General features: G+C 37.8%; 3 long non-coding RNA genes across 3 annotated transcripts; 1 reads left to right on the top strand and 2 right to left on the bottom strand.

Annotated features, from left to right (window-relative positions):
- Positions 1–38021: 38021 nt before the first annotated feature.
- On the bottom strand, positions 38022–49813 carry LOC141367237 (uncharacterized). The gene is made up of 2 exons (XR_012371510.1): positions 48201–49813; positions 38022–41477 (listed from the first exon to the last, which is right to left on the bottom strand). It is a non-coding gene; the product is annotated as an uncharacterized lncRNA (long non-coding RNA).
- A 105-nt stretch (positions 49814–49918) lies between these two features.
- LOC129441566 (uncharacterized) lies at positions 49919–51480 on the bottom strand. The gene is made up of 4 exons (XR_012370947.1): positions 51265–51480; positions 51036–51167; positions 50852–50952; positions 49919–50748 (listed from the first exon to the last, which is right to left on the bottom strand). It is a non-coding gene; the product is annotated as an uncharacterized lncRNA (long non-coding RNA).
- A 4572-nt stretch (positions 51481–56052) lies between these two features.
- LOC129441428 (uncharacterized) lies at positions 56053–58159 on the top strand. Its single transcript, XR_012371520.1, has 3 exons — positions 56053–56146; positions 57390–57755; positions 57839–58159. It is a non-coding gene; the product is annotated as an uncharacterized lncRNA (long non-coding RNA).
- Positions 58160–72089: the final 13930 nt, after the last annotated feature.

The raw sequence follows: 72089 nt of genomic DNA, 5'->3' as shown, positions 1-72089 counted from the left end.
GGCTCCTGACACCCGGACACGACCGAGGCAGGCAGCGAGCGAGCACCGGTCTCGATGCAGCTTCACGGACCGCGTTCAGGCGAACAGAGACGCCATCGCCCAGCATGAAAACGGTAAGACTCCGCTTGTCATTGTAACCTTCACTGCTTGCCACATGTACAGTTTAGCTTCTTCCGTCAGCACAGAGGGGTTTACATGTGTTAAGTGTATTGAACTAGTAAGGCTGACGGAGAAGGTTGCAGAACTAGAAGCGCACATCCGAACGCTCGTTGAGGACAGTAAGACCGCTTATGTTAATGTTTTAAACACTGTTTCGGGTGCGCCTAAGGTAACGCGTAGTACACATAGCTCGGTTCCGGCAACTGAGTTAACACAGCCGACTAACTGGGTGACTGTCAGGCGGCGTAGTCATATTCGATGCCCATCGAAGTCCCCCCTAGTAATTTCTAACAGATTCGACATTCTAAGCAATACACCGGCTGAGACATCTGTTAAAGGTGCCCTTGTTATTGGAGACTCGATACTTAAGAACGTGAATATTGAGGCACCAGCCACCATAGTTGACTGTATACCGCGAGCCAGATCGTCAGACATTAGATCCAAACTTAAAGTACTGGCTAATGCTAAGCGTAAGTTTTCTAAAATTGTTATTCATGCCGGCGCAAATGACACCAGACTCCGCCAGTCAGAGATCACCAAAGATACTATAAAAAGAGGTGTGTGAAATTGCAAAAAAATGTCAGATAATGTAATTTGCTCTGGTCCCCTCCCCGCCTACCGGGGTGATGAAACTTATAGCAGATTAGTGTCTCTTCACCACTGGATGTCAAAATGGTGCCCTCAGCATAACGTAGGGTTTATAGATAATTGGAAACACTTCAGGGGGAGACCTGCCCTGCTAAAGAGAGATGGCCTTCATCCGTCATCGGAAGGAAATGCTATACTCTCTAGAAATCTGACCAATACTCTAAATTCTAATACAGTCTGACTACCCAGGGCCCAGGTCAGGAAACAGATAGATCGGCCTACCCGTCCATCTGTTAGTTGCTCTGACATGTCAAGATCACATATATCCCAGAACTTAGAGTCTATCTTACCAGAGTATCAACACATTTCAACTGTGTGCGTTCCTCGAACAAACGAATACAGAGCACTGTTTACCTCGTCTCGTACAAATCTTACTAACATAAAATTAGAAAACAATACGTTTACAGATGAACCTCGAATGTTAAAATTCTGCCTTCTTAACATTAAATCGCTTACCATAAAGAACCCATTGTCAATGAAATAATTACTGACCAAAACTTAGATGCACTCTCTTTAACAGAAACCTGGCTTAAAGCAGACGATTACATTAGTTTAAACGAATCCACCCCACAAGATTACTATTATAAACATGAACCGCGTTTAAAGGGGAGAGGGGGTGGTGTAGCTACAATATACAATTTTTTTTAAAGTAAACCATAAATCCGAACTAAAATTTAATTCATTTGAAATAATGCTTTTAAATATGGAAATAACTGATCGTAACCATAAACAGCTCTCTTTTGTCCTTGCTACAATCTATAGACCTCCGGGCCATCAGGTAGATTTTCTTAAAGAAATATCAAATTTCCTGTCTGAGCTTGTAGTCACTGTAGATAAAGCTCTTATCGTTGGTGACTTTAACTCATTCACCGACAGCCTTTTTGAGAAAAGTTGCCCACCTGCATTTTTGTGATTTTAACAAAAGTTTCACAAAATTCCTTGCAGGAAAAATTATCTTCTATAAATATATAAACATACAAATTATATCAAATTAAAGAACACACCCTCTGCTTTCAAACAAACAACAAACAAACAAACAAAATGGGGGAAAACGTTTCATTATATATTTACTTTTACCACTTAATTTGACCACTGAAATATAGATATTTCTCTTCAAAAATACAACATTTTGAGCAAAAAGCTTTAAAAAATGCGTTTTTGTAAAGGAATTTATCTTAGAGATCAGACTCAAAATGACTATCAAACATAAAGGCAGTTCAAAATGATTTAAATCTTTTTAACTTCCGTTTTTGATAAAATGGCGGTTTGGCGCCATCTAGTGGATAAAAGCGGTATTACACTTTCACTTTGAAATTCGTCCAGAAAGGCATGTTTATTAGTTAAATATTAACTCATATTGACGAGATAACTCATCAATGGTGGTGAATGAGTTAATATACACGTTGATAACCCAACAGATACATTAGGATTAGCGTTTATGGATATTCTAAATTCTCTCGATATTAGACAAAACGTGACAGGGCCCACGCATACTCGTAGGCACACATTAGACTTAATGCTGTCACTCGGGCTCAATATTAATGAAATCGAGATATCACCTCAGAGCGATGCAGTTTCAGACCATTGCCTTGTCTCATACACGGTACTTCTAGATAGGATCACTCGATCCACAACATGCGACCGACTAGCCAGAACAATAATTTCCAACACTAAAGATAACTTTATTAGCACTCTTCCAGACCTATCCCAAATGAAACATGTAGCAGATAACCCTGAAGATCTAGATATTGTAATAGAAAACCTGAACAGTATTTGTTCTAACACATTGGATCATACAGCTGCCCTTAAAAAGGCTGCTAGAAAAATGGAAAGAAATTATAGAAGCACAAAGTTAGAGTTATGGCGTGCAGCATGGAAAGAGAGTGTTAAACACTACAGACAGGCTATAAAAATCGCCAGATCTACGTATCTCAGCAATCTTATTAAAGAAAATCATAATAACCCTTGCTTCCTCTTTAGCACAGTTGCGAAACTGACTAGAAATAAAGAACAAACAGAACCCACTAATAAACTCCCACACAATAGTAACGACTTCATGAACTTCTTTACTAAGAAAATTATGATTATTAGGGAAAACATTGTAGGTACCCCAGCAGCCACCACTCTACCCAGTAATACATTTAACGCTTGCCTACCATACGAACATCTTGAGTCATTTAAACCTACTACAATAGAAGAGCTATCTAAATTAGTAGCGTCATCCAAATCATCGTCCTGTATATTGGACCCTGTTCCCACAAAATTACTCAAAGAGGTATTCCCTAAAGTGTCTAACCCAGTACTAAATGTCTTTAACTCATCACTAGAATAAGGCCACGTTTCCAACAGCTTTCAAACTAGCAGTTATTAGACCGCTCATTAAAAAAACAAACCTTGACCAGGGAGATCTAAATAACTTTAGACCAATCTCAAATCTCCCTTTTCTTTCCAAAATATTAGAAAAGGTAGTGGCAAGCCAGCTACGCACATTCCTAGCAAATAATAGTACGTATGAAATGTTCCAATCAGGATTCAGGCCCCACCATAGCACAGAAACAGCGCTGCTTAGAGTTACAAATGACCTTCTCCTAACATCCGACTGTGGCGAAATATCACTCCTTATATTATTAGACCTTAGTGCAGCCTTTGACACAATAGATCACACAATCTTACTTAATAGGCTAGAAAACTATGTTGGCATCAGTGGTCAAGCGCTAGCCTGGTTCAGATCGTATCTAACCAATCGCTATCACTTTGTTTATGTAAATGAGGAGGAGTCACATCACTCCCTGGTTGAATACGGCGTACCGCAGGGATCAGTTTTAGGTCCTATCCTGTTCTCGTTATATATGTTACCTCTGGGAGATATTATCAGAAATCATAACATACAGTTTCACTGCTATGCAGATGACACACAGCTTTACATCTCCTCACATCCTAGCGAAACACAAAATTTTTCTAAGCTATCAGACTGCATCAGCGATATAAGTGACTGGATGTCACATAACTTTCTTATGCTAAACTCCAATAAGACAGAGATACTTGTTATCGAACCGAATCGCTACAAATATAATATGACAGATTACAAGTTGCCCATAGATGGCTGCACTGTGGTGCCAACCTCCACTGTTAAGAATTTAGGTGTGATGTTCGACAGCAGTTTGTCCTTCGACAGCCATATCTCCAATGTCTGCCGCACAGCATTCTTCCACCTTAGAAATATCTCAAAAATACGCCATATGTTGTCTGCATTAGATGCAGAGAAGCTTATCCACGCTTTTATGACCTCTAGAATAGACTATTGTAACTCGTTACTCGGAGGATGCCATGCAAAACAGGTCAACAAGCTTCAGCTAGTTCAAAACGCTTCTGCAAGAGTTCTTACTCGATCTAAGAAGTATGACCGCATAAGCCCAATTCTGGCATCTTTACACTGATTACCAGTTAAAAATTGCATACAATTTAAAATATTACTAATCACCTACAAAGCCTTAAATGGCCTAGCACCCTCATATCTTAGAGAATTACTATCAGAATACAATCCACCACGCACACTACGGTCGCAAAATTCTGGTCTCTTAATTATCCCTAAAATATCAAAAGTGTCTAAAGGTGGCAGATCCTTTTCCTACTTAGGCCCTAAGCTATGGAATGATTTACCAACCGGCGTCCGAAAATCAGAGACAGTAGATAACTTTAAATCTAGACTTAAAACTTTTCTCTTTAACAATGCATTCACATAGTTGTTTTAACAATGGTACTTATCTCCTAATAGCTAGCTTGTACAACCTAATAAATAAATTAATTAATGAATAAATTAAAATCTTTTTTTCGTCAACACTCCAAAGCATGGTAAATGTCATTAGTACTCTTTAGTAATATGCTGAAACTTTGAATTGGTTGTCGATTGAGTCTTAACTGCCAAATATGGCCGGTTTGCAATTCTGGCCTTTTCCATGACCTTAAAGCTCACGTAACACACGCTGTTTTCCGGGGGAAGTTTTCCGGCGGAAGCCCATATAAAGAAGTGATACGTATCGAAAACCCCTGAAACGTCAGTTAGAACCGTAATCGAAAAAAATTAGCCGAAACTTGTACGAACCCTGGCGAAGTGCATTCGGCACAGAAATACTCTGAAACACGCCCAACTGCATTTTTGACACTTTGCCTACGTTTAGCATGAGGAAACAACTCTATAACTGTGTTAATAAGTCAGAATGCTTGAAATACCATTAAACCCCCCCTTTAAAAAATAGTATGTCATACAGAACCATTTGCCACTGTACGTTAGTATTAACGACGGCAGTGTGGCCTCTGGCCTTAGTCAAACGAGTTCTGTTTCCGTTTCTAAAATCATCAACTATATGTAATACACTTAACCAGCAAGCTGTTCTTCAACGTGATGTCCAACTGATGCCTGACCAAAGACGACCGGCAGAACCCGCTTAATCTCCGCTTAATCTCCGTCCGTTTCAATGTGTATATATATATATATATATATATATATATATATATATATATATATATATATATATATATATATCTCCCAAGGGTTTTTTTCCTCCTATGACTTTTTTTTTCCCCTCGGCTAAAATTCCGTTTTTTTTCTCCTAGGGGGTTTTTCAACCCGGGGAGGCAGCCTTTTTGGGCTTAACTTCTATACGTTACATTAGTAATACGTTTGCTTATAATGTTGATTTATAGCTGCAGCAAATTTAACTGCTTGTGCTATCGTTTATTATGTTGTGCTATCAGTCGATTTTCTGTGCTTTTCACTGTATCAAAGCAGCTTTACATAATAGATGCAATTACCAAATTGTGAAAAGCGCTATATAAATAAAATTGAATTGAAAATTGAATGTGCTATTTATTTGGAGGGGGGTGCCCTTTTTCAGTTTCAGCATATGCCCTTCAAAAGGTCTGTGCACGGCCCTGCATATAATTGTTCATTGTTTTTTAAGTTATTGAAACCTTTTAAAAGTGTTACTGTATTTATATGGTATCTGTTATATCTGTTTGAAACATCCCATTTCTTTTAAGAATTTGAATTCTTCTTAAGTTTTGTATTAGGAACGATCTTAAGTAACTAAGAACATTCTTTAGAAGAACCTATAAGAATAAAACATATTAATAATACAACAAATTTTCTTCGTAAGAATGTTTCGTGAATCCAGCCCCTGGACTGGATGACTTGAGGTCTAATTTAAAAGCGTGCGTGCGCACAAAACGGGAGTGGAAACATGCGTACGCCAGTTCTCACGCAGAAGTTGTGATCTATAAAAAAATAACTTAATTGGAGAATGGGCTTGCAGGGTGGAATCTGAGGATGATTCGTGTACGCACACTTGCAGGTGATCTGTGATTTATAAAGGGGACACTGCTTTGTTTGTCTTAATATTTTTTGGCGTATTGTGCTTTTAGTAAGGATCCTACACAGTTTTATAAATGAGACCCCTGATCCGTAATGACTACTGGCCTCCCACATCTCACTATTCAACTGTGTATGCAACAGATGTTTTTCTTTTGAAGAGCTGAAGATGGCAGCACCAGGAATGTCTAGCCAAGCATTTCTTATAATGCTGGATCAACGCACTGTTTGCTTATTTGTGGTTATAATTGTGTAACTCCATAAATAATACTATAGGACATTTGCACTGTTCAGGAAAAAAAGTTATGTTAAGACCCTTTATATACTCAAACTCAAACTTTATAAACCACAAACTCATGTTCTCTCATCATTTCTGGAAAAAAACAGGTAATTCTGAAGATTTCAACTCCATTGGCTACAGACTGTGAAAACATCTCCCCAATATCATTTTCTAATCCCAGGTGTGTTCCCTTGGATTAATGGGCCAAACATTGCAAAGACTTACTTCTAAACAATATGGAAGCTGTTGTAGCCCTCTTTGTGTATAGATTTAGACTGAATGTCAAACAATGTCCTGTATTTTTAATTGCCAGGTCTCCCCCAAAAAACAATGAATAGTGTATGAATGTAGTCTACACTTTGTTTATTTCCTTTGATATTTTAAGGAGTGGTTAAGAAGTTAGTACAAACATCCCAAAATGTATCCAATTAAAACATTTTACTTAAGTGTAGTATATTTTTGATCTGTTTTACTGTTCTCTTTTACTGAACTCTTTTTTAAAACGAGCGAAAACACCACATCAGACAGCCTCCAGAAAAGTATCTTGGAATAGGAAGCTGTCCTATTCGAGCAGACAAATTATGCCAGGAGGACCACTTTGATTGCCCAGCGTGCAGCCCAGACATGCTTGCAGTATCTGCTGATGGAAACAGTAAGCACTACGGATTCAAGAGTTCAGCAAGGTACTGTGTGTGCATTGACGATCCATTACTTTGAAAGTAATTGCTGCGAATTGAAAATCATTTAAATATTTATTTATATTAATATGTCTCTTTTATTTAGATCGGAGGAAAAAGCCATCTTTGATGGCGTGTTCATCGCGAATGATGATGACATCGCAAGAATGTCATCAACTTTAATGAAAGCATCGGCGTAAGTTCTACCAGGAAGACCCTAATACCACTTCATTCATTCATAAAATCAGTTTACCAATCACAGCTCAATGCCGACTATTTAAACGCTGAACTTACACTCTCTCCTGCTGCCGTAGGTGTCGTAGCTGAAGTTCGCTTCCATACTCCCCACCACCACCATCAGGTTGTTCCCTGTTCTTTTGTCCGGGGGTAGGCTCCGCCCCTGTCTTCAACTTCAGGCAGGATCTGCCGGACTACAGCTAGATCCTGACGAAAGGCGGGGTATACGCCAAAAGAATCTCATGAGACTCAAGCATCTATTTTATTTGAGACTGATTTATACATGTCATTCAAACATTCACTTGCCTTCTGAGTCTTTATGGTAGAACTATATTTCCCAATAAAACACCACGTCCTAAAGAGGACTTTGTTTAAACAAGTTCGGACTGTTAACCGTCTGTCATGTTTTAGGTCTCTGGAAGAAGTGACTGTAGAGGGCAATGGTCAGTGGCGCGTGAAACCTCTCAAAAGTCCTCAGGAAAAAACAGACAAGGAGGGCCTGGAACACGCTGTGTCATCATGGAGTTCTCCTTCGTGCCCTGAATAGGTTCAGGGGGGAGATCTTTGCCGACCCCCTGTACCTCCAAAAGCAAATGGCCTGTAAACCAATTACATTTTTGCAATGAATGTGGTATGCAAGTACTGGCCTTTTCCTCCAGAGAGTGACAGATAAATACCCTGAGCTTCACGATCTCCTCACCATAAGGCCATTTCTTTCTGTTTTTCAGCTTTTTCACCTGCTGCAATGATGATGCCTTTTCCCACATTTTCCTGTGATTAGCTTTCTCAAACAAGCTAAGGTGTTCAGCCAGTGTGGTTCTTTACTTTTTTCAGTGCCATTCCCTTTCCTATGCCAAATAGACCAGATGTAGAATCACAGCCTAAAATAACATGGATAAAGAGGAGATTGTCACACACCTTGGGACCCAGTAAATCCTTTGTCTGCTTTTTGTGCCATATCTGTCTTGTTTTTGTTGCTTACTTTGGTTGTGGTGCCAGAAACAACTCCTGTGCATTCAGATCAGCATGATGCCACAAGAGTACTAACAAGTCTGTGTCATCACCTACTATGACTGTGTCTTTTGTTCTTGCAGAGGCAATTGCAGTTTAGACAACCCATCCCTCTCAAGTTTATCACTGAGATAAACCATGAACCGCTGATTGTTTTCCTTATTGTTAAGGAAATGTTCCTTTTTGGATTGGATGATCATGTCACCAGAGAAGCGTACAGTCACACCGGGAGTAACACCTTTTCGACGCAGTTGAGTGGCGTCTTTTATTGTTGGTTCTTCTTTGTAGTCATCAAAGACTATGACAGTAGGTGTACCATATTTCTGTGTAACATATCTGACATACATTTCACAGACGCGGTCATATGTGGACCCTTTTGGCCATGGCAGACGATGTAGTATTGCACCCCCATCAAGGACATGCTGGACATCACTGCTGGGTTGTCTTTGCTGCTGCTCAATAGATTTCCAGAGGACATCGGCAAGAATTGCCTTGTTTGCCTGTAGGGGGAGGTAGGATGATTAAAACAAAGCGGGTGACTGCAGAGTTCATACTTGAACAGAGATGGCATATCTTCACAGCGGTCTCTCACTGCTACAAGCCGCTGGATCCACTACCACTGTCTCTCCTTTGATCTTGACAGTTGATCTAGATGCAAGTGTCACTGATTGGTCAGCTTTCCTGAAGGTGAATTCCTCCACTGATTTCCCTACCATAGACTCCAAATCTTGCACCCAATTTCCCTTGATTTCTCAACATTGACTCCCTGCTGGGATGTCATATCATTAGCAATGTTGTGCAGGGAAGGGTTCTCAGTGAATGGGTCTTTCTCTTTGAGATAAGTGACCAGGGCAAGAGTTTCACTGACATCTCTAGTCTGCCTGGCCTTGGACAGATCTTTATGTTGGTCTCTGGGGTCTCATATGAGACACCCGTGAAGGACTGCATAGCATTGTTGATGTTTGCACATGCTGGCATTGAGAGGACCCACACCAAGCATTGAGTCTCTGTAAATCCTTTCCCTCTTGTAAGCCTCCATGTGTTTTTACACTTCTCATGAGCACCTGCTCAATAGTGAGATCATTGGACAGTTCAGCCCAATACCTGTTGCTCCGCCTCACTACGTGAAATTCTTCCTAAAATTTCTTGTAGACATCTGAATGTGAATTTCTTAGGACTTTTAGTATATTGTTGTAGACCCCTCGTAGAAATTACCTTTGCTGAAAAAACATTTTACTTTTATTTTTGGCTTTAAAATGAGTTAGTTTGCCTGTACTAATATTTGATTAGTGTATAGCTCATTTGCATATTATTTTTTAATTTTTAAAGCGCCTTAAAAATAGTTTTCATGGGTACTTTCATTGTGTAAGTTTCATTTTGATAGGAGTAAAAGAAACAAAAATAGGCCCATTGGGGTGTATTGTTGCCTGGCCTTATTGGCACACATTTCGGATTGATGAAATATTTACATATTTCCTCAACTAGGATTTCTTAGGACTTTTAGTATGTTGTTTTGGACACCTCATAGAAATGATCTATGCTGAAAAAATTATTTTACAATTAGTCTGTTGAAAACGCTATTTTGCCTGGACTACTATTGTCCCTTTCAAATTTCACCTCTGCTCCTCTTCTTCTTTACAAATAACTGAAAATTAGGATTTAGATGAGCTGAACATGGTTAGAATGTGTAATTGATAACTTTTTAACAATGTACCCCTCAAGACAAATCATTACATACACAATAATACTAACTTCCGGGTTGGCCTGAAAAAATATGCCATCCCTGCGGCACTCTATAGACATATGCTACTCTCAATAATACTGTTTCTGGGTCACAAAATGTATTTTTAAGATTAGTTTAGGCGGGCATATAAATGGATAATCTTTAAATCCGCAGTCGATTAAGAAAAGATGGCACCTTTTAAAAAATTTAATTAGACAAATTCGGAAATGTGAGTTCCACATATGCAATTAATTGTATTTCAATTTCGATTTTTGTACATTTCGGTTGCAAAAACAAGATAATCGAGATACATCGATTAGTGTGTCACATTCTGTTTCTGTCATTTCATTTTGAGTTATAACTCTAGCACGTCTAAGCAGATGTGCTGCTGCACCTCTCTCTCGAATCTGTCTGAAGTCCAAACACAAAGTAGTAATCCTTATGTATTTGTTAAGTTTTATGCTTTTCAAGCGAGCTGAGGCAAACTATTCCTCGCATTTAAAATATAATCAGCTGCATCTCTGCGCCTCTCTGTCTCTCTCTCTCACACATCCCTGCTTAAGCTGTTTGGCTGGTTTTAGCTGGTTTAAGATGGAAAAAGCGGGCTTTAGCTGGTCTCCAAGCATGGCCAGCTTAAACCAGCTAAGACCAGCCATGATGACCAGCTAACAACAGCTTAGACCAACCTGATCAGCTAAAAAAAGTGGTCAAACCCCAAACCAGCATGATAAACCAGCTATTACCAGGCTGGGAGACCAGCTAACACCAGCTTGACCCGCTTAAGATGGTTTTAGCAGTTTTTTTCAGCAGGGATACGAGAGCGCATCACTACGTAGTAATCTTCTTTATGTTTGTAAAGTTAAATGCATTCCAAGCGAGCTAAAGCAAAACTATGCCTCATGTTTAAAATATGAATTGCGTTCCCCTGAACCCATTTGTCTATAAGGCACTTCTGAAGGCATCAATGCTTTGAGACGTAGCCTTCTGCAACAACACAAACATTTTACTAATGCACTGTTTAATGTATCCATGTGTGTGTATTTATGGTATGTATGTATAAATGCATATTTTTACAGTCATCAAGTAATCATGTTAAATAATCTGGATTCTGATTTTTTTCAAAATTATCGGAATTCAGATTTTTTCCCATTATTGAGCAGCACTAGCGGGCATCAGGGCTCATTTACCCTGCAGCCTTATCTTGGCCACTTCTATGATTTGCTGCTGGCTCTGATGTATCTGTGTCTGATGGTCAAAGATGACTTTTAATTTGTTTTGGGAATATCTAACAGTCATAATCAATAGTGACAATCTACAGTCTTTGGTCTCATTATTTGTTGACAGCTATTCAATTTTACTGGAAGATCACTGTATGGAGAATTTTTGGCTATACTCTATGTAAAACTTTACTTTATTTTGCTACCCTCAATAACATAAATTATCTGTAGTGTCCTGTACCTACAGTACTAGTAAAAATATAAACATTTTTATCTTTTTTGTGAACCGTGGCAGCTGGTGATTGGTCTTCCGAGTGGCGCGAATTCAAAATATGCGTTCGGAGTGTTTTTGTGTTCGGAGACTGCACGCTTCGGATTGAAAAACTTTCGCTCGCGCACATGGTCGCCATATGCAATGTGTTTTTTAAAGTTCATAACGCGCTTACAGAAACACATTAAAACAACAGAAACTAAACGATGGGCATCTGAAAACAGCTTTTTATTTAACTAATCAATGCAGATGTTTATCTGAGATGTTCTGAATTTAGTTTATGTACATGATAGTTTATCGGAACGTAGTGCTATCAGTGATATTTACCCATCAATTTTTGAATAGGGTTTGTTTCCAAATAAACTGAAAATGTCCCACTGACCGTCATTTTTATTTTTATTATATTGTTAACTTTTTAATAAACCACAAACAAACATGTATATATTCCTTTTGTCTTCTACATTCTTTACTGTAGTTCCCGCTCACATTCCTTCCTAAAGGCTCATTATGTAGCTCATTAAGCAAGTCTTTTGTTCCTCAGCTGTCAATCAATCCTTCTCGCATACCGCCCCTCAAACAAAAAGTGTCTTACAATTTCTAAATCAATATTTTTTTTTATGTGAATGAGTAAGCAGAATGATTTTCACATCATTTTAAAGAAAAACTACTCTAGACTACTAGATTCTGTTTATAAAAGTCTTGTTAAAACATGTTTAGTATGGGTTTTGTGGACTTATATCTAGGGGTTAAATTGGGATTCGTTATGTGGGGGGGCCTTGCGGGAGGGTACTTTAACCCCCAGGGGTCCAAAAACGCGGGGACGCGTTTTGACGTGTTTTCTCCTTATCATAGCAGAATCAACTTAAAATACTCCATCATGAATAATCAAACACTTACGTGTTTGACATCATTTGAAACTCTGAAGGGTCCTCTTTAATTAGTGTACAATCACAATAACAAGAGATCTTTGTGTTTTTGTCAAATAAAGAAATTAAACAGGGTGCGCATTCAGACATTCCTGTCTCCGCCAGCTGTCTCTTAAAACATGTTACAAAAATCAGTTAAAACTCAGCGAATACTCGTCACACAAACATAATACACATATCCAAAGAAAGACTGAAATGTCTACTTTTAAACAAGCTAATTATAATCAAAAAGAAATATTTCCTGTTTATATAATCTGCATTGAAGTAAAGAGAGTACCGTTTTTCCAGGCTGAGCTCATTATCTCTAATGCGGTCACGCCCTCAGGCTGTTGACATGGTAATGAAGAGACGAGCAGTTTCAACAATAATAAACAAAGCGTAAAGTTTTATCAGATTTAAAGACTTTACCGCATGTTTGGATTATAAACGTTATACACTCACGTGAGGAATATCTTCATTTATGTCTGGACATTGAGGAAGAGAAGCGTTTATCATTAATGTTACCTAAGAAGAAGAACGATTGAAGACGCAATGGATATATTCCTGAAAAAACTGTAAGTCATTTGTCTTCATTTATATTTGCTTTCATGTAATATGCTTCGGATTTAAAAACTTTCGCATTGTTTACAAACGAGGGCGCGTGATTTCACGTAATGGCGGATTTCATTGATACATGCTAGTGTTAGACAGAGTTCACTTCCGTATCCTTCATGGCAACTTTGAGTAATGCTGCACTGTTGTATCTTTTAAGTGTGTGCTGTAATATGATTCCATGTTTACATGCTTGTTTACATGCTTATTTACAAACGAGTACGTGCGTGGTCACGTAATGGCGGATTTCATTGTTACATGCTGTGTACAGTGTTAGACACAGTTATTCACTTTCGTATCCTTCATGGCAACTTTGAGTAATACTGCACTGGGGGATCTGCTGTAATATGATATTGTTTACATGCAACGCATTCCATGCATTGCGCTTTACACGCAACACCGATTTATTATGAGCTCTGCGCGTTGTTTACACGGAGACGCGAGCTCGCGCACATCCATTTGCAATGTGTTTTTAAAGTTCATACTCGCTTACAGAAACGCGTTTAAAACAGAAGCTAGACGATAAGGGGATGGGCATCTGAAATCAGCTTTTTATATAACTAATCATTGCAGATGTTTATCTGAGATACTAATTTAGTTTATCTGAATGTAGTGCTATATCATTTACCCATCAGTTATGTATGTAAGGGTATTTCTGTGGACAATTTGTGCTGACAGCTGTTCATAACTCTCTTATAGGGGCCCGTTTCAATAAGGAGGTTCAACCAACTCTGAGTTTAAACTTGAACTCTGAGTTGACTTACTCTGTGATGTTAAACTCTGTGTTTTCGGTTACAGAAAAGCTTATCTGATTTAGTTCACTCGACTCTGAGTAGGTTGACTCTGAGTTAAGCGCGTGCACAGCCACAATGAAAAGCCATCATCAATGGAGCTCAGATATTACGATTTACCATGACAACAGCACGTGACAAAGAGGTCTTAATCCTTTTTACTACTAAAACTGAAAGTGTTACTGCAAGTGTACAGCAACTACGAGCATATATTTTAAAGGAAAGAGTTGTTTTTGTAAATTGCTACTCTAGTAAATGCGTACATTTAATTTTTCATCACAGTTAAAATATCCGAAGTAAATAAACTGAGGACTGTTCGTTATTATACTCATTTACATGCAGATGCAATCCTATGGACAAAAAGATGACAGCAGCTCAGCTAAAAATGAAATTAAGCATAATACTTTGTCATATAAGGCTACGAACTTTACAAATGTTTGTCATGAATAAAACAAAATTTCGCCGACCCGGGATTCGAACTCCAATCGCTGACAGTACATCTGCCCTAATCACTGCACACAGTACTATCCACTAGACCAGCGATAATGACAAGTGGATACGTAAGAAATGTCAAGCCAATTGTATAGATGTAAGAGCACCACAAAGACTGATATTAGTCATATAAGGATATTTATAAATCTAAAATGACTGCAAAAAATTAATAAAGTGGATATGACAAAAAACCACTCGGGGTATCAAAATCCTCTCGCGACATAAATCTAACTTTCTACAAATGAATGCAACCATCATCTACAGGATTCTCTATAAAAGTACTTGACATTTTAGTCACCAAGACGATCCATGCACCTAAGTATATCATATTAGCTTCACAAGTCATTTCAATTTAACTTTAATTTTTAAGTTGAAAGTTTAGTGTAATATATAAAAATATAAAGTAGTAAGTTAAAATGGTTTGCACTGGCAATTTAATTATAACTTAAAGACAGCTAAAAATATTTTACAGTGTACATAATAAAAATGTTCGCAATGAATGAATGTACTAAAGCAACTAACAAGATTAAACACTGCTACTCCTTTAAAAAAGGGGAGGAGACCACAAGAAACTCAGAGTTTACAGGATAAAACCTGCTCCCGACCAGGTTAGGTTCACAGGGTAAGTTACCCTGGAAACAGACTCTGAGTATAAGTTACCTCTCCTTCTGAAACAGGCTTGACTTACCCCGCTGTCTCAGGTTTAACCTACCTCCCTTTTTGAAACAGAAAACTCAGAGTTTCCCTCATTTCAGGGTTAACAAACTTAGAGTTTTCACTTAACCACCTTTCTGAAACGGGCCCCAGGTCTGCATCCCTCTCATCAGTACAAAACTATGAAGTGGAAAAACATATTAACACTTTTTGGACATAAAGTTATATGGTAACATGAGCCACATGAAGTTTACAGCTCTGTTGTTTATCAGTTTCTTATACAAGTTAAGTTTTTTAATAGGGTTCGTTTCCAAATAAATTGAAAATGTCCTACTGACCTTCATTTCTATTTTGATTATATTGTTAACTTCTTAATAAACCTCAAACAAACATTTGTCCTCACATTCTTTACTGTAGTTCCCTCCTGCCTCATTATGCAGCTCATTATGCAGCTCATTATGCGAGCCTTTGTTTGCTAGCTGTCAATCAATCTTTCTCGCATATGGCCACTCTAAACAAAAAGTGTCTTACAATTTCTAAATCAATACATTGTTTTATGTGAATAAGTAGGCAGGGTGATTTTCACATCATTTTAAAGAAAAAACTCTAGACTACTAGATTCTGTTTAGGAAGGTCTTGTTAAAACATGTTTAGTATGGGTTTTGTGAACTTATATCAGTGACTTAAAATTTTTGCTTTTTTTAAAACCACGCATGAAACTTTTTCTCTCAAAAATACAAACATGTACATACATGTAGCTCATATAATATTTTAGCCCAGTTTGTGCTGAACACAGTGGTATGAGACTTTTGCCATTATTATGTTTTAATGCCGCTCTATGCATTTTCAGCGTTTTTGTCAAACAAGCAACCCCTAGAGTCGCTGGAGAATACTTGCAACTGTCGTAATTTCCCACATAGTCTACTTAACTACAGATGATGGTAATAGGATAATAAGAAGTTTATTCCAAGTGTAGAGTGCATATAATAATAAAGTACCGCGTTTGCTGGCTTATAACGTTTTTACATGATTTCAGCTAAATCACAAGTAAACAGTCTATAGTCTATGTCTACTGTATCATTTCATTTGTGTTCTTTTATTGTAACGTAAACATTATAAGAAAGTTATAAGAAATGCTTATGTTTGAGTCATTATGTTTGTCAAACAGATGACAAAAGGAAAATCACCTTTCTAGCTTTAAAAAGATCAATTGTATTTAATTTATTGAATGAAAACAGTGTTATATTGATTTGAAACTGTTTCTCTACCTAATCAATGTTAGATCTTACTTTATTTGTAACTTTGTTCTTTTCGATTTTATATGCTTGTAATGTCTTCATTTGCTCTTATTTTATTTTCCCACATCACTTTTTTGCTTATCTGAAAATTATTCAACCCATGACTCAAAAACCATTATGTAATTAATTTAAACAGTACTATATTGTAAAATTAATTCATTTTAAATTAGATGTAGGACTCCAGGTCCACCCTATTCCAAGGCCAACTTAAAATTGTATGGCCTTGCGACAGATGGTTAGATTATGGCAAAATAAAATGATTGCAGATATAAAATAGTACCGGAATGCTACTTGTTACAGCTTTCCACATCTATCAACCCATTTAATTAAATATGGTTTCTGTTACTAGTTAAATGTTTACATTTTAAAATTGAAATCTAAATTGTCTGTCAGAATTAAATAATTATAATGATTATAATGTATTTTTTGTTTATGTTATTGTGTGCTTTTTGTTTCTGCGCACGTGGAGAGATGTTAAGTTCCCATCCTTCTTTTTTGTCCTTGGCCAATCACATGCCTGAAGAATAAATAAGTTAGGTTACAGCCTGTTCCCTAATGAGGCCATAATATTTATTATGGGGGGGGGGGTCCTCCCACCTCACGGCCCCATCAGAGGCCCCATCGCCCCTCGAGCACCCTTCTTACCTTTTTCACCCCTGATTCCTTTTCATGCCTAATTTTTAATTGCAAAGGCAGATGTTGACGTGGTGAAGTCACTTTCTGTTTGAACCCTGACAAATCCCAAAGGCCATGTAAACGCAGTTTTCTGCATAGAAGGTTTTTTATTGGCATGTAAACGCATGAAACATTTTTCTATAATTGTTCATAGTTATCCACTTATTCTGTGCATGTAAACATACTCACTGACTTTGAACTAATTAACCAATCAGTAAATGAGCCTTACAAGAATCAGCTGAGTTTAATACAATTAGCTTTTAAATGGAACCTCCAAATCTATCACTCACTATAGCTTTTTAGCAGACAGTCTTCTAAAAAAAGTAGGTATTTTCATAATAACATTAATTTGTTATATTACTTCGTGTAGTTCATTGAAAGTATCACTAAAATCAAGTTTGTCTTTTCTGTTTTTAAATTGAATAGACTTTTTGTTGTTTTTGTTTCCTATTTCTAATAAAACATTCAATTACTTTTTAAAACTTACTATAAGCTTCCACTGCAACTTATCACAAACATTTATCATACCAGATAAAAGTTCCATTAATTGGTAAGACTTAAAATTTTTTACAATTTTTTTTACATTTTATCTCTTTGTGTACAGCTAAACTAGACCACAATTCTAACAGAACAGCCCAGTTCAGTTGCCAAGTGAAGCAGGTGGTACAATCTTAATTATTTGAATGGAATCATTTTACCATTTTTCCCATGTCTAATTTTACTTTTGTAAACAATACATTTACCAAGCAGCTCCTGTTTGGCTGCCTGGCCCAAGCAGGTAATATATCTGCAAATGACTAAAGTTTGTTAAATGTCCTGTATGTATTTGACATTGTCTAATTTTTTATTCCCTAAACAATTCAGCCACTTGGCTGAACCCAGGCCCAGCAGCTCCCATTTAACTGACCCAAGGCAGAGAGGTCACTTATTCAGCTGTCCAAGAATAAAGGTAGTACATCCACAAACCACTGAAGATTGCTATATTTCTTGTGCATAGTGTAACTTTTTGTCTTCTACACAGCTCACCCAGTTGAAACAGCCCCCTGATTGACTGACTCAAGGCAAAAGCAGTCCCATTAAGCTGTCCAGATATAAAAGGTAGTACATCTACAAAAGACCGAAGTTTGCTATATTTCTTGTGCATAGTCTAACTTTTGCTCTTCTACACAACTCACCCAGTTGAAGCAGCCCCCTGATGACTCAAGGCAAAAGCAGCCTCATTAAGCTGTCCAGATATAAAAGGTGTATAGAAGGTAGTACGTCCACTCAGAAATGACTAAAGATATTTCTTGTTCATAGTTTAACTTTTCGTCTTCTACACAACTCATCCAATTGAAGCAGCACCAATAGTATTCAGGAGAAAGGTTCCATCAAATTGTGTTCCCTACAAAGCTGCCTTGATATTCAAAACTTAGTCCACTTTACCAAAGGTTAATTGATTTGTTTTTTTTTAATACATAAACTTACTAGATACCCTAAACATTTTCAGTTCTTAAAATTTTTTAATGATCTGTTTCACGAATTATTTCTGTTTCCTAGAAATGGAAGACCAGCAAAAAAACACTACCCACTGGTCAGTAGTTGGGTATCCATAACCTATCAGAGCTAAAACGAGGTACAAAAAGGCCATACTTTGAAGCAGAAATTCAGCAAAAACACAAAATTCAGAAACTCATTGTCTTCAAGCCAGATCTCTACACACAGTTTAAAAATGTAAACAATGACAGGTAAGATTTTGCATGAACACAAATGTATGCATTTGTAAACATTGTTCATCTTAAATCTAAAATCTTTTTTTTAACAGAACTCGAGTTCACCTACATGATGATGTACTACAACCACCATGACTGTAAGAGCCAAATTAATATGTTAATAAATTGTATATTATTATTGTTTACTTATAGTGTTGATTTGCAAGTAATAAACTAAAATTGTTGTAACTTTGTTTTTAAGAGGCAAATCTGATATGTCCTAAGTTTTCGTATAATTTCTTATATTTCTGTATGTATAATTTTTGTGTGTGTAGTTTCCGTTTTGTTTCTGTATTCACTACGCCCACTTGTGGTGGAACTAGTTTGCGCAGGTGCAGGTTAGGAAATAAGGAGAAACCGTTTTCTTACTGTGTTGCGGTCTTTTGTGTATAAAACTTGTATCGAACACAATATTACAACGCTTAAACACAAGAAACAAAGGGATCTTTGTATATTTTTGTGTTAATGTTTGAATTAAACATTTTTGATTTTTGACTGAAATCTGACGAGTAACAACTATTTTTCCTGCCACAAGTTAAAGACTCTCTAAGCGAATCTGCGAGACGTTAGTTATTGTTGACGTTTGAAACTGTTTTCAAACAGACAGAGCGTAGCTAACTCCTCCCCCTCCCTTCCGTGCTTTCATGAACGCGCCCAACCCCCACCCCAAATCCTTTTTGTCGTTTATTGGCTGGAATACTTTGTTTTGTTTTGTGATGCAAGGTTTGGCCACTATGTTGATATTGCCGCTTGTGAAGCCTGGGCTGTCTACAGAGATCGCCTTTTTTTACAGTTTGATCAGCGGACAGGCAGCAAGCAGATAGTGAGGAGATGTTTTCGGTATGTAACAAAAAATGTTTTATGGTCTAAAACGCTTCAATTCGCTTAGACCCCCTTTAATCAAGGACTTTGCACCTACAACGACTCACTAAGGGTGCACATGCAGTTCTATACACCTATAAGTCAACAATGTCCTGTTTAAATTGTCTTGACTACACTTATAACCCAACACTTTCGACGACAGAAAAAGACTTTCCCTTTGCAGAAATACTTAACGTTCAGACATCATATCAGAGAGTAAGCACACTGAATTAAACTTAAAAAAAAAAAACTATTATTGTTGATGAGAAACTAGTTTATTCACCCTTAAGTTGCACATACTCTGTGAGTTGAATAAATTTGTTAATTGATTTTATTGTTATTGCTCAATGCAGGTGAATGTCAAGGCAAAGATTAATGGGCAAAGCCAGAACTTTGTTCATCATGGAACCTTTCTCCTCAATACAACCTACGCTATTGCTGACACCACTGCTTCCATATGCTTCACTGTTGGAACGACACTGACATCATCATTGGGTCCTGGTATTTAATTTCAAATGCATCAATTCGGCACTTTGATAGAAAAACAATAACCCCACCACTACAGATACAGAACTGACTTCAGTAACCTGTCGGGATAACACACCCAATACAACACACCACTTTAGAGAGACTTAATGTAGAGATTATTGGCGTAAACTTTGATGTTTTGTACATTTGTCCTCAAAAACACAAAATCCCAAATATGTCACTATCCACCTCAAAAGTCCAATGTGAAACGTGCCACACTTACTTTAAATCAGCATGCATTACACATTACACATATGGTACAATCACAATTAAAACTGCAACCAACATCAGAACTGTACACATCGAAAACAATCTCATTAGATCGGTTATTGACATTGCAGATAATGCCACCACAGACACAATCATTGACTTCTTGCTTTCACTATCACCAGTAAACGTAAATTTAACACGCATCTCAACTGCAGTCAAACTTCCTACACCAGGGGCCCGTTCTTCGTACGTCGCTTACTCAGTTAGCTGGATTTGATTGTTGATGATTTGGCATGATCTTGGATCGTTTGGTTCTTCGAAGCTCATCCTAAACTTGCTGTCATAGCAACAGGTCCATAAGCTCAAACCTGCTCTGGAGCAGGCTTATTTCATGTAAACAGGATTAGATTGAGGCTTTATAAGCGGAGGAGATAGGGAAGTCTGTTGCAGCCATGTCTTGTCCGTTTTTACGCGAGCAACCTGTTGCGGAAGGTGCGAGAATAATTCGCAGAGCTTTTCAAATGAATCGGATATTGCGGGATAGACAGGATCCTTTAGCCCAGCACGAAAGTGTAATGGTTGAGAGATACCGTTTTTCTCGTGAGGGTGTCATTTACATCATTAATTTGTTGGAACCACACATTAAGTGTTCAACACGGAGGAGTCGGGCTTTGACAACTGCACAGACTTTGTGCATTGCCCTGAGATTCTTTGCGAGTGGCACTTTCCTTTATACTATTGGAGATGCAGAGAACTTAATGAAAAGTGCTGTCTGTCGTGCCATTCGCAAAGTTTACCTGGCACTCAAGCAGTTTTTAGGGGTTTTTGTGGTATTCCCAAGCCACTTAAGACCCCAGGTTGTAAAGCAGAATTTTTTCGGTATTGCAGCCAGGTACATTTATAATTGTAAATGACACGCAATCATGACCATGCCAAAAAGTATGACTAGTATGTGTCATTCAGGCTTCCCTAACGTGATTGGTGCCATAGACTGCACGCACATCCCCATCAAGGCCCCACCTGGCCCAAATGAATTAGATTTTGTGAACCAAAAGGGGTTTCACAGTGTAAATGTGCAGGTAAGTTGCTATTACAATTTATAATATTCCAGATTAGTAATTTATTACATTAAAAAAAGGAATGAAATGAAAAAGTATGCAGTTGACTTACTAAAATCTCACAGATGGTGTGTGACACTATGTTCCATATTACAAATGTGGAAGCAAAATGGCCAGGATCAGTGCATGACTCCAGATATTTTAAGAGTCACATTTATGCAAAATTTTTGAACGTGGTAAGGGAACATCAATGTCAAGCTCACAGTATTACACCCACACTTATGCTGAGCCTAACAAAACTGCATTTTTCCATTATACAGGGGATTTTGATGGGATCCTGCTTGGAGACAGGGGCTATGCCTGCAGGCAGTATTTCATGACGCCCTTCCCTGACCCAAACCCATTACAATGCAGCTCTAGCCAGGACAAGAGCACGGATTGAAATGACCTTTGGGCAACTAAAGGAAAGATTTCAGTGTCTGAAAAGTCTGAGGGTTGCACCTGACAGGGCCTGTGACATAATTGTTGCATGTGCCATATTGCATAACATCGCCACTATCAGAAAGGAGAGGATCCCTGTGGTGGGGGTGCAGCCTGATGATGACCTCCAGCCAGTGCACTTGGACCAACCTAGTGGCAGAGCTGCACGGGACAGAATTGTGGAACACCATTTTTGAATGTGTAATAAAAGACGACAAATATGCTTAGTTCTCAGAGTTTTATTTAAAGAATTCTTTATAAAGAAAAGCCAGCACGTCATCTTTTGCCTGCAATTAGAGATAGTAGTATTGGTGACTTTACATAACTATGTGTCAAATGGTGTATTAGCACTTACTCTGAAGGTCCTTTTGAAGCAACTCTATTTCTAGAGCAATTTTTGTCTTATTCAAGTTGTCAAGTTCAATTTCTCCTCGTAATTTGCGTTTTTTTTTAACTCAAAATACTAAATTTTTTGTTGAAGATGCCGTTTATAGAGGGAACAGATGTCACCCTGTCATTTTTTAAAAGAAATAAAAAAATACAATAAATACAAAAAGAGAGTCAAAACATGCCTCATGCAACAAAAGTAAAAAGTAAAACTGTCCACCTCTGTATTAGTTCTTTGTGCAGACTCTTCTGCAAGGCTTTCTGTAGGCCTTTCTCTAGGTGTGGACTCCTGCAACTCAAATTGCACACAGAAAGAATAGGTACAAATTAGTGTAAAGGTGCTTACGCACTTTCAGAAGGCTGTCCTTTGGAGGAAGAACCTGTGAGGGTGTATATTGTGGTGGTGCAGGACCACCACCTGTTTTTTTTCAGCCTTTTTCTTGGTGGCTGTTATAAATACACAAACACATCATTTCACAGTGGCTTTTAAAAAGGAAAAAAGTGGCTTTTTAAAATAAAGACTGTATGAATGGCAAAACACATACTGTAGAAAATGGTAGAAACATCTATGGACAGCACTTACACATTTAAGTTGTCTGCTACTTTTGGCCAGCCCTGTCTCCTGGCTTTTGCAGAGTTTGAGGTGTTCCCTGTCGTTTTAATTAACGACTGAAATTCGGCATAACCTTCAATTATAAGCTCTTGTTCTGCTTTGGAGAAAAGTTGGGCACGTTCTTTGGCCATGCTGAACAGCCAATAGCAGCGTTGCTGATCAATGTTTCTGCTATCGATACATATCCCCTTTTAAACCAACACATGAACACGCAATTATCTCACATAACTCAATCCAGCGATACTAATCTTACACAACAGGTGTATTCAAAGAACCCAATTAGCCGGTTCATGATTAGAACGATGATATCATCTCGGATGTGTCATTTGATCTCGGATGTAATAAGCGACGTACAAAGAACGAGCCCCATGGCTATTCAAATCTTACCCTGGAGGGCCAGAGCACTGCATTGTTTAGCTCCAACCCTGATCAAACACACCTGAGCAAGCTAATCAAGATCACTAGACAATCACAGGTGGTTTAGTTTGATTAGGGTTAGAGCTAAACTATGCAGTGCTCTGGCCCTCCAGGTAAGATTTGAATAGCCATGTCCTACATTGAACAAAGACATGCCTAAAATAACATTTTTACCACCCTCACCCACCCAGCCCTCCACTTCACAGTTTTTGTATGATTCCGACCTGGATGATATGATATTGGCAGACATCCCACCCAGTAAATTAACCCCCACAACAACCACACCATCAGTTCCTTCCACTACAAAAATAAATACTCCCGTATCTAAATAAAGTACATTCTTACATACTTCTACGTAAAGGATGCATTCCCATTCACACTTGCGTACTCATACTAAATCAGACACTTGCGTTCATAAACTTGCATACTCATACGTGATTATACTTGGACACATTTATTCAGGATTAATACACTTTCAATGTGGTTTTAAGACACCACTTCAGAGAATCTCATTTTATGCATTTAGGTTTTTTCCAAACAGCTTTTCATAAATTATTGGTTTTGGGCTTGTCTGGGATTGGCTTAAGCAAAGAATTGCCTATGCTTTCTTATTTTCCTGCTTCTGTTGACTATGTATTGCCATTATTCAGAAATGCCTACATCTAATACTTTTTTACCTTGTAACTTGACCATATTCCATTAATTGCATGTAATGTTTGGCTTTTTTCCTGCTCCTGCTTATTTACTGGTATACAAACAATTATTCGTTTAAATATAACTTTCTTAACTGCAAATTGGCTCTGTAAACTTCATTTTTCATTTTTTATTTTTTCAAACATTAATAAATTGCAAAACCTCACAATGCATTTATTGCCTGATTAAATGTATGCTTCCTGTGTACTTTTATTCTGTTACACAAATCCATTTTTAACAGTTTCATGTACTGAATACTAATATGAATAAAACAGACTGTTTTCCAAATGGCTTGCTGATTTAAAATGTGGGTGTCAAGTCTTTTTAATTAATACATATCCAATTTCATATTCTTAGTTTACACCTTTATTGATAAACCTGTATAACAATGCTCACCTAAATATTGTTATTAACACTTAAACTGTTATTCTCATATAGTTCATTTTGCTTAAAATGAATACTCAAAACTTAAAACATCTGAATAAAACATTACAAATGTTGACAAGTTCTATTAGGAACACACCTAACCAATGTTATAGTAATTTATTTTGCTTTGCATTTTCAAGCAATTATTCGATTTTTGTAAAAAAAAAAAACTCCTAACAACACAAATCAAAGGTGCACATCACTGCCATTGCTCATGGCAGAACTTGAACATTTCTCAACTTTTCAAGTGCCAACATGTGCATCAGCCATTCAGATCACTTTATGCAAATAACCTATTGTATAGCTGGTTCTGCATTACATTTATGCAAAACCATAGAACAGAATAACAGATCTTAAAATAGACCAATGTCATTCATTTTTCTTAAGAAACACAATAGTAACAACTTTTTCTAAGGCATGCTTATAAAAGATGCTTTAACACCTCAGTTAAAGCCAGGAATAGACCTTAGAAAAAATGAGCCTTGTCTGCAGAACTAGACCATTATGTCCATCTAGAATTAAAACATAACACTTACTAGCAGTGTCACAATTGTGATCAGCTTTAGTTGGGAAAATGTGTGTGTGTGTGTGTGTGTGTGTGTGTGTGTGTGTGTGTGTGTGTGTGTGTTTGTGTGTGTATTAAGGGTGTCAATCGAAATTAAGTCACAGCCTCGAACTTCGAATAAAAAAAATGGGATCGTTGATGCTGCCACGTCCCCATGTCACATCCGGTCGGCTCGCAAAACGGGGTAAAACCTCTCAGATATGTATATTTTAAACACGAGGGATGTATTGCTACAACTCCTTGAAATGCATATCATAAACAGGCGGATTATATTTTAAACAAAAGGGATAGTTTGCCTCAGCTCACATGAAACACATAAAACTGAACAAATACGTAAGGATTACTACTTTAGTTTATGTTTAGACTTCGGACACATATGCGAGAGCGCGTGCACGTGAGACAGAGAGAAGCGCAGCTGCTTATGACCAGCTGGTTTTATTTCAGATGCTAGTCCAAGACGTGCACTTTAAGTCCATGTGCGTGCAAGAAGGAATCCTCTCTACAAGTTCTCTCGCGTAAAGTGAAGCACAAAAACCCCCATGCGAGGAAAAGCATGCAATGTGTATGTTAATGTGTAACTATAATAATAATAATAAATATTATTATTATAATATTATTATAATATTTGTCTTTAAAAAAAAAGAGATAAAAATCGAGAATTGAGTCAAATCAAACCGTGACCTTAGAATCGAAAATGTAACCGAATCGAGGATTTGGAGAATCGTGACACCACTATATTTATAAAACTGTTCAATATTTATAAAACGGTCCAATCCTTGATTCTGATTGGTCAATAGCTGTGCTATAAAATACAACTATATCACCCAATGTTTCTATTTATCACTGCGCCCTTCGCAACACGCTTAGAAACCACAAAAATTAATCAGGAATGCTTTCATTGATTTAATCTCATATAACTTACACTAATAATTTTTTTTCTTTACTTTTATATTGTGTGGTAACAGTTAGTGATGTAGCAATCGAGCCCAGTCTTAGATTTAAAACCGGTCTTGAGACCGATTTCTGCTTTCTCTGACTCGTCTCGGACTTGTTCCTTAAAAAAACGGTCTCGGACTACAGTGGGAGGAGAAGGACTCGTAATATCACTCGTTACGAGTCCTCGAGAGCATTAATTTTTTTAATGTTCATAAAAAACCACAACACATAACAATAATAATAAAATGCAATGTTGACGCCAAGCATTATTTGAAAATGACATCCCATGGTGCAATGCAAAGAGGCTGCCATCAGAGCCGTTTATTTATCTCTAGAAAAATAGGCGGAAGATGATGCATGTGGTAGGGATTTTTTAATGATAGTAAAAGCATAGTCCATATTAAGACGTTAAGACTGCTCCTCTAAACAATTCCCAATCTAGCTGAGTTTGTAGGCCTAACAGTTGATTATTAACTGGGGTGATATTAAATCATGAATATAAAAACGTACATGTTTTTATGATCTTGGTCTCGACTCGGCAAGTGCTGTATCGTGAATAAGTAACAGCTGAAGCATTTGCAGACACTCCGCTTCATGTCATGCCTAACAACACCCTTCTTATTCACAATACAGCTACTATATATACACACAATACTATATATATATATATATATATATATATATATATATATATATATATATATATATATATATATATATATATATATATATATATATATATTGCCCATGTTGTTCATTATTGTACAAAATGTTCTTCATGACTTCATTGTCGTTTAAGTTATCTGATTGTTAAATACATTGTATTTCTGTTATTTTTGCTCTGCTGTGTCATTTCTGCACACTCTGTGATTTGTATATGTCAGTGCTTGCAGTTTTACAAGCTCTTTTCTGCAGCTAGTTGGAACTGTGTTAACTGAGTGGCGCATCTAGTAAATCATATGCATTGAGATTATGAGTTCTTGGGTCTGAACCCCCACCTGAGGCATGTGTTAGGTTCTTCTATTAAAGTTTTGTTCTTCCTCATCAATTCTTCTCAGCCTGTCTGTAGTTCACATATGTTCTTTTTTTGCCATGTTTGCTGTTGTTGCTCTGCAATGTGGTGGTTCTGCTTTGTGATTGCTGCGCCTTGCGTGTTTGATGCGCTGTATGGTGCTTGCTGTGCTTTGTGTGCTTGCTGTGCTTTGGGTGCTCATTGCGCTGAAGGTGCTTGACCCCGCTACTTGCAGCTATATTTTTATTTGTGTACATTCACAATAACAACAAATCTTTCTATTTTTGTCAAATAAAGAATTCAAACGAGTCTGTCTCCACCAGCTGTCTCTCAAAACACGTTACAAAAACCAATGGAAACTCTGTGAATACTCGTCATATACACATATCCGAAGAAAGCCTGAAATGTCTACTTTTAAACAAACTAATTGTAATTGAAAACAAATATTGTCTGTTTATATAATCGGTATTTAAGTAGAGAGAGGTACAGTTTTTCCTGGCTGACCTCATTATCTGTAATTATCATCATTATCACAGGCGGTACTGCTAGTTATTTGAAAATGACTAGGTGACGACCAGTTCAAACATTTGACAAAAAAGCATAAAGTTTTATCAGATTTAAAGACTTTACTGCGTGTATGGATGATAAACATTAAACACACACGTGGGGAAGATCTTTAGTTATGTCTGGACAATGAGGAAAAGTAAAGCAGCATTCGTCTTTAATGTTACCTCAGAAGAACAATGGAAGACCGACGGGGGGAGGATAATATTCCTGAAGTAAGTCATTTATTCTCATTTATATTTTCATCATGCAATATGCGTATGGCTTGTGCCATTCAGCCTGCATATGCGACCTCAGCAGACTGCAAGCTCCGGATTAAGAAACATTGCCATTGTTTGTAAACAAGGACATGTGTACTGGGATAATGGCCAGGGTTTCCCGCAGCACTTTGCATTTCGGGCAGCCCACCTAAGCTGGGTTAAAGGCTGTCAAGTGCATCTCGGAGAATAGCGCGGACACGCTTCACACTGCGAGCAGGCACATGTATTAAAACTTTGGTAATAACAAAAGCTAGACAATCAATCGATGGGCATCTAAAAACAATCATCTGAAAACATCTTTTTATATAATTAATTACTACTGATGCTCATCTCAGGAGATGTTCTGAATTTAGTTTTTGTATGTAAGCTTATGTGGTAGTTCTATGGACAATATATGCTTGTACACTGTTTCGTTTTTAAACTACAAGCAAAACATTTTCTCTTTAAGTCTCCTCAAATTTATTATAGCACAACATTCCTCATTGAGGTATTATCTCATCAGGTATGAATCACATTAATATTCATGAACATTGACCCTCCCTTGCATATTGCCTTTACACCAGAAAATGTGTCTTACAAAAGTTAAATCAATGTATTGTTTCATCTGAATGAGTGGGTAAAATGGGTTTTACATCTTTTTGTGGAAATTTGTATGTGAACCACTTTTTTGTATGTTTTCCTTGGCCTTATTTCAACCAAACATAAACATTATTTCCTTAAAAATACAAACATTTACACCAGTTACTCACATATTGTTTTAGCACAGTTTCTGCTTAATACAGGGTTATGTGATATTAGCCATTAATATGTTTAAAGCAACTGGAAAAATATCAAATTTAAGAGCATGTCAGAACCTCTGCAAGTGTCCTGAAATGGTCGGACTCCAGGGTATATTTCCAGCTTTTATACTTGTGTTCAAATTCCTTCTTTAGTTTGTTTAAATTTGCCTAGTGCAGTGTTTTCATCTTTCTGTAATAGTACATGAACGCTGACTTCTTATTTTTGGGAGTTTTGTACTATCAGCAACTACCTGAGGCTGTCGCTGACTTGTTTTAGCTTGCTGTAGTGGCTTAGCCTGCCCTAAACTGCCATCTTCTTGAATAGTAGGATTTGCATTACAAATGTTTGAGGAAAGATCTGTATGTTCTTGTGTGTCTGACATTGTGACTTTGTGTTATATACTGCAATATTTAAATATTTAAAATACTTGAACTATGTAACTTAAATGTCACACCAAAAATGTCAAAATTAGGTTAGTCTTCTCAGTGTCCAGATGAACAAATGTCTTGTCTTAGTCTTGACAGTTTCTCAATAAGCCAGCTTATAATAGGAAATGTCCAGTTTATCTTCAAAATCACTGCTGAAATATGAGTGAAATTTTAACCTCAAAGGCAATCCACAAAATATTGTGTTTTTAACTTACAGTAAAAATACTTGTTCTTGAACTTCAACTTGATCATTTGCTGCTTCAATTATTCAACTGTTATTGTTTCAAACATGGTTCCTCCCCATATCAGATGTAATATATTTTGCTGGCCAACTTCCATGTACAGCTTCACCATGCAATGATCTTGGCCTCCACTGACGCAGTGAAGTGTTCTACTATGCCGGCTTTAGTCAAAATTGCAAGGCAAACATATTCAGCAAAAAACCCACGACATTAAATGTATGCATCAAACAGAAAATAAACCTACGTACCAATTTGCCTGCTTGTGAACAAAAATTGGTAACTTAGGGGTTTCATGTAAAACTTCCAATATTTTTGTCAAAAACATCTTATATTTTACAATAATCATTGCAGCTTTCAATAATCATCGTGACTTCTCTTGCATGTGCTGAACCAGGAAGTGTACATGTACCACAAAGTATGATGGGAATGCGTAATAATAAGTGTATATGTACCACAAAGTATGATGGGAATGCGTAATAATATAACTCAAACTTGTAATATGGTATAAATCTTGCAAAATCAAAAAATTATTTAGTGTACCACTCAAATACACATTATGAAAATTGTTAAAAATATAAAAATAAACTATTTAAACTAACAAAAAATATCTAAAATAAATAAACATTTAAGTGTAAAGGCACCACTTAGTGGACATATGTCTTTCTTGTCATAATGAAGTTCCTCCTTCAGAAATTTCTGTATATGTAACGAGTTCTGATTGTGTCGTCCAAAACTTACCATTCGCTGTAGGCTTTTATGTTAAAGCAAATTATGTTAAAGAAAATATATCGCTTGGCACTGAACTTTGAGCTTTATCATTTTGCAGGTATTATTTATGTTCTAACAGCAACCTTACACACCAACTAAAGTTTGAAAAATGGGTTCAGGAAAATGTGACTTTTAATGACTGCAGATACATTCAGTTTATTGTGATTGGTCGAATACCTCAAGCGTGTGACGGAAATGTTACGCCCCTTAACCTATTTGCAGGGGTGGAAAGTAACTAGTTACAAATACTTTTGTTGCAGTACTTTAGTACTTTTTTACTTTTTACATACATTCTACTTTTTGCGTATAATTAAATTGTAGTACTTTTACTTCATTTTAAAAGGATGTATTTTACTTCGCTTATTTATTTTTCTCCAAAAGTACAAAGTACAAAAAAAAATCATCCATGTATGTTTCAAAACTATACTAACAAAATGAACGATCTGGCGCCACTTAGTTAGGCATGTGGGAGTGAAGTTGAGGGAAAGAATGCTTACAAAACATAATGACAGCAGCAGTAGCACTCTTCACATTTACATTTAGTCATTTAGCACAGAGGTCCCCAACCACCGGGTCGCGACCCAGTACCGGGTCGTGGACAAGTTGCCACCGGGTCACATGAACGTCCTGAAAAAAATTTGTATAATAGCCACGTAATAGCTTAATCGGGTATTTTGTACTTTAAGAGCCGACTTCAAATATCAAATAATTTCTACTTTTGAACAGGGCCGTGCTCTTTCTCTTTTTCTCCACCTCTCTCTCTCTACCAGTGCATCAGCGATCACATTGCTGTCATTAGAGTTTGAGCATACAGTACTTAAACACATACAGTAAAACACAATCGATCAAAGAATTGCAGAGGTATGACTTTATGAATCATTTGCAAATGTACGTCGCAAATCATGTTCATACGCGGAGACGTTCAACTGTGTGAAACAACTTCAGAATTATCCATCGATCGTAGCGCCATGATCAAAATAAACTATTAGGCTAATAACATTTTAACGGCTACACTTTTAACGTAGGTTTGAAAGGAACCTAAACTTGTCAATCATCATTAAAATCATATGGTAAACGTGAGTCTCCGTGCCTCTGCGCCCAGTCGCAATTCTTCTGGCATCTCTCCTCCTTCACTGCATTTTTCTTCTGTTCTGTTATTTGGAATTGGGTGTCGAGCCCGACCAAGATTCGAGCTGCCTTCGAGAACAGCAAGCCAAGTTCGCTTAGGTTCCATTAATTATTAAGACTAAATGGGCAGGCAAACTAGTAAAAACAATGAAAGTAAAAAACAATCCGCCAAAATATGGTTTTACACGTCTATAGAAAATATACTATAGCCTAAATAAAGCAATTATTAATTTTCCTAATGCATGGTTATTATCTTTACTTCCGTTTAAAACGTATACATTTCGAAAAGGAGGATTTTCAGCACTTTGTTTGAACAGCAACTCGGTGGGTAAGGGAGCACTGACTCAATGGTGGTTTTAAAGACTAGGAAGAGAGCTTTAAATTTGATGCGAGCCGCAATAGGAAGCCAGTGTTACCTGACGAAAAGAGGAGTGATGTGTGCCCTCTTTGGCTCATTGAAGACCACTCTTGCCGCAGCATTTTGGATCATCTTTAGAGGTTTGGTTGTGCATGCTGGTAGTTCAGCCAAAAACGCATTGCAATAGTCCAGTCTGGACAGCCTAAACTAGGACTTGTGTACCATGCTCAGATATGAAACGTCTAATTTTCCTCATGTTGTAGAGGATAAATCTACAAGAGCGGGCGGTGCTGGCAACATGCTGACTGCTGATTGAGTTCGTTTTCTTTACAAAGAAAGAAGCAAAATCTTTAGTTGTTAAGTCAGATGAAGGTGGGAGAGCAGAGAAGGTCTTGATGAAGGTGGGAGAGCACGAATGTCAGGTGAGCTGCTGATTTTAGAGTGATAGTACTGAGTTTTAGCAGAGGGGACATCTGTGGAGAAAGAGGCCAGAAGAGACTGATAGAGACAGAGGTCTGCAGGATCTTTCTTGAGCTTGGATCAATGCTGACAGAGAACATCAGATGTGGAAACCAAGGTGTGGAAGGGGTTGCCCGGGCTGGTGTAGATGTCAGAGGGCATAAGCTGTCTAAGTATGATGTAAGTGTGGAGCATAGAATGCCAGTGGCGTTGTTAGTATTTAGGAGAGCTGGTTGGGGGAGGGAGCGTGGAGGAGACCACAGAGGATAAGCGGTAGGGGGAAAGCGTACATAGATTGCGCTGGAACGTGACCAGTGGGTGATCGTGCACAGTGACTGGGGGGTAAGTCGAAATCAAGAGTGAGGAGGAAGTGATCAGATGGTAAAATGGACTGCATTTTTATAGCGCTTTTAACAGATTTATGGCCATCCAAAGCGCTTTACAATTAGCCTTACATTCACCCATTCACTCACACATTCATACACCGATGGCGGTGTCAGCCATGCAAGGCGCCAGCCAGCTCGTCGGGAGATATTTCCAGACCTGTGGGTTGACAAAGTGGGGACTTGCTTGAGGTCAAACGACGCAGTCAAGGTGTTGAAGTCGGCTGCCTGTGATTTCTCAAGGTGGATGTTGAAGTCACCAAGTACTACTAATGGAGTACCATCCTCTGGGAAAGAAGACAGAAGTACATCCAACTCCTCCAAGAACTGTCCAAGCTGACCTGGTGGCCCATAGATAACTACAAAATGGATTTTAGTAGGGTGGGTGATAGCAACAGAATGCGACTTGAAAGAGCTGCTGTCACATGAGGGTGTCCTCTGTTGGAATTTCCAGTCATTTGGAATAAGTAGACTGGTCCCTCCACCCCTTCCTGTTGTGCAAGAACTGTGGGAGAAAGTGTAAATGTTAGAGAGGGCAGCTGGAGTGGCAGTGTCATTTGCTAAAACAGAAACTTCAGAATGTGAAGCAATAGCTGTGGGGCCCTATTTTAAGATCTGAAACTCAAGTGCAAAGCTCAAGAGACTTTGTGGGCGGATCTTGGGTGCTGTTGCTATTTTCCCGGCGGGAGAAATAACTCTTGCATCAGGCGCAAATCAATAAGGGGTTGGTCTGAAGTAGGTTCATTATTCATAGGTGTGATTTGGGAGTAACGTCAAATAAACCAATCAGAACGTCATCCAACATTCCCTTTAAACGCAAGGGCGCAAGTTCCATGGTGGGTTGCTATTATTATGATGGATTTACCAGGCACACGCCAGGAGCGGTTCACAGCCGAGGAGACTGACGTTCTTGTAAGAGCAGTCAAACACAGAGAAGTTGTTTTGTATGGGGATGGGAGAAACCCACCCAAATCAGCGTCGGTTAAACAGGCGTGGAAGGAAATAGCCACAATTGTCTCATCAACTGGCATCCCCAGGACGTTGCGCCGCAGCGCTACAATGATGTCAGGAGACGGGGGAATCCCAAGCTTGCCAGCATAAATCGGGCACACCGTGTAACGGGAGGTGGATCTGCCTTTACACAGGACCTGACACCAGCAGAGGACATCGCTGCGTCCACCCTCACCACTGAAAGCCAAGAAACGCAAGCAGTCCAACCCCAAAGTACACTTACAAATCAAGTTCACATACATTAAGGTTTCTTATGAAAACATTTTAATTAATATTTACATAAAATAAACGTAATACAGCCACACAAGAAACTTATGAAAATATTTTAATCGTTATTTGCATGATAATTTTTTAACGCAGCCACACAAAATAAATAAAAACTATCACCACAATGCTCACCACAAGGATTTCCCTTATCTCATGTGTTAATATTTTTATTGTAACAATTTATGATTTGCAAAAATAACTGTTGCATCTGTGTAGATTAGATAAGCAAAGTGTGTGCACGTTGTGCACGCTATACATTATGGTCAAGCATGTGCCCTTAAAATAGCATAATGAACAACACGCAACGTACATGCGTCACTGACAAAGTCAATTGCGCTGGGTGCAAGATAGGGCCCCTGATGTTATTTTACAGCAAATTGGCAGTTCCATAAGCCAATGGGAAAAGTCAGTGAGGTGGATGGGGAGAGACGAGATTATTAGCATTTCGTCAGCGGCAACGTGAGACAACTGATTTATGAGTTTTATTGACAGTAGAGATTTGAAAACACAAAGTAAAATAGAAAAATAGGAAATGTGCAAGAGAGAAAAAGAAAAATAGATAAAAGCAAAAAGTTAGTACGAAAAAGTGCAATACTCAAGTGCACTGTCAGTCTCCCTGCTCGATGGAGTCGCACAGGTAAAGTCGTTGGTCTTTAACACTTTTCGATTTTAACACGAGGAGGGCTGCACGAGATGAGGCTGCCGCAGTGGATTGACTACTTAAGTGTTTGAATTGTGAACTGAACTCAGCAGGTCACGCACAAAACTAACGCGAGGACACACAGGAACAAAAGCGATTTCAGCACGTTAGACAAAGGTAAACAAAGGTAAGACACAGAGAGCTTACTGAGACTGAACTTGACAAAATAGAGCATGACAGCTACGAAGCCAACACACAAAAAAATACAGAATGGGCATTAAAACTTCTCAAAGACTGGCTAAAAGAGAAAAAAATGGAGACAGACAAGTATGAAGCAGAGGATCTTAATAAGGTATTACGATCATTTAATGCATCTGTGCAAAGTTTCGCGGAAGGATAAAAATGTTAATTTAAAACAAATATACCAATAAAATGTTTCAAATTCATATTCATGTCAGTTTTTTTTCTTATGTGACAAGTAGCCGTGTAATAAGCGGGATAATGTAGAGGCAGCCGGTAGTTATCGGGAAAATAAGCCCCTTCAGTGTGATACAAGATGATCACACTGTCGGTGCTTATTTCCCGATAACTACCAGCTGCCTCTACATTATCCCTTACATAAACGATGGTGTCTGTACTGCCTTACCACTTCGAGCTCGATCCAGAGAGTTCAGATGGCCATTACGGTATATACGATCTCCGTCAATGAACGCAATTGGATTTAACTTTTTTATGTGTCCTTAGCTCTGCCAGAATGCTAAACGAAAATGTGTTGCAAAGACATCCAAAAGGTAATTATAACTAGGGATGCACCGAATCCAGATTTTTTAGATTCGGCCGAATCCCGAATCCACCGTTTAAGATTCGGCCGAATCCGAATACCGAATCCTACTCGCATCCTTATTCCATTAACACAGTAAAACACATTAATGAAGTAAACAACGTCCACAGCAGTGTATTTTTCATTTTATTTAAAACTGTACATTATGCCAGGATGACAAGTTGGAAAAACTATTTTGACAATTACCATAAGCCTATGCATAATGAAAGCGATGCGTTGCGACACGCTCGTTTTTCCAATAAGCAAGCAGCTTCGCGCTGAAAACTATATTTAACTTTGAGTGAGAAGCTCCGCTCGTCAATGTCAGTTTTCACACGGCCATCCAATTACAGTGGAGGAGGGGCGGGACATTACCACAGCAACCAACCGGCTCACAGCTGAAGCATCACAGCTACCAAGCGCTCGGCTTGAAAACAGCTGGCATTTGGCGTCCTCAAGGAGTTTTCAGCCGTGTTTAAAAGTTTTGGTTTGTCCAGCCCCTAAGGCTCACAGAAAGAAAAAGCTCATCTCCACGTCAGCACCCGATGTGTGTAATCAACGGCCGCGTGACGTCGACCAGCATAGTGCAAGCCAAGGGTTCGGTTCGGTGGGCAAAAAATCTAGGATTCGGCCGAACCCGAACCCCGTCAAAAAGCCCAGTATTCGGCCGAATCCGAATCCTGGATTCGGTGCATCCCTAATTATAACGTACTACATTACTTTGCAAACTATATGGAAACACCAATGTAGCACTTAGAAAGTATTTGTTGAAATGATTATAAAACTATTTCATTTTTTAACATTATTTTACTATAGTAAACTTTATTATAAAAGACTGTTTACATACTATATTACTGTGCAAAATATGGAAACACCAAATGTAGCACATAGAAACTATTTGTTGAAATTATTATAAAACTATTTCATTTGTTATTTTATTTGTTAACATCAGAGGCGTCATGCCCATTCAAACTAAGGGGGCACGTGCCCCCTTGGTTTTTTGAGCCAATGGATTTTGCCTCCAACCTCAAAATCAAATAAGCGTCCATTAATCTGTTATTTGACTTTTAATCTATTTAATATGCACACTATTATACATTCTGTCCTGCATCCTTGTCACTTTTCGGAGATTTTCGCCGTTTTGATAGTGTTTTGATCATGTTACATTACTTTTATTCTGGCGGCAGCTGGTGGTGCTGCAGTCAGCACAGTCGCAGACGTCATCAGCGTCTGGGCCCACTCACGAGCTCTCTCCTGTTGCTTGGTTGCTGCTGCATTTGGCTATCTGAGGAATTAAAACGTGTTAGAAACGCTCACAACATTTCCAAACCCCAGTACGGTAATGTGCAGTTAACCTCCTCTGTGTAGAAAATGTATGGTTTTAAATGTGACCGTCTCAACGTTATATTAGTAGAGATTCATCTTCTTGGCACACCGCCAAAGTTCGCCAGAGTTCACGCGGGCGCAGAATCTCACATGCTCACATATGAGGTAAAATTTAATGCAAAAATCCGTTCCTCTAATAATTGTATCTAAACATATATATTTTAAATCATTATTGAACAATAAAATCAATTACGTGGCTATTTCTTATGTCATTTTCGTTGTTTATACTTTATGGATTTAAAATTACATTAATTTTATATGATAATGCAGTTGTTGTGCAAAATGCATTAATGACACAATTAAACAAGCCATAAGACTTAAATAAATAAAACATGCCGTTTCAGATGTAAATATGATGCAAATGTGTCATTATTCCGATTGAATAGTATTTGATATTAAAGTTAGTCATCACTTTTATTTTGGAGGTTTTTGCATGAAAGCAGGGGTTTTCAGATTGTTAGAAATGTAACTGCCATGGAAAAGACTGAAAGCTCTATAATATTTCGTTTGATGTCTGTGTATTGTTGGACTTTAAGGCGTCCATTGCATGTTCATAATTAGAGGAAAGACACAGTATTAAAATTAAGTTATTTATTGATCAGATATGAAAAAGTTTTACAGCGCACTGGGTCATCTCAAGCAATGAACAACCAGCTCCAAGAGTAACATGCATATTTATAAAATATGTGACGTCGATCTTTCTTCAGAAAATCTCCTCTCCCACTGGTCTTTCTGTTTATCTGACTCCATCACCACACCCAGTTTTAACCTGTAAACAAAGATAAACACACCCAAACAAAGAAAAAACAAACTGTTCTCCACACAACCCTGAGATCCATGCAGTCCGTCACCTTCTCCCTAGTACCCCTCCACTTCACATATGATTGACTTCACATAGAATATAATAATGCTTTCTTAAAAACAAATCATTAATAAAACATTCATTTATTCATAAAAAACATAAGCTGTAAGATGAAAGTGATTATTATGTAAAACATATTTCAATATCATGACATCATTTCATTATTCGTAAAATTGGTTATATGAATAAGGCACACATTAACTTCTTTAGATAGATAAACACATATTAAATCTTTTACTGCAATACTACTTCTAAGCAAAACACTTTAATCATTATTAAAAAAACATCTGTTAGGGAAGAAAACACACACACAAAGAACAAGCGCAGGAGATTCTGTTCTTCAAGGTTGAGCTGCCATCCCCCCATTAGCTTATTCTGTATGCAACCTTCATTTCATTGGTTAATACACATTTATCAAAGACAACATCTTATATTTATTACATCAATTATTCACTGATTAATACTGATTAAGTAAGAAATATATTGCATATTTTATCCTGTGAATATTAAAGCATTGGTTAATACATGGTTGTCCGTTTGCTTTTCCCACTCTGGTCTCTTTCTTATCTTTGACAATCTCCAGATGTACATTCCTCAGCTAATCCTCCTTGCAGTTTTTACACACACACCCAAACTGGTAGCTTTCCACTCTCAAACTCAAACACCTCATTTTTACGTAATAACTCAATGCATATATGAAACACACAGTGTTTGTAGAATAAAATGATTAATTAAAGAAATATAAAATGGAACAAAATCAATTTCCACAGTCCTTATTTGGACATCTTTGTAACTTTAACACGTTTGGCAATCATCATGAAATGTAAGCAGTAAATATATAAAACATAATTATTCAACAACACAACAATACTCCATTGTTCATGAATTGGTTAAATGCATTCATTAGTTAAACATACTACTTTTCACTTTCTCTAAATATAACATAATTATAAAGCAAACAACTTGTTTATTGAAACCATCTGTTCTGTGTGTTTTCTCTTCAGGGCTTTTTCTATAGCCCCCTGACTCCCACACACATACCAGCCACCCCCTCCTTGGTAACTTTCCACACACACAGACAACTTTCTTGTGGTCATCACAGAAAACATTGTTGTAACAATACACATTAATTAAGATTATAAGCAGCACGATTAATAAAACAAAATCAAATCCCACAATTCCCTCTCTTGACCTCTGAAAGAGGTCACACATTTTCTTCTTCCTCCTCCTCCAGGTTTTGTAGGCCTAATAGGGGCATGCTATATGGGGGCGGATTATTCTCTTTTTTCTCTATTGCTGACACTATTAATCTGTTGCACAGGGATCTAAGACAGGGAATGCAACAACATCCACAGGTCACCAGGATGGCCACAAATACACCAATGGACACTACTACTGAGGTTACTATTGCCTTCCATTTGCCTAATATTTTATCCAGCCAGTCAGATATGGGGTTTTCAACACCTGAGTGTTCTCTCATTTCTATGGACAGAGTTTTTAGTCCTTCCAGTGCCCTGGTCACTGACCCGTCCGGTGCTGTATTATTCGGAATGTACGTACAACAAAAATCAGAAAATAAGTGACATACACCATTCTTTTCAGCCAATAGCATGTCTAGGGCCATTCTATTTTGAACTGCCATAAGGGAAGTGGGCGCTAATTGTTCTGCTAGGCCGTCCACCGCATCTCTGGTCATATTAGCTAGTCTCATAACATTATAATGCACGTAATTGATCCTGTCCACGTTTTTATTCGGGGTAACTGGAAAGAGGGCCGATAATATTGGGATATTTTCAAATCCGGCAGCTACCTGGTCAACTAGTTTATATTCATTAGGTACACCCCTGGGCACCCCTATTGCATCGATATATGTGGGACTATTTAATGACAAATCTAAGTTGCTTTTTACTGCTCTTTTAACTAGAACATGCCTACGTCGTCTGGCAGTGATGGCATTGGGTTGTGATTGGAGCTTCACAACTTTTTCTCCTATTAAGACTATTGGTGCACCCAACCTTACCATGGCACATATTCCTTTAGATGCTTGTTCGATTCTAGTTACTAACCTTTGACCCCCACAATAATAATATATTCCTGACCTGGCCCATTCTCCAATCATGGACCCATCGTCTTTGTAAGTAACATTACACCACCCGGGGTCAATGATTCCCAGATTAATTTTTGGGTTGGTCCTGGTGAAATGAAAACAGGTGTAATTAGCTATATGGGGCCTAAATGGTCCCGCTCTCGAGTTGTTACCTATTGGTGGAAAAACAGAGGATAAGGTCGTGCAGTTATTTGGAGAGGCCTCTTTAGTTAATGCTAGCATGCACCCATAACCCCACGGGTCTTCCGGGTATAGGGGAGCTGGTTCTGTGTATAGTACCGGTCTACCTCTAGCACAGCCTACACAATCTTCTAGTTTCTGTTCTCTGGCCGTGAAAATGATCCATTCCAGCCATAAATTGTTTTCCCCATAGCCTGTGGCCATCTCTATTATGTCTTCTGGTTTTAGTTTGGTATAATCTACTTCAATGATTTCATTAGCTCGTTTCTTGTCCGCCGGGTCAGGCAGTTCTATGGTCGTGGTTTTTGGTTCTATAATGTTTATTTTTATGAGGCCCATAGGGTCTTTGCCATTCACATCCACACCTATTACCAACCATATAGTGGTCTCCTCCTTTCTCCCATACCTTAAAGCTGTGCCTCCCCGGGGTAACCTACTCCACTCTCCTATTGACATGGTAACAGGATTTTGAACTGGACTGTAATCTCTTTGTATTTTTAAATTTTCCCACAATTCCCCATCTGTACCCGTCCTTTTTGGATCCCATGTTCCCGTATAAGCCACTACATCACTCCAGTCCCTGCACCATTGTCTATCATCATACCCTTTCTCCCGACACCACAGTGTGGTTATAATATCCAGACACAAGTATACATCATATCCCCTCCATGAGCTATTCTTCCCTCCACAGTCTATCACACTGCATAAATCAAAAGTGTAGGATGTCTTTGAATTTTTTGGGTAATTTAATTCAATTCCCCCATATTTCTTTAAACACGGATCTTGTGATGTTGTTTGGGATCTTTTGTCAATTTTCAGATTACCTCCATTGTTTATGCCAAATATTATGGTGATTATAATTGCAGATATAACCCCTAGGGCCCACAGAACCTTCCAATTCCCACACAGCTTCATCTCTGTGGAAAAATACACTTATGCCTATTGGCTAAATTCAAAAAACACTCTTAAATTTAATACTTGATAAAATGTAGGATTATAGTGAAATAAGTAAAACGATAATACTAATACAAAATTAAAAGGAAATAACACAATAATAATAATAAAAACTAAAACTTAGATGACATTCACAATGAATAAACAGTAATTGTGATGTTCAGGTCCCTGAACACTTCTGTCAGGATTTCCACCACCTTATGGAAGTCCAATTTATCTAACCCACACCCCAGCCGGGGAGTAGATACACTTGTTATTCCTTTTTCCTCACACCAATCTCTCATACATCTGAGGCTGTTGGTAAAATCCTCATATGTTGGTAAATCAGTACAATTTTGTTTTGTTATTAAATGAAAAATCAATCTGCCGTCGTCCTCATAGGTAACTGCACATTCACCTGTGTGTTTGTTCTGTCTTACAACCTTTTGTGTACCGTACTTCGCTTTGAATTGTACGGCTATACCTGCTCCATAGGCACAGTCTGCACTGACACAGTGTGCTAAAGGTTCTGTTGCTGGGCTGGAAAAAATGTCACCTTTTTTATGCACGATTTTACAGATTGTCTTTTGAATTTGTTGTTGGTGTTGTGTGGGTGTTACCAATGGTGTTTCACTTCCTGTCTGTTCTGTCTGCCCTCCAGGAGGTTCACTTTCACTTTCTCTGCCAACACCTTCCCTCTCTTGGACCTGAGTCCTCAGGTCCACACCTGTGTCTGTCAGTGACCTGGAAGGAAAATCACATGGAACACAAGAAGAAAGATGGAGTCTCCTTTTCCTTGGAGCTGCACACAATGCGACGTCCTGGCAGTCACTCTGAGCGGTTTGGACCATCTAGGCTCGTTCCACTTCCTCCTGAACGCCTTTACTCTCACCCAATCAGCTGTACTGGGGGTTTGGTCACTGTCACCGTCACGTTTATTGGTAGCCTGGCAGGAAAAATGTTTAATCAGAGCAGTTAGTTTGTCAAAATAAACAACATGTGTTAGTGGCAGGATGGGGTCCTGCACCAGGGCATTCCTCGGACCTGGAAACTGACGACCTGTAAGCAATTCAAATGGGGTGAAACCAGTGATCCTGTTAACAGAGGAGCGAATAGACATTAATGCAATTGGTAATGCATCCAACCATGTGAGTTTTGTCTGTGCACAGACTTTGGCCAATTTTAGTTTCAATGTCAAATTCATTCTTTCCACCTTACCCTGACTTTGTGGGTGGTAAACAGCACCAAAGCTGTGTGTCAACCCCAAAGCTTTCTCCACTTGTCTGAGATGTTCATTTTTGAAATGACTGCCATTGTCAGATCTTACACGTCTGGGGAACCCATGGTTAGGAATGTAATGATTTATTAGACATTTAATCACAGCTGTACTGTCTTCTTTCCCAACCGGGTAAGCTTCCGGCCAGGAAGTGAAAGAGTCAACAATGACTAAGACATATTGTTTGCCTCTCACCTTCGATCCCATGTCAGTAAAGTCAATCACAATTTCATCGCCAGGCCCGGTAGTTATTGAAAATAACCCTCTCTGCGGCTTAACGGTCGGCTTAATGTTATGTTCACAGCAAACCTCACATGATCTAGTGTAGTTTGTTACCATGGATGCCAAAAAAGGATGCCACCAATGTTGCAGATCGCGGAGCATCTGCTTGTCAGACACATGGCTAGTTGTGTGTACTTGTTTCAGTAATGATTCACAAAGTGACATTGGCATGGCAGGTCTACCGTCTGGGGCCTGCCATAGGCCGTCAGCAGACCTGACAGCACCATGGTCCCTCCACGTGTTTTTCTCATTAGGTGCAGAAGCAGCTTGTTCTTTTATGAGATATTCGCGAGTAAAACGCGGTAAAATGTCTGATTTTGTTCTGTCCGATGTTACAAGAAATTGTGTGGCTGTGTACCCGGCAGCATTTTTGGCAGCGCAGTCAGCAGCGTCATTACCTCGAGCAATAACTGAATTTGCTTTTGCATGACCCTGGCATTTTACCACAGCCACTTCTTCTGGCAGCAACAGAGCCTGCAATAGGTCTCTGGCCTCGCTAGCGTGAGTTATAGGCCGGCCTGTTGTTGTCAAAAACCCACATCTCAGCCAAACTGGCAGCTCAACAGTATGATTACCGGTGGGGGAGTTGTCAGTGGTACCGCGAACAAACCATCTCTCAATTTGTTTGCTTTTTCAGTCAATGGTATGCAGTCATGTGGCTCACCCTCAGTGATTAGATCTGCCATGTTAACTCGCTCATGCACATACGTAATGTTGGGGCTTGCCAAAATCTTTGCTAACTTCCGCTGCCTGAGGGGAGAGAAAGTGAAATCAGTTGAATTTACAAATGACATCACAAAGTGTGTGGTTAGTACTGTAAGTGCATGGCCCATGACAATGTGTGATGTTTTTGTTATCAATTTTGCAAGTCCTGCTGCGTAGCGTGCACATGCTGGCTGTCTTTGTTCAATGGGGTCCAATAAAACACTGCTGTACATCAAAACCTTCCTACCACCTGGCGACTTCTGGTATAACACCCCGTGTGCACTGTTTTGTGTTTCAGAGACATCTAGGATGAACGGCTTAGCATAGTCTGCACAATTCAAATGGGCTGCCTGTGATAGTTGTGCTTTTAGTGAAATGAAGGCCAGCTCTGCCTCTGGGGTCCACAGTAACTCTGCTTTCAGGTTTTTCATGCCCTGCTCTCTCACTAACTCCCTTAAAGGTGCAGTAGCAGACACATACATTGGTATATACTGTCTGCTGAAACCCGTGAGGCCTAGAAATGATAACATATCTTTAACAGTTTCTGGCCTTGGGTGAGAAATGATGCTCTGTCTCTGTTGTGGGGTTAATGTTGAACCCTGCGCTGTTACCATTCTGCCCATAAAGGTTACACATGGTCTGCAAACTTGCAATTTTTCCCTGCTCACCTTGAAACCTGATATGTGTAGTTGTTGCAGAACCAATTTTCGTCCATGCACGTTTCCATGGACGTGGCTGCTAATAGCAGGTCATCAACATACATAATCAATACACATCCTTCAGGTAGCTCACATTTGGTCAGTTCTTGTTGTAAAACCTGATTAAAAATTCCTGGGGACAGAACAAACCCCTGGGGCAAACGATTATAGGTGTATTGGCGCCCCCTGTAGGTGAAAGCAAGACATGGTTTACATTCATCAGCAATGGGTATGCAGAAAAAGGCATTCGCCAGATCAATGCACGTAAACCATTGGTGTGCAGGCGACAAGTTGGACAATGCTACATATGGGTTTGGTACATTCAGTGTTCCCGTCTCCACCAAGCTATTAATAGCTCTCAAATCATGTACTAACCTGTATTTGTTTGAACCAGGTTTAGGTACTGGAAAAATGGGTGTGTTCCATTCAGAATTGGTCGGAGTTAAAACTTGTTTACTCAATAAACCTTCCACTGTAGCCCTCACCCCTGTCTCTGCATCTGGCTTATGTCTATATTGAGAAACCCATACTGGCTCCGAGGTGGATAGTTTGAATGAGACTGGGGTAATGTTACAAAAACCCACATCTGTGGGGCCTTGTGACCATAGGTCATGTGGCATGCTTTCAATCATTTTTTCCGTTCCCTCACCGTCTGTATTTTCCCTACCATGATTTCTGGCTAGTTGCTCATGTTTTAGGATGGCTACATCCTCAGTCTGTTGTTTGATCCAGTACACATCATGGCTATGTGAATGCCATACCCCTGTGATGTGTGTTTTCTGCCAATCAGTAATTGTCAGAAGTTTCTTAACCATACTGCCTAGCTCTCTAGCCTCATGATTAGGATGCAATGCCAGTGAAATGTGAGGTGCAGCTGTGTCAGACATTTTGTACCATTCTTTCTGTTCTTCTTATAAGATTATTGGGGCAGCCACACCCTGTTGGCCCACAAATATGCCATCACCCACCAACCTCCACTTGGTTCCCTCAATGGTCTGAAAAAGTTCCTCATAGGTTTGTTATCAAACCTGTCATAAAACATAGTACAATGTAATGGATCTATGGGTGGTAGAAATAGGGCTATGTCTTGTATCCATGGCTTATATGTGTTGTAAAGGGTCACTACACTATTACTGGACATCTCATCTTCCCAATCTGTCTCTAGTTCTGCCCAATAAATGTCAACTGACTCTTTATACTTTCCCCCCACCAACATCCATTGATTTCCTGTCTCTGTTGACCCCAATGAACAATTTATATTATTTCCATCTGGAAATCCAACTATGACACCATCAGGTGAGCATATTATTCTGGCCCCTAATTTAATTAGCAAGTCTCTGCCCAGTAAAGGAATGGGTGCATTGGAAGAGTACAGAAATGAATGCGAGACAGATTGATTAGCAATTGTTGTTGGTAAATGTTTAGTTAATGGCCACTTTTCAATTTCACCAGAGAAACCCATCACACTCACTGTTTTATTACTCAAATCTTTTGACTGTATGGTGCCTCTTATTACAGTGGAGTATGTAGCTCCAGTATCCACTAGAGCTTTTAGTGGTCTATCGTTTACCACTATGTCCATGAGGGGCTCAGCCATTCCCCTCATAGTGGTTCTCTGTGTGCCCCGTCATTCCTCTGCACCATCACCCTGACCCCATGATGGGTACACAGGCGCCATTAAATCAGGTGATGATGAGTTGTGTGGCGCTGGTGGTCCCCTGGCAAAACCACCATTTCCACGCCCGCCACCTCCTCTATTGGGACCCCATCCCCTTGCATTTGGTGCGTTAAGTGGATACCTTACACCGGAATATTGGGGCTGTGGCCCAACTTGAGGGCATCTACGGGCCCAATGACCTTCTTGTCCGCACACATAACATGGACTACCTCCAGGGCCGCCGTATCCTCCCCTGTTTACGCTACCTCTACCTCTGGGAGCCCCTCTATACTGTTGATACCCTCCCCAGGGATTCCCTGAATATGGTGGGCCTGTATATGGATCTGATGGGCCATACTGGTTTGGATACTGGTTGGGTCTCTGCTCATTGGGGTGACCTGAAGTGATGGGTGGTTGGGCTTGTTGTGGCATTTGTTTCTTTTTGCTAGTGGCCTGTTTTGCTTGCTCCAATTGTAATTTAAGTAGTTCATTTTTCAATTTATCAACCTCAGCCAAGTCTTTGTTAGATTTATCTAAGGCCTTTTCTATGTAAAATATCAAATGTCTCTCCCATAGTTCATTAGAAGCTGATGGGATGTCTGGATTATTTTCCATGGTGTGTTTGACTCCAGCTGGTGCACCTGCCATTACAGCTGACCTGAATATGTCCCTGGTGACTGGGTTATTTAACCCATTTTCTTCTGTTAATTGTTCCCATTCAGCATTACATCTGAAATAATAAGCTGCTCCTGTCTCATCTGGTTTAATTTTGAATTTAATGTTTTGGTACACTGTTGGTGGAGTGGGAAACTGGGCCCTAAGCGCCTTACCGATGTCTGTACTCACCGTACTATACAATGCTTCGTTGTCTGTCAATGTCAAATTGGCATTTTCTTCAAAATCTTGTACTTGAGCTTTACTTAAAATTTGCCCTAACAGACATCTGATATCACCCACGGCCAGAGCTACACCATGACTCATTGTAATTAATTTATTTAACCATCTCCCTCCACCACTAGTGATTGGTGGTAGTTTACTCATTATAGCAGTAAGATCACTATGTGTCCATGGTTGATATTTTTTAGTTCCTTTGTGCACCACTATGGGAAATTGTGTACCATCTACCTTATCTTGGTCTGGTTCTCCGAAAAGTTGTGAGGTGGCTGTTGGAAGTGGTGCTGGCTCTATGTTTAATAACTTACTCTTCAGTGATTGAGATGCCACCCACTGATGAACTTGATGTTTCCGCTCGCTTCCTGTGTCTGGTCTCTCTACATTTAGTTGGCCCTGTGACTCGTGATCAGAAAGTGGGTGGTAGTTTAAGCCTGATCTGGTGCCTGACCTCTCAAGAAACATTTCACCTTGCATAGAGACTCTCAGGGGTTCTTTTGAATGTATTAAGCTGTGCTTATTACGGTCATGCTCTAACACTATTTTCCTTAGTTGCTTAACTTCTCTTTTCATCCCTTCCATTCTTTTATGTTCTTTGCTATGTCTTAATTCTGCTGATGTTTCTGAAGCGTGACTACGAACACTCTGTGCTTTAGAGTGTGTGCCGTGTTCATTCTGTTCACTGGCTTCAGAACGGTTATCTAACTCTTCCTCTTCCTCATTCTCTTGGCCGAGACCAACAAATGTGTCACCCTCAGGGCCCCCACATGCTCCATGTGCAACATTTACATCACCACCACTGGGCGGGTGTATCACTGGTGTCTTTGGTGAATATGGTTGCAGTAGATCAATAGGTTTTTCAACAACCATAGACTTTCTAGGAGAAGACATAAACTCTCCCTGTTTCATAACAGTTTGTCTTAGTTTGTACAGTTCATGTTTTATTTCTTTTAGTTCTTCACTATCCTCTACATCTACATGACCGCTATTGATTTGAAAAACAGGCTGTTGCATTGGGGCTTTGGCTTCCTCATAAGGAGGAGGTGTGGGCAAGGAGGGATAGATCGATTTCACTGGGGGTGGAGCTGGAGGAGGAGCCGTAGGTGTCACACTTGAGTCTGGCTGACTGTTTCCTTTTACAACTTCCTTTTGCTTTGCAGCAGCACCACTGTCAACTTCCCGTTTTTTATTTGATTTAATAGCCTGCATGGCAGCAGCAACCAGAGCTAATCTCGTCCAAATTCTCAACTCTTTCTCTAAGTTTGTCACATTTGGCCCTTTACCAAACCACTTTTTTCCTTCTGCTTTTACAATCTTAATTTTGTTTACCAGTCTATGTTCCATGGCAAAAAGAATAGGCGTGAGAGGAACTCTCTTTTTCTCCTCTGCCTCCCAACAGTTTTCTTCTCTCAACGTGTTCCACGCTAATGCAACCTCTTTTTGTCTTTTCTTAAAATCTTTAGGATCAGTTTGGGCCATCATTAATTTAATTATTTTTTGCCATTGTACATACACTGGTGGACAATCGTACTCATCACATTCCTTTTGAAACTCTGCCATTTTCACACAATTTACAAGCATTCAAAACTTCAAAAAGCACAACACGTCACTCTTTTCTAGCAGAAAGATATATACACCAGTAGTTTTCAGGAGTTTCACCCGCAATACAAACACAATACAACTTTCACAGAAATGTTACAAAAATAACAACAATATATCAACAATACTATTCACATTAAGACGTCACTTCTTCTTTCCAGTATTCGTGGACCTCTCATCCACGGGCTGCTGTACACCCCCTACAGGCTATACAACCTGAGTCGGTATTTTATAATACCTAATGTATTAAAGGAATCCTCAACCTTTTTAATTAATTCTGTTAACTTACACCACCATTAACAGTATTCTTGGACCTTTCATCCAACGGGCCTTGCACCCCTTACAGGCTACAACCTGAGTCGGTATTTTATAATACCTAATGTATTAAAGGCCTCCTCAACCTTTTATTTAATAACAAAATTCAAAAAATGTCAAAAAGTTTTTCACTCTGATCAATTTTATAAAAAATTTCAATTTGTAATTCAGTTCGGATCTCCTTATCAACACAAGTAATTTGATATATCCAAATAGCAGAATTCGATAAAACAGGCTTCTGCTTACCTTATTTTAATAGAGCGCTCTTTTTGTGTTGAAAGGGAATCCTCGCTTACTCTGGTTTCTTCAATGTGAAACCCTCCTTCCGCTCACTCTCTCCTTTCCCTCCACAAAACGTCAGGGGTCACCAATTGTTGGACTTTAAAGTGTCCGTTGCGTGTTCATAATTAGAGGAAAGGCACAGTATTAAAATTAAACTATTTATTGATCAGATATGAAAAAGTTTTACAGTGCACTGGGTCATCTCAAGCAATGAACAACCAGCTCCAAGAGTAACATGCATATTTATAAAATATGTGACGTCGATCTTTCTTCTTAGAGTCTCCACCCACAAAGGTCGTTCCCCTCGTACATCTGACTCCATCACCACACCCAGTTTTAACCTGTAAACAAAGATAAACACACCCAAACAAAGAAAAAAACCAACTGTTCTCCACACAACCCTGAGATCCATGCAGTCCGTCACCTTCTCCCTAGTACCCCTCCACTTCACATATGATTGACTTCACATAGAATATAATAATGCTTTCTTAAAAACAAATCATTAATAAAACATTCATTTATTCATAAAAAACATAAGCTGTAAGATGAAAGTGATTATTATGTAAAACATATTTCAATATCATGACATCATTTCATTATTCGTAAAATTGGTTATATGAATAAGGCACACATTAACTTCTTTAGATAGATAAACACATATTACATCTTTTACTGCAATACTACTTCTAAGCAAAACACTTTAATCATTATTAAAAAACCATCTGTTAGGGAAGAAAACACACACACAAAGAACAAGCGCAGGAGATTCTGTTCTTCCAAGTTGAGCTGCCATCCCCCCATTAGACTATTCTGTATGCAACTTCATTTCATTGGTTAATACACATTTATCAAAGACAACATCATATCATTTATTACATCAATTATTCAATGATTAATACTGATTAAGTAAGAAATATATTGCATATTTTATCCTGTGAATATTAAAGCATTGGTTAATACATGGTTGTCTGTTTACTTTTCCCACTCTGGTCTCTTTCTTATCTTTGACAATTTCCAGACATACATTCCTAGTTAATTCTTCTTGCATTTTTACACACACACCCAAGCTGGTAGCTTTCCACTCTCAAACTCAAACACCTCATTAATAGCTCAATGCATATATGAAACACACAGTGTTTGTAGAATAAAATGATTAATTAAAGAAATATAAAATGGAACAAAATCAATTTCCACAGTCCTTATTTGGACATCTTTGTAACTTTAACACGTTTGGTAATCATCATGAAATGTAAGCAGTAAATATATAAAACATAATTATTCAACAACACAACAATACTCCATTGTTCATGAATTGGTTAAATGCATTCATTAGTTAAACATACTACTTTTCACTTTCTCTAAATATAACATAATTATAAAGCAAACAACTTGTTTATTGAAACCATCTGTTCTGTGTGTTTTCCCTCCAGGGCTTTTTCTATAGCCCCCCTGGCTCCCACACACATACCAGCCACCCCCTCCTTGGTAACTTTCCACACATACAGACAACGTTCTTGTGGTCATCACAGAAAACATTGTTGTAACAATACACATTAATTAAGATTATAAGCAGCACGATTAATGAAACAAAATCAAATCCCACAGTATGCACAAATTTCTGTGAGCTGTTGACACTGTGCCCCCTTAAAAAAAATTGGTGCATGACGCCCCTGGTTAACATTATTTTACTATAGTAAACTTTATTATAAAAGACTGCTTACATACTATATTACTGTGCAAACTATATGGAAACACCAAATGTAGCACATATTCATTGAAATGAATGTTAGTTCTACATTATTTCACTATGATAAACTTTATTACCAAAGACTGCTTACTTATAAGTTCTATGTTATTACTTATTAGGTTTTAAGGAGAATGCAACAGGTTCCAGGGCCTCTTACGTGCGTGATACATCATCCAGGTTTTGCACAACTTATGTAAATCCCTACACACAGAACATTTATTGTACCGACTATAAGCCTTTGAGGCGCAGGACACTAGAGTAAGTGTTTATAAGTTTTATTACATTTCTAAACTAACAACACTAAAGTAGCATTATAGTAGCAAAGTACCCAAAAGAACAAAAGATGTAACAAAGAAAATATAGTACTCAGTCAAACGTTTTTTTATTTATTACAAATATATATTTAAATGTTAACCATATTGTGCTCTTCTTTCAAAAATTTTTCAATTCACTTCTTACAGCTATCTATACAGATAAATGGTATATCAAGGCTTTGTCAGCTGATGCTATCTAAGACGACACTATACAGTAAGGTTATCATCCTGTCGTGTGTTGTTCTCCAGATACGCTTGGAGCTTCCTGATCAGACTGGTCAGTATGTTGGCTTCCAACGACCCCTGCACTGAAGCGAATGAGATGGCATGCAATCATGTCCTCCTTTGAAGGTCTCTCAAACTGTGATGCCAGGTCCATTGGAATCGGGGTTTCCTTCAGCTTATCTTCAAAACCTCATCAAACACAAGCCTGATCACATCATCCACATATCTGTACAAATATTGCAGTCAATAAATCTTTTGTTTTGATTATTTCCCTGCTTCATACATTGTTTTTATTTATGAATATATTTGAAATAAAAACTACTGCTTACAGTATGTCGCTTGTGTTTTTTGGGAACATAACCTTGTACTTTCCCTGTCCTGCTTTTGTTACGGCTTGGTGACATTGTAATGGATGGCTGCAAGGTACAACCTGAAAAAATATCAACAAGCAATACATTTATTGTAAAAGTAAATACTACTTAATTTAACACAGTTACTAAAATACTTAAATACCTGCACAGCATTCCAATAAATGGGAAAATCAATTTTTTTGCTACAAATCTGAAATCTCAGGCTACGGACGCCAAAGGCATCCACTGATGATGGTGATTGAAACATTGTGAAACGATGCTACTGCCTGGGTTCCTATGATTATGCAGAGAAAAAAACTTTGTCATCATCAGTTATACATTTAAGACTGGTAGTGGTGTCACTAGCTAAATACATCATATGTGTTACATACCTTTGCTCCTCATATGCCAGTCTGACTCCTTGTACTGTGTGTAATGATGTTGCAAGGTTGGCATTATACATCACGTCTACTGCTGCCTACAGTGTAGAAGAGTGTGTCCAGCTGCGAATCTAGGATATAGACAAATAAAACAAACATGTATTCAGTCAAAAAGACATATTATAACAATAGGGTACAATGACTATAAATCGTTAGACTATTCATTAAAATGTTCATGTATTACAAATTACATGCTCCAACATTAGCAACACACATGACGTGTTTACTTTGTTTCAAAATCTAAGAAAGCTTCAAGTAAATACAACAGTAAAATATATATAACGTTAAACAAATCATCTGTAATGATACTTAGAGTCTCTTGAGTTTGATCATGAGAACAAACTTTACCAGTAACAGTTTAGCTGGTAACTTAGCAAAGTTTGTAAACACGTCTAAATCAACATCAATGAAAAAGATAGTCTGCATAATTCAACATACACGTGTGTAAATATGGTACGTTGTTTATGAAATACAGTTTTACAACACAAAACAATTAGCTTGCAAGCTTACCTCTACACGCACATAATGTTAAGCTCCGGTTACCGGTAACGTAACTTACAGTAAAAGGCAAATAATAAACATGAATACTTACAGCCTGTGATCCACAAGTGCACAGTAATCCAACTTTCAGGAGGAGACGACGCGCAAATCCAGCTTCGGTTCATGAAGCAGTCATTGTGAAAACTCTGTGAACTTACAAACAACTTCTGACTGGATTTTGCCGGAACCGTATTAAACATGATGACCATAAAGTGCTATTTTGCCCTCGCATCTAAAGAAACAGCGTCTACTCGAGAGATTTAATCGCTTAAACGATGAAAGAGTTTACAAACAGGGTCAAAGCAGGGACTCCCAACCTCCGCCATTTCAGCTCTCTTCTGACTCGGCGCTCTCCACCCCCGTCTTTGAGGGCGTACCCAAGCAAAGCAGAGAGGGCTGAACTATGATAATGTTGGTCTTCTCTACGTCACCAATCCCAGGAAGTAAATTGTTGCCTACAATCCGAGTGTTTTTTGTAGTCCTAGAACATTAGAGACGATAACTCGCGTCATCGTTTTCTTTGAGGTATGTACTTTTTGAATATCGTTAGCATGTACTAATACATACCTACACACAAAAGGATGTTTAAAAATGTGGATCTCATAATAGGTGCTCTTTAAAACACAAAACGAGTCTTACTGTGACCAGTTACGTTATACAATGTGCAAAATGATGTGTGCAAACAAGAATTAAATGAAAATCAGCTATTTAAATATGAAAATTGCTGATTTTGTATTCAGTAATTTTTGTTGTATTTTGTATACTGATTCAATGAAGGTTAAAATTATAATTAATATATCTGCATAGATGTTTATACTGTACCATGAATAAATATGGGCTTTGCATGATGGTATAAAAGCAAGTTATTGATTAAAATTTACCATCATGGTCAACTATTTGTATTAAAAATGCACTTTATTAAAAATATTTGTTATATTAAATTTTCTAATGTTAAATTTAAGGTAATGATAACAATTAACTGCTTTCAAAAAAATATAACATGTTTTTGTGCAAAAACTGTCCACTTTAAAGATTATCTGCACTGACTGTGAGGGAATAAACTAAGCTGTACTTTTGTTAACATTGATTTAATAAAGTAAAGTAAATGTAGTAAAATGTGTGAACTAGTAATGAATCACAACACCACCAATTTTTGCTGCGGGATGAAACATTAACAAATTCACCAAAGCATCTAATAAATATAAATGTAAAATGTTGCCAGACATGTCACTGCACAGCAAAAGGTCTGCTACATATAGGCATACAGGTATAAGGCATCTTTTTCTGACCAAGGACCGCCTATCTGGAAAAACAACCAACCGTGATTTAAGCAGTTCCTTTCATTTGTTGAATAGAGCTCAAGGTGGATTTACAGACCAGACAGAGGTATGAAATTTAACACAAAATTTTAAAGTACTTATAGTGAATAGGTGACATACACATACTGTCTGTTTTCAGTATTAGTATTCTATGTTTTATGTAATTTATTTTTTGTTAATTTGTATTTTCTGCTTTTTTGTTTTATTTTTTTTACGATTTAAAAAAATGGGGGTAAATGGTATAACAATAATTATTCATGCCTGAGTTGTGCTTCACTCGTCAAGGTGGAATAAATGGAAATTAGCTATTTGAATAAAACTGTGTTCTTCATACTACTGATACAATGTTTATTACTTTAATAAAAAAAAAAAAATTTATACATGGATCTCAAAGTCAGATACCAGAGGGCCACAGTCCTGCATAGTTTATATCCAACCACACCTGTGCAAGTTAGTAATCCTTAAGATTTTGATTAGCTGGATGATGTGCGGTTAACTAGGGTTTTTGCAGAAACTAAAGTAATTAAATTTGAGATGCCTGCATAATGCATAGTGGTTTGCTTTTATGACGGAGGGTGGTATAGATTAAAACGCACAAGCCTACGTTTGTCTACATGTTGGAAATTCGACTACGCCACCTGGGAAGTTTCACCCAGGAAATAGAAATAAGCCCTAAAGTTGGTTATTAGTTTACACAGGTTCGCTTCTCTTATAAAAAGGTAGGCAGAGAACATAGGCATCATATAAAAATAAAAATTTATTTCACAATATGCATTTCAAACAGGTAGAAAAGTGAGTTGAAAAATAGAGTATAATGCCACTCTGAGCATCTCTCTCTCCAACACTTCTACAGTATAATAAAGACAAAAAACTAATTGCATAAAAGAACACCACAAGGTCACAGTATACAAAGTATACAAGGGCACAAAACACCTTTACATGAAGATGTCCTCACTGCTAAAGAGTCAAATGATAAACAAATAGCCCAATAATTATTCATTTCTGAGTTGTACTTCACTTGTCAAGTCTTATATGCTTTCAGTTTCTTCATGATAGTTTTCATCTTTAAACAATTTTGCATTTAAATTGAACCCTGGGTCCACATTTACATTAGACATTATAAAAGTTAAATAAAATGTTACCATTATTAACTTGTCAAACAAAACTCAAAATTTGAAAGAATCTTCACACTTTTTACAGTTATATACAGTGACTATTCTTAAATAATCTATCTATCTATCTATCTATCTATCTATCTATCTATCTATCTATCTATCTATCTATCTATCTATCTATCTATCTATCTATCTATCTATCTATCTATCTATCTATCTGTCCACCAAAAATGGGCTTAATTCGGTTGTTCTGAAGGCATGTAAAAAATGCATTAATCTGGTCTTTGGGGTCAATATGACCCCAATTTTGAAAATAAATGGGAAATGCAAAAGATCTATTTTTTTCCATTTGTCAAAACAAAAATCAATAAATCCAGCACAAATCAGAAAATTTCCACACAGAAATGAAGGCCTGGGGCCTCATTTATCAAGCATGCATACAAACAGAAGTGTGCATAAAGTGTTCGTAGGAACAGTTTTACGCAAAGTGAGGAATGTATCAAATTGCATTTATACGTAGAAATGTGTGTAAATATACACACACCTCGGAGCATGCTTACGCACAGAATCTAGTGGTAGAATAGTGATACTACACAGGATCATCCCTAGTGTGTAAAGAAGTGTATTTATTATCCACAAGCAGGTGTTAAAATGATTAGTGTGTTAAAGTTAATAATTTATTTGTGATTTGTCGTCAAATTGGTGTCTAGTCTACCACTTTTAATGAAAGCTCAGACAAATGCTTGACAAAGTGCAATGGCTTATCTTGCTTTATTGGAAGACTTGGCAAATCATCCATTCCGCCGGGAGTGCGTTTTCAAAGATTGCGCCGATGATGCTGGTTATATGCGGCTGTCCAAGGAAAAAAGTTCTGTCGTTGTATGTCCTCCTCTAGTTGCACTGATTTCACGTCAGTGTGTTTTGACGCGCATTTTTTTGCTGATAATTTAATGTCAAACCACTTTTTTATTTCTAGAAGTGTTCTCTCCTCATACCCAACGGAATTTACCGCACTGGTTCCCATGCAGATTTTTTTCATTCCTCGCGCATTAACCAAACAGTGTTATTAGGATTCAACCTTATCCACCAGGAACTTGATTTCTTTTGTCTGTAAAGTTCCTCTTTTTCGCTCTCTTTGCCATTATTGCATTATTGTTAGTTCGACCACCGCCCGAACCCCCCTGCCTACGGGCTTGATGTCTCACTTAATTCAATATACTGGGGAGGGGGGGCACATAGGGTCATCTGCTTGCTGCGTTTACCTCAAAATTATGTTAAAACGTCATATAGTTTATATCTTGTTGTGATTCATATTTACACAGAATATAAGGTTTTTTTGAGCAACCGAGAGGGATTTTTACATCTAAGCGGACACTGAGGTGCTCCCTTTATTAGGAAGTGTAGCACAATTCATACCAGAATATGATGAGACTAGAGTACTAAATTATGGATGCAAACAACAATTTCTGCTTAACTGTACCACAATAAATACTTTTTTAAAGGTTTGATAAGTGCGTATAGAGGCCCCCTCACATTGTATTTGCACAGGGCCCCAGATTCTGTGCTATGCCCATGTTTCTAGCAACTGATTTTAATTGAAGAAAGCAATTCATACAAATGTATTATATTGGTTTGTTAGTGTGTTATAGAAAATGTGGACTGCACTTCTTATCAGGTGTGTAGCCACAGTATGTTTGTGATTGATTGCACAACATATAAAACTGTGCTGCAGAAAAGTTGATTTCTTTGTTGATCTTCCTCTTATCAGAAGAGATCTACTTGCTGTGATGGTGAAACATCAGCGAGGAGCTGTGACAGCAGTCATGAACATGAGCTTGTTTGTGCTGCTTCTGCTGTTAGGTTGGTGTCATCATTAAACAACACCCCGTAAACTCTGTGGACCCGCCGCTGGGTCCAGAACAGCATCATCAAAATAAAAAAAAAATTCTGTAAAATGAGACAATTTTTCAGTTATTTTATTATTTTACCAAACGGTAACATAATTTTGAGTTATGTTAAGCAACTTAAAATAACATAAATCTGGTTTATATAAGTCTCACTTTATATACTTTAAGGGACACCTTTTTGAAAATATGCAAATTTTCCAGCTTCCCTAGAGAGTTGATTTTTAGCTTTTTAGAATCCATTTAGCCGATCCCCGGGTCTGGGGCTAGCTTAGCACAATCCATTGAATCTGCTTAAACCATTAACATCACGCTAAAAAATAAAAAAAGTTTCTATTTTTTTCCTATTTAAAACTTGACTCTTCTGTAGTTACACCGTGTACTAAGAACGACTTGATATTATGCAATGATATTACGCAGCAACTGAAAATAGTCCCCTTAGTAACTTTCAATGGCAGGGGACTATTTTAGGCACTGCGTAATATCATTGCGCCTCCTGCAACCATGTTACGGCAGCAAAGTCCTTGATTATTATGCCAGAATGAGAGTATAGTCCTAGCCATATCTGCCTAGAAAATTTGCAACTTAGTACATGATGTAACTACAGAAGAGTTAAGTTTTAAATAGGAAAATTATCGAAACTGTTTGGTTATTTTTTAGCGCGATGCTAATGGTCTAATCAGATTCAATGGATTGTGCTAAGCTATGTAAGTGGTAGTGCCAGACCCGAAGATCAGCTGAATGGATTGCAAAACTGTAAAAATCAAATGTTTAACTCTAAAAAATGAACATATTTTCAAAAAAGTGGAGTGTCCCTTTAATATTACTGTTGTGCAATTCAAATTTAAAACCTTAGTTAATGTTAAGGCATGTGGGGCCCTAGGTCGCTAGTCTTTGCTTAGGGCCCGCAAAATGGTAAACACGACTCTATTTATGACATGAAAGTAGCGCGAGAGCAGACTGCTCCGCATGCAGAACATCATCATCAAAAATTAAAAAAAATATATATACAAGTAGTGGTTTTCTGTAAAATAAGAAATTTTTTATAAATGTACTCATTATTATGTTATGTTACTCCTAGTTATGTTATATTTTAATTTAATTTTGGGTATGCCCAATTCTGCAAAAAAATTGTATTATATTGCAGAGCATAAAATATACATTGCATTTATGCATCAAACCTGTTCATTTTTAAACAGGACTTCTGTGCAGCGCTTCTGGTTTACCTCGAAAGTACCACTATATTAGTAAATATATGACATGGACAGACGCTCAGAGTTACTGCAGAGCGACGTACACTGATCTGGCAACTGCAGATTCCATGGATGACGTGAACATGATGATAAAAACAGTTGATTCTGGGTACATTGGATCAGTGTGGATTGGACTACAGAGGGCGACACAGAGTCAATGGGTTTGGTCAAACGGAGATGATACTCTTAAACAGTACAATAACTGGGGTGACAAAAATCCTAGTGGTACTAATCCATATGCCTTTTTTGCCAATGGATATTGGTACAATTTTGTTCCTTGGTCAGACCGTATGCTCTTTGCCTGCTACAACGGTGAGTAATAAGTTTGTTATCTTTGTTAGTATTTAGTTAAGCTTAAAAGAGAAACATGATTTTTGATGTGCATCTCTCAATAGAAAGTATTGGGAACATCAAGATAATACAATGGGATTCCTGGAGAGGAGCTCAGAGTTACTGCAGACAGTATTACACTGACCTTGCCATAATCCGGAGCGCTGCAGAAAATGACCAGCTATATGCAGATTTTGGAAATGGCCCGTGGGTTTGGTTCGGTCTGTTTTTGGACTCTTGGCAGTGGTCTGACCAATGGAACCGCTTCTTTAGATACTGGGCAGATGGATATCCAACACAATTTGGTGACTGTGCTGCCTTTTCAACAAGTGACTCTGGGAAATGGGTTCATTATAGCTGTGACCAACAGCATCAATTTATTTGTTATGAAGGCAAGTATACACAAACAACAGAATTAAGTTCTGAAATACAATGTCATTACAAAAATATGTAATATGCATTAATTTGTTCTTATTGAGACAATAACATTTTCCTTGTATTTCCATATAGATATGACATTGAGAGAAAGACAAATGATCAGACTGAAGCTGTCCTGTGATGGAAAATGCAATATGAATGATCCTTCACTGCAGTCGGCCACTATGAATGAGGTATGTGTTCGGCCTAAACCTTGTAATTCATTACCTGATTCTGAAACATTGAAGTCGTCATGAAACGGAAGTAGCGATTGCCTAATTTCCCCCGTGGTAACGTACATCCAGGTGAAAATGGCTTCTGAAATGAAATAAGACAGGGCTGGATTTTAATTTGTCCATCGAGATCTGATTGGACCGTTTGAAGTTGGGTTGTGTTGCTAATAGCTAATCACAGTGATCTTCTACCGGACGCCGCCCACCTGCCATACCATAAGACCGGAAGTAAAGAGATATCAGGTGTGTTCGACTTCATGCAGCGCTGCGCAGACCGATCAGCGGCTGACTTAAAGCAGTGCATGCTGGTTAGTAATTTTTCTCTGACTTGAGCTGGCGCTGAAGGCACTTGACTGTGTCTTTAACGTACCGCGAGAGCAATTCGAGATCAGCCGCCTGAGTCAGCCAGCGCAGTTCCCGAAGAGGAGCTGCACGGGCTGTAATGACGACACAGCTGTTTCAAGATTGGTCGGATTCACCGCATGACAACAATCACATGTGTTTCGTGTTTATTTTCACGCCCTCAGTTCCACAAATCTGTATTTTTATAACAGTTAAAGCTCTTTTCATGTAGTCGCGATGTTATATTGTGTCATGTTCATCAAAATAAAATGGATAAAAAAAGTTGGTATTTAAATAATATATGCTTATGTTGAACTTTATACCTGTAAAAACAGATGCTGTACGCCTCTTCAGTTCCACTCATGCTCATACACAGACATTCAAAACATATCAAAAAGTATAATTCACTTTTTATGTTGTTTACATCTTACAAATCATGTTTACTGCGATAAAACAAGCAAACGGCACGTGATCAGCCATGCCTGACGTAAATGCAGCAAACTACGGGAACCACAGCATGTCCAACCTTACTTCTCCGTTTTCAGGTCCTCCCTGCCTGCATGCAGCTAATCTTGTCGATCGGTTACATCTAGCCGCAGCTGATGTCGAACACACCTATCGTTTTGAGGAGTTGAGGAGATTTGCGCTTTTGATTAAAGATTAGGAGGAGACATGAATTTAAAAAAATTATGAAGCTCACAGATAAATAATTAGTAAAAAAACCCACAATATTACAAAACAAATGACAGTTTTTCTTTTTTATTTCATGACGACTTTAGGCCAAGTATGTACACTATAGAAAGTAAAAGTTTCAGCCAATACACTGTAAAAGACGAACATTGTTCTACATAAATGTATATTTTTTGTTTTATAAATGTATATTTTATTATTTTAATTGAAAATTTTAAGATGAAAATATTAAATAGTGTTACCAATTAAAGTAAGTTTTTTTTAGAACAACGTTCACCTTTTACATTGTATTGGCTGAAACAGTTTATAAAATAATCACTAGAATTATGTCTAATATCAGACCTAAATTAATAGTGACCTTATGCAGGATTCACACCAGACGCGGTAGACGTGGCAACAAGAGTGATTTACGTGTTAAGTCAATGCAAAAACGTGATTAGGCATCCTGCGGGGCGGTACACGCGGAAAGTGAATTGAGCGTTGCCCCTGTAAACAAAAATCTGAACTTTGGCGGATTTCCGCGCCGTGTTAACCAATCAGGACCTTGCTGTAGTAGTGACGTGATTACAGAAAGCGAGCAGAGTGGCGGAGTCTCAGCAGAGTAGCAGTAGCCCCTCCCATGACGCAAATTTCCACGTGAATGTCTCGAATGACTAGAATTTCATGTGCGAATGAAGCAAGTGAAATCTTCAAGCGTCCAACTACGCGCGAATAGCGTGTTTTTCCGCCTCTACCGCGGTTGGTGGGAATGCACCATTAGTTTGTAAGGTTCATTTGTATGAGTATGTTTTTTTTTATATTTTTATAGGAAAAATAATAAATATATGTCCTTTTAATTATTTAGAACAGGGAACGACATGTGTAAGTGTGCTTTATTTAAGTGGTTTGATCTTGCTGGTCTTTCAGATAAGTAAAAAGCTAAAGAGTTTTGGACTGGGAAATTACATCAGGATAAACTGGAGTAAAGGTCCTCCTGAGAGCAACCATATGAAAAATCCAACTAAATGTGCCAACTAAAAACTTTTAAAGGGGCAGGATTAAAAAGCCTAATTTTTATGTTATTATAATTTCTTAATTATTGACATTTTACTATAATCTAGTGTATACTTTATGTCTTTATATGTTTACACTTGTGTAAGAGCTTTTATTTTACTTCCTACTGGTCAGTCTCAGTTTATACTCTATAATTGTGCTATCTTTTGTCAAGTTGAATCAAATTGGGTGTGCAAATAATTTTTTCAAATTTTGACTATACTTTCAGAAAAGGGGTACAAAGGCTTACAAAAACTACATCTTTATACCTAAAGAGTGCATATACAGTCATGGCCAAAAGTGTTGGCACACTTGGTAAATATGAGCAAAGAAAGCTATAAAAAATAATTAAAAATCTTTCTTCTTTTAAGCTTTACTTAAAAAAAACACAAAAAGATGTTTTTTTTTTTTTAATTGAAATAAAACAATTGAATGTGGGGAGGGGATTACATTATGAAACAAGTGATTTTCACTAAAGCCCTTTTCACACAGACATTCCGGAAAATACACGGAAAATGCATCCTGGATTTTTCCGGGATCGTCTGATTTTTTGTTCATTCACATTGCCAATGATTTGCCGGCATCTACAAGTTCCCGGAAAGACACGTGACCCGTGTAAAGTCCTGCACTTCTACGCAGCTTCTGAAGTTTGCATATTATTTATTATTTCTCTCTCCAGAAACCACTCACATGCATTTTTGTTTATGATAAGACTATAAAGGAGCGTGTGACGCGTCGTTCTTTGCTGGTGAATGATCTCCGCTTAAGAGTGGATATTTGACGAGCTTCCTGATCTCTGCTTTAATCCAGTTTTCAGATATTTCTCATCGTGATTGTTAATAGGCATTTAAAACCCCTGTTTTGAGGAGCTGAACGATATATCTTTTTGGGATGAGCGTGGGCTTTTTTGTTTATTATAAGCTCAAATGAGCACATGACGCAATATTCTTTTATGCTTCTGAATGATCTCCGCTTCAGCGCTGTAAGTGACGAGCTAACTTACCTGAAATCTACATCAGTCCAGTTTGCTGACATTTCTCGTCGTGAATGTTGTAATTGCATGTAAGTCCCTCATTTTAAAAAGTTGAACCAACTTCATGTTCCCATGACACGCGCTTCATTGTTTATGTTTCATTTATCATTTTCTGATAACTGCTTCAATCTAGTTTGCAACATTTCTCGTCATGATTGTTGATATACATGTAAATCTCTCATTTTAAAGAGCTGAACCATAACTTTTGTTGTATACAACACGCCCATTACGGCATTGTTTTAGCTTCTTGTTCACACAGAGGGTTTTCCGTGTTACTTACTAGGTCCTCTTTGTTAAAATGGGAGATGTGCAGCTTTATTTTATCTTAATTTTTTTCAAAAGGTAGACTCATATTCATACTATAAAACGTTTTTGTAATAAGTTTAAAATAATAAAACATATGTTCAACCCAAAAAAACATCTCTTTCATTTATTTATTTAAGGGTCATTGTAGCTGATGATTATAATAATAATGATTGTTTAACCTTTAAGTGTCACCGTCCCACAGGTGGTACGTTTGCATTAAATTTTTAAAACAATAATATCTTAGTCTAAACCGGTGCTTCTCAAATAGTGGGGCGGGACCCCCAGGGGGGGCTCGAAGCGACACCAGGGGGGGGGCGCGAGAGACCCCGGGGAAAATACTTTTTCAGGAAGTGATTTTTTTGCACCGTCACTTAAAGACATTACACCCCAAACACGCTGATAAGCCACTTGAGTTTTTAATTATTGTTTATTGATTATATTTAATTTAATTTTTCAGTATCAAATGACGAACAAATATACTGTAAATAAGGATTGATTTTTTTATTTCAGGCAAATTGATGCATTTTAAGTCTTTACTGTTACAGACTAAAAAACAATGTTAATAAAGTTATTCTTTGTTGTAAGTTGATTGATATTTCTTTAATGTAAATAAGGATACAATGTTTTGCAGATGTGTAATTTTATAGACAAATTATACTATTTACAGTCGCAGCAGAGAGTTGGGGGGGCGCGAAATGTTTACTTCTTCCTAGGGGGGGCGTGACAGAAAATAATTGAGAAGCACTAAACCTACACTTATCTTGAAAAATTATATATCGTTGGAAAGCAACAAAGAAGTTTTCATATATGCCAACCATATTGCAAAATATATTATGTAGTGACAAAAATGTACTAGTTTTTGACAAGGATTTGCAGCAAAAAATATAAGTACTTATAAGTACCAGGTGTTGTGGTCTTTACTATTAAAGGCTAAATATTCATAACATAACAAATTATTCTAGTACTTGTACAAATATATTGAACATATAATTATACATGTATGTGTATATTTATTTATGGTTGAAATAACATGTTTTCAATGAACATCCCAATTTCATTCATGATAATTTTTGTGGGGAGTTTTTTTAACAACACACTAGATGGTGTGTTTAGTAAAGTTTTCTGATCAGAAAGAACCTACCCTCATAACTTTGTCCAATAATGATCAGGCAAGTTATTCAAATAAATCTCAACAACCAGTCAGAGCAGCCAGGCCTGTATCTAACACTTGCAAGATCTCAGGAACTCAACAGGCCAATGGCCTCTTTGAAAATGGATATTTACACAACCAGTATCCAATCAAAGTCTAATTGCATACCGTTGCTATCATATGTCCTCTTGCAGTTTGAAAACGGTTGCTGAAAGTTTGTAAATGTGGTGGAAGGGTGAATATTTGGGTGCCGGCCTGACCACGCCCCCTTAGGTAATCGCTTTCACTTGCGTTCTGGTTAGGATAAGCATATATAAAGGCTGGAGGTAAGGCAACCGGATGTTATGCTCAGCTGTTCGCATTTTTTCGGTATTGCATTGCTGTCACATGAGAGGTATGTACTGGCAGCCGTTATGTTCGGTCTTATTATTGGGTTTTAATCATGCTAATAGTTGTGTTATGTTTAATATAACCCTATTGTGAAGTTGGCATTTGTGTCCGCAGCATTTTAGAGGATCGCAAACTTTTAGTCTCTGGTAATTTACATGGCATTCCTTGCATCTGGAGATTGCAGGCTTAGCTGTGCTGCTTGTATCTTGTTCCCACATAAAAGGTATGTAGGCTACTGGCGTTTTTTCATACGTTCTGTTGTCTGGTTTTGCTATGTTTTGTTTATTTTGGATTCTTTTGCGTAGTTTATTTCGTTTAGGTTAGTAATTTGTGTCTTAGCTTATTTTTGTGTGATATTTAATACTCTTTTGGATTTGTTTTCGTTTGCTTATTCATTGCAATTTATTATTTGTTTTCGTTTGCTTAATCATTGCAATTTATTATTTGTTTTCTTTTGTTTATTCATTACAATTTATTATTTGTTTTGGTTATTCATTGCAATTGATTATTTGTCTTTTGCTTATTCATTGCAATTGATTATCTGTTGTCTTGTGCTTAATTCTTTTTGATTTGGGTAAATGTTGAGTTTGTTTTTCTTTTGAAGTGTTTGATTATTTTGTCTGTAAATTGGGGTCCTGAGGAAGGCACACCGGCCGCGCAGCTCAGCGCCGCGCCGTTCTAAAAAAATTTAACACATTGTTTTCTATGAGTGTATGCACACCGGCGCCGACAGGTGGCGCCTGTCCGCGCCGCCCAGCTGTGACTCAGGAAGTTGTTCTAATCCCTGTCGCGCCACAGAGCGCCACTTACATAGTTTAACATTAAATAACATCATATTTGTCCCACATCATTAATGATCAACATTGGCTGCTAACGTATATTTTACATTTTTAAGTAGATGCTATCTGACGAAGCTCGCGCTATTTAATGTGCACTTCCGGTTTACAATACCTCCGGGTTCTCCTAGGCGCGACGCTGAGCTGCGTGGTCGGTGTGCGATCCCCTTCAGACTGAGCAGAAATAGCCTCCTCTAATGTGGTGTGAATTTGCAGTGAATCTGTTTAGGTGTTGCAGTGATTTTGTGCAAGTGTGTATTTATTATTACAGTTACTATTAAAGCTCTGTTTCTAGTCTGCCTCCTGGTTGTTATACCCCAGTTTCAGGCTTCTTTTTGATTATTCCTTATTTTATGTCAGTGGTGTGCCTTGATTTTTATGAGTGCCCTTTTAGGCAAGATCTTTTTAACATTACCTCTTGAATAAAGCTTTATGAATCTTTTTATACCAATTATCCACGTCTCTAAATCTTTTAGGGAGAATGAACCTGTGGGCCTTTTGGGTCCTTCCTGGGGGGGGGGATAAATCCCAGGTGGCCTAGTCGTTGCTTTGGTAAACATTAGGATAATTATGTATGCAGGTTATTTAGTTCTTTAGAACTTGCCCTTTGGCGTGTGTATTGCCACATAAACATGAATATGACTTTGCTATGCTCACAATATGCACCAGAAGCAGCCATTTCCTTGGCACTTTCACTCAATTGGTGACATTTATCCACAGGGGCCAAAAAGAACATTTTATACAGTTTTAGTTGTTGTTGATAAGCTTGTTGATAAGCTTTTTAAAACTAGTGATGAAGAGCAGGGTGAGGAATGTAGTGATGAGGAGCCAGACCTGCTGTTTCCAGATGTGAATGCATCAGATAGATCACTAGATTAGTAAATTTATACTCATTATATATCTACATGTCGAGGTGAGCAAAAGTCATGGGGATCACCGTTGAACAATGGAGGCAGAGCATAGGATGGGTATTCTCAGCCAGCGTTCAAAGAAAGGGTTAAGATGCCAGATAGGATGACCTTGTCTTTTATGGTATCCCAGAATCAGATCGGGAAACATGGGAAGAGAGTGAGAAGATATGGGAACATCTGGCTGAATATTTCGAAGCCAAATTCGAAGAAAAACCAAGAGAGAAAACTCGGGAATGGCGTGAACGAAGTAACGACGAGGATGAAGGAAACAATCGAATTAGGGTGTCTGATATAGAGATAGATTAATCTCTTTAATAATTCACGCAAAAAAACATGCATGAAATCTAATTCACATACACAAAAATATATCTATACTCGCAAAAAAAAAAAAACAATGTACATACACAATATAAAAATTCATATTCATAAAATACATTTCACAAACGAAAAAAAAAACAAGCTACAGCCTTGACACATCTGTTTGCTTGTTAGTTATTTATATTTACATGTTTACATTTCTGAAGTGTAGGCAGTTATTTACAGTATATTACATACATACATTACTGCAATGTAAATGTTCAAAGTCATTTATATTTACATGTTTACATTCATGCTGTATGAAAGTTATTTACAGTATATTTAAATACATTACTGCATTGCAAATGTGTAAAGTCATTTATATTTACATTCCTGCAGTACAGGCAACACTGAAATAAATGTTGATTATATGCATGTCAATATTATTTATACCTGAACAAAACTAAATGCAATACCAAGGCAGCGTCCTTTCTCCGCCAGCTACGCACTTTAAAGGACAAGTTCGGTATTTTACACTTAAAGCGCTGTTTTCAGATTGCTCATGATGAAATAGAACGGTTTTGACTGAAATTTCGACATTTGCGGGTGCCCCGAGAATTTTTGGGGGTTTGTGTTTCAGCTCCTACCTTTACAATGTGTTTAATGGTGCACTGGAACAATCCTTTCTAAAATGCATTAAACTTTCGTTTACAAAGACGTGACACCCACTGAGTGGTCAGGGGTATTCAATGATATGCTCACACAAAAACTGCGTTAAAAGATGCTTTCCAACAGCTGTTTTAGCATTCGTTGTTAACTTGTGGACCTATTTTTCCAAACGCCCCACACCCGTACATTCTTCCGCTTAGAGCTTGAATAATAGACACTCCAGCCCAGCTGGTGGCGCTAATCCGCCATTGCCAATTGCAAGAATAGAAACAAAGTTCCCGGCGCGGAGTAATACCGTACCTCACAGCACAACTAATACAAGTCAATGGAGTTGGCAAAAACTACGAGAAAACCTGTTGGATTGCGTATTTTGCAGCGATTTCTGTGTAAGCATACCAGTGAACACCCCTGACCACTCGGCGAGCCCCACGTCTCTGCAAACGAAAGTCCAATATGCACCTTAGGAAGGATTGTTCCAGTGCACCATTAAACCTATTGTAAAGGTAGGAGCTGAAACACAAACACCCAAAAATTCTCTGGGCAGCCGCATATGTCGAAATTTCAGTCAAAACCGTTCTATTTCATCATAAACAAACTGAAAACAGGGCTTTAAGTGTAAAATACCGAACTTGTCCTTTAAAGTGCCCATCTTATGACTGCTTTTCCACAAGTTAAATAGGTGTATGAGTTCCATAAAGCATGTTTCAAAAGTTGTTTGCTCGAAGTAGCTTGTAGGAAAAGATTGTTACCCACCTCTAGGAGCCTCTGTTTCAGGGCATTTCAGATTGTGCCGTTTTGAGCTAATCATTACATATTTATGAGCTGCTGCTCCTTTGATCACACCCCAATACTAACGTCATGTGTGCGTGCATAGTGATATCGTGAGCAGTACAGACCATACTGTTAAACAATTATTATTTTATATATTATTATTATTATTAACGGCTTATGTTGCCAACAGACAAATCATGCAGAAAAGTATCACTAATAAGTACACTACAGGAGAAGAAACTCATGACACACAATGATTCCAGCGTAAATTGTGATGTAGCAGTCTCAACAATAAACTCGTTTTCCCTGGAAAATGCTAACATATTTCTGTTATAAAACATTTTCAAACGCATTATTTTCGCAAATTACAGAAATTAAGACCCGGCGGGGGATGTATACTGCTTGTGGACCACGTGCTAATTGCTCGAAGCTAGCGGGAGGTCCGGACCGTACAGTTACTAGAGGCTCGGGGGTTAGCCTCGTCAGAAAAGCCGGGGCGTAAGGCCCGGTCTCGGTTAGTTTGGCAAAACACTTTTCGTTTGCCAAAGCACTATTACTTAGTTCTTGTAGAATTGTAAAATAAAGTCGTTACATTTTTTTTAAACTTCGAAACCCTGCTGTAAACTATCTAGCCTGCAAAAATATCTATATAGCCTAATTTACTGTCTACAAACAATTTTAACATCACTATATACTAAAGGTATAATTTACGGGATTAGCATCAATGTATGATCTCTGTTTTGAGATACAGATGCTCTAGCATCATAAATGTAGTATTTTGTGACAGAAGATGACAACATTGCAAATATAACGTGACTTCTTACCTTTTGTGTTGATACAATGATCGCGAATCGAATCCAGTCTGTTTCAGATGTGTGAATGATCCATGAAAGTCCAATAAAATACATCCAATGACCATTTTTGTCCACAAATGCGTATAATCCATGAAATATAGATACATAGTCGGTTGTTTACATCAGATTTCGCATTAAGGTCTTATCGCCTACAATCTGATGACTATTTGCGTCGTAACACATAAGATTACTCCGGGTTCCAATAACCAATAAAAGGAGACAGGAATATAATCCATAATATCCAAATAGCGCTGTTATTTCAGTGAGACATGATAACAGCAGGGTATCAGTGAAGTCACTGCTCTCTGTGCTCTCTAGCTTCCTGGTGGGTGGAGACCTGCGAGTGGGGTGGTGGGCGGAAAAATTCAAACTGAATGTGACGAAACGGGTAGTTACGTCACTTCGGAGCTGAGTTTGAAACCGTGTAATCTGAGACTCAAGGCAGAGGACATTCAGAAACCTGTATCTCACTCAAAACAGCATGGATGGATTTTTTCCACGTTTGTATGCGTGTGGGAGCATCAGAGACACAAATGAACACCCCAAAACCCAGAAAAAGTTAGTTTTTCATAATATGGGCACTTTAAGGGTCAATAGCACGATCAAATCATCACTTTTAAAATGACTGCAGATCCTTGTATGAGATGTGATGTTAAATCGCTCACGTCGAATGTTGTGAATCCATTTTCTGTGTGTTTTTCGTCCACTAAAAACATTTGGAAACTCATACAGAGTCGAACTTTGAGTCGTCCTCACATAACTGGACACAGCAATGTTCAGCTTAACTACTTTCTTTCCGCTGTTGATATTTAAACTTTCTGGAAGCCATTACTCTAATGGTTAACTATATAATGCTATAAATATACTTTAGTTATAAATCGCTCTCAAATGAATTATATGAAAGCATTTTGCTGCTAGTACACTCAGATACGAAATGCGCTGGAAGATTTTTCCGGAAATACGCCAGGAGAGCCAGATTGCGCAAAAGGTGTGCATTGCTGAGCTCCTTGAGTGCTGCGCTATTGGCGGGTTATGATTGGTTGAATGGTAAGCTTGCATCTGATTGGCTAAAGAGTACGAATGACCCACGTTGGAGGAGCGTGCTGCCACCAAAGTCTCAAAACACACACACACGAATTCAAAGCAATTCACACACGAAAAAGACGATTCATACATTCACAGTCATGATAAACTAAAAATTTTAAACTTTTCGTACACAGTTCTACATTTGTGAATTGTTTTTTTTTTTTTCGTTTGTGAAATGTATTTTTTGAATATGTATTTTTATTTTGTGTACTTACATCGTTTTTTTTGCAAATATATTTTGTGTATGTGAATTAGATTTCATGCATGTGAAATTGTATACGCATGTGTGAATCATGTTTTTTGCGTGAATTATTAATGAGATTAATCTATCTCCATAGTCTGAGGACTTGCAACTACATGCAAACTATACGACAAACTCAACCAAATTCACGGATGTCACTTCGTTTTGACAAATTGCTTGTGGACGGTAAAATGTTCACTTATGACACAGAGTCTGAGTCCGTGGTGGAAATCGGAATGAATATTGAAAGACCATCTGAAACTCTCCTAAGGTAGGATGACGGCCTCGGCCCAAATGAACTCACCATAATAGCATGGAATGTGCATGGGTTAAAGACAAAGATCAACAACAGTGAGTTATTGGACACTCTGAGTGGACACACTATCATCTGTTTAAGTGAAGTTTGGTCACAAGATGGGACTGAGTTTTGCAACTTACTGACTGATTATACATGTTTCCGTCTCGTGCATAAACGAGCGTCAACATTTGGTCGTAATATTGGAGGTATCTGTGTATATGTACATGATTCTATTGTGAAATATCTTTATAGGATTTGTGTACAAGCATAGTTGCTTAGTTTTATAATCCGACAAAGAGAGTGGGTTATTTGAAGATAACACTGTTTTTATTTTCACTTATATTTTCCCAGAAGGATCTAGTTCATAGAGAGAGAGAGAAGAGAAAAACAGTATTGTTTCCTTGAAAAATGAAATCTTAAATGTACTAAATCAAGTTGGAGAAGATGTCAAATTTATCATCGGAGGGGATTTTAATGCTCGAACAGGCAATGAATGTGATTACATTGAGTGTAATGCTTCTGAATATATAACATGTGGTAGTTGGGTATTATAATAATGATTATTTTGAATGTCACAAAAAAAAATAGGGGGACATTTGAACAAAAAGGAAAAATGGTATTTTGTTGGTGAGCAGATTGAAGTGGTTAATTGTTACAAATACATGGGTATGTGGTTTACACCAAAATTGTCATATTGGAGAAACACGACACCATTTGGCAAGCCAAGGCAAGAAAGCAATGTTTTCCTTGCTATAGTTTGTTCGTAAGCACAAAATTAGTTGTGAATAAATATGGGGCTTTGAGCAAGTAAAATGTATTGAGAATGTTCAAGTGTCTTTTTGTACCTCAGTACAAGTGCAAGCAATGTAGCCGTTTTGGGTGACCTGGGAAGATTTGCATCTTCTACATCTTATATGAAAAGATGTATTATGTACTGAATAAAATTAGTGTCCATGCCTGATCATCGCTATTCAAGAAAATGTTACAATATGCTCTTAAAATTAAATAAAGTAGGTAGAAAAACATGGGTTATGAATACATTTGTCACATATCTAACTCTAACTAATACAAAATACGCCAACGATGACGAGGAAACAGGATTCATATACATATATATATATATATATATATATATGGGCCATTCTACCGAATTCGTGCAAATTGCTGTCCCGGAACCAAAAATCTTATTTTTTAAGCAATAATGTAGGAAAATGTTTGATAATAAAAAAATATAAGCAAATACCAATCAAAACCCAAAGTAATATTTGAGGTAGCGGCAGGCTTTATATATAAAATATCATAATTTATATGGTGCTTTCAATTGAGAGGTGGTTGTCCCAAACCCCAAGGTCTGAATTTCAACATAGGAAAAAAAATATGAAATAATTTTTGTAATTTTTTTTATCATTGTTTTAAGAAGTATCATTTTGAATACTTTTGTTAATAAAAACCAAAAATATATTTATTGGATATTTTCAGTAAAAATAATGTAAAATCATGTAAACAAAACACTGTCCCGCATTTTCACGTCACTACCGAAACATTGCATAGTTTGGTCAATAATATAATAATGCTTTAAACCACTTCCCTCCATTTTGAACCAGAAACTTTGTCTGTGCCTCTCTCCCTTGTGGTGACATGGTGAGTAGATCAGTCCCATGGTTTTGGAGTAAATGTGATCAAAAGTTTGGAAATCAGTGTGTGACATTTATGAATGTCACTACCGATCACACGTTTTCAATGATTAATTACGTTTTTTTATTTTTTCTACAGGTCATGTAGGTTTTACTAATGTTTCAATGTTGAGAACTGTGCTAGCTAACTACGTACTGATTAGTATCTTAGCAGTAGGATCAAAGTTAGCTTAAATCGTCACTACCGAAACAGTCACAACCAAAACATTTGTTGACATTTCGGTTGTGACGTGATTGTTTCGGTAGTGACAAAATGACACTTATTTCTTTATTTTAATAAATAAATAGAAACTTTCATGTGCACATATATTCTTTTTCAGTACAAATAATTTGTTAGTCATATTTCTGTAATGTTGTACGTGATTTGACTAGGACTACAAACTAAGATAAAATGAACTAGGCCAGATTAATTTAATTAATTCATACAGTAGTAGCTTGACTCATTATTGATTTAAATGAAGGCTATATGATTCTACCTCTGGTCTCTAGGAAAACTTTCTGCGCTAATTTAGCGGGACTTTGACTGATTGCTTTATATAAATGACATAACAGATAGCACTTATCATTGTAAATTGACATGTCATTGTTAAGTGTAGACAGGGCAGGCTCACACTAATAATGTAAATGTAAATATATTTGGTTAATTTGTAGAGATATCTATAGAGAGAGAGAGGAATCACCAACATGCATAGACGGAAAGATGAAAGTAGAGCGGACAGACTGAGAGAGCCTATTTTCTTGAGCCGATACTTCTTTTGCTCACTTAGTGTACTTGTAACATTTGGCATCATCGTGTCATTTTTATAAGTCTCAATTTAAAAAAGTAACATTTATTGAACTTAAAAAAATATATTTCTGTCTGTAAATAATGCCGGAAAAACTCTGTGAACACAGCAGCCACTAATCGGCCAATGCAAATACACATAAAACTCGCAAAAATCGGCCGATATATCGGTCTATCACTAGTTCTTTTATATGAAAATTTATTCAACCTACCTCAAATCAAATAAAAAATTAAGTTTACTTCAAACTCAAAAAAGTCAAACTCAGCAACAAGAGAATCAGT

This window comes from Misgurnus anguillicaudatus, chromosome 2 (assembly GCF_027580225.2).
Source record: "Misgurnus anguillicaudatus chromosome 2, ASM2758022v2, whole genome shotgun sequence".
Lineage (NCBI taxonomy): Eukaryota > Metazoa > Chordata > Actinopteri > Cypriniformes > Cobitidae > Misgurnus > Misgurnus anguillicaudatus.
Note: the sequence above shows the minus strand (reverse complement) of the source record. Positions and strands in the feature narration are given on the sequence as shown.